Genomic DNA, 63,515 nt, shown 5'->3' on the forward strand with positions numbered 1-63,515 from the left:
AACCAAAAAAAAAAAAAATCAATGATGTCTAATATTTATTAAAAACTTACTTCCACCAAATTATTTTTTATTTTTAGGATGATATTCCTAAGTCAGGTATCACTTCTGCCTGCTTTGCAGCAGAGGACGTTGAAGGTTTAAGGTCTCGAACACCCTAACCACCGCCCCACAGCTACAAAAAGACAGCGTTGGAACCAGATCCATATCTGCTGGAAATCAGAGCCCAAGCGAGATCTGTGCGCTCTGCCCTCCTGGATGAAAACTGTATTTCCGGTCGACCCTCAGTCCCAGCCTCTCCCCACTCCTCAGACATTAAGATTCACACACACACACACACACACACACACACACACACACACACACACCTGAGTTCTGGCAATTACAAAGCTGACAGTGAGTCACTCACGATCAGGTACTCAGCACCTGTGATCAGACGGGGCTGGGGGTGGGGAGGGGCACTAGATGACAGTGTATATATCTACATATGCCTGCAAAGATGAACGTGAACCCGGGAAGTTCAGACGGCTCTGCTGACACATTCTGCAGCGTTCTGTCTCTCTGACTCACGCTGTTATTTCTGATTCCACATCGCTTGTCGTGTTATAGCAGCTTTCAAACTGCCATCACAGCCATCTTTCCATCACAGCACAACATCCATTCGTTCTTGAGTTCAGCAAACACTGCAGAGCCCCTACTCCGCCTTGGGTGTTGCTCGCCCACGCACTGTGGTTCCATTCCAGAACAGGCCAGCATCCACCAACCCACATGCAGCTTCGACCCTAGCTCGGGGAAATGGAAACAAATGGCCATACTATACGACATGTAACAAAATAGAGAATGTGTAGAAATTATGGAAAAAGGAAAAGCAGCACCAGGTAAGGGAGACGAGGAGTAAGAGAGGAAAATGCCAAGGTGAATCTCTTTGAGGAGGAGACGTTTGAACGAAGATGTAAGGACGTCCAGGTAAGACCTGTCTGAAGGCTTGGACCAGAGGGGATGAGGGTTGGATTCTGGATATATTTTGAAAGTAAAAGAAACCTCACCCACTGACCCAGGTCTGCCAGTTCTTGATCCAAAGGAAAGAAGTGTTTATCCTTCAACACAGGAGGGGGAGGGGCTTGATATAACACCTAACATATATTAAGCACTTATTACCCACCAGACATACTAACAGTACATCTTAAAGCACAGAAACATTAAATGACTTGAGTCAGTAAGCAGAAGAGCTGGTATTTGAACCCAAAACATCTGGGACTAGAACCCTTCCAAAGGACCACTCCTCATTGCTGGTTAAGGCACACTTCATAGACTTGAGATCTGGTGAGTTGGGGAAAAAACAGCTGGGACTCATGCACCGGGGAGAATCAGGGGAACCCCTGAAGTCTACAGCAGTCCCTAACTCACCACGGAGGCAGAAGACCCGTTTTTTAAAAAAAAAAAAGAGACAGTAACAACTAATGAACTTCATTCTGAAAGCAGTAAGTCTCTGGGCATGAGGTGATCCCACAGTGGGATGACAGCTAACTAGAAATACGGCAATTTTACACACTTCTCCATGTTCTTAAATAGGGCATGGCACATGATTGAACACTTTCTTCATGACTGGAGACAACGTTATGAACATTCATGAGAGCACTGGACTCCAGGAAGCGGAGCTGCTTCTGCCAGTTGGCTTCAGGGGAGGTTTGGGTAAGATTCTTTTTCAAAGGAGTATATTGAAGCTTGAAATGAGACAAAGAGATTAGGTGGCTGACAGAACCCAAGGAGAGTTTCTGCAGCTTAGCCTCCGGAGAGATAAAGGGAATTGATTCGGAGTACAGCTGGCCCTTGGGAACTGCATTTCTGCCTCTGAACTGGAGGGTGTGGAGATGATGGAAAGGGGCTGACAGGGGTGCTGCTACCTTGGGATGACTGGCATTTTCCTGGGAGGACAAAGCCATATGCGAGGCTAGAAAAACACAAGTGAGGACCCTCCCCTGCTCCAGACTAGGGCTGTGCTTACAGGTCCCCGAGCTTTCCTTTCACAAACACCCCAGGTGCACCACGCATGCACATGCGGGAGAAACAGCACAAGCAGAAGGTACTCCAGGGGGTGTCTTGCTGGAGAGAGAAAAGCAGGTGTTGCACACTGATAGGAAAGACATGGGAGTGAAATCCACACAGAGAGGGTCATTACTTTGTTGAAATTTGAACTACAGGGGTTTAGCTCCCTCTTAAAATTGGTATAATGTCTTCCCACGAACCTCTCCTTTTGGATTGGGAATCGTATTTCTTAAACAGATTTTTAGGAAATTGAATCAGGGTACATTCCAGTGCTGTAAATTCAAGCAGAATTCTGAGACGGTTCTCAAGACCCAGCCCCACCCCTGACCCAGGTGCCCGCAAACTTACAGGTGTCACTGTGAAGGGTTATGTAGATAAAATAAAGGTTCCAAATCTTAAGACGGGGAAATTATGTTTGGTAGGCCTGATCTGGCAGGTGAGCCCCTAAACGAGAGGTGCCTGGGTGGCTCAATCAGTTAAGCCTCTGCCTTCATCTCAGGTCATGATATTGAGGCCCTGGGAACAAATCCCACATCAGACTCCCTGCTCAGTGGGGGAATCTGCTTCTCCCTCCCCTTCTGTCTCTCTCAGCCCCCCACCCAGCTTTTGGTCTCTAACTCTCTCTCTTGCTTTCTCTCTCTCTCTCTCACTCACTCTCTCTTAAATAAATAAATAAAATATTTTTAAAAGAGAGAGAGATGGGTCTCCTTCTGGTGAAAAAAATTCAAAATGTGGGGGTGGGCGGTGGGGAGGAATATCAGAGTTTTCTATTTGGGGATTTCTTAAGGCAAGCTCTGTCTTGCTCCTAAAGTATGTTTTACTACTAAGTGGCAATCATAAGAGCTACGTTTCACTATGAAGTTGAGTCAAAACCAACTAGCAAAGAAAACAAATCTAAAAATGATTTTAGTAAATATGTTACAATTACTTAATATGAAACCATCTGTGAATAAATCCATTTACCTCTCAATAGTTTATCTATAACTGATCCCTCTTATTTAAATTATCGGTCTATTTTTTCCTTTCTAATGAAGTTCATACTGTTTAAACTTTAAAAAAAAAGTGAGTATTAAATCTGGCGTGTCTGGGTGGCTCAGTCAGGTAAGTGTCTGACTCTTGATTTTAGTTCAGGGTCATGCTCTGGTTCAGGGTCAGGCTCTGCACTCAGTGGGGAATCTGCTTGAGATTCTCTCTCCCCCTCTCCCTCTGTCCCTGCCCCACAATGCATATGCGTGAATATGTGCACTCTCTCTCTCTCTCAAATAAGTAAAATCTTAAAGAATAGAACTACAAAACAAAGTATTAAATCATATTGAGTAAGGAAAAGGTTAAGGTATAGGCAGGGAGAGATAGGGGGCTCCTGGCTGGGTTCTGAGACTATTCCTGGCAGGCAGAAGCCATTAAGCCAGAGTGAGCAAGAGATAAGAAAACAGACCACCTGGCCTCCGATGGTCAGGAGTATTTTCCTCTGGTCGCTACAATATATCATAGAAAATGGCCAAACCTCAAAGGACTAAGTCATTAAGGGTGTTATCAATAGTCCATGCTCAAAACAAGACGGCACAGGAAACTCAAGGGCATAAGCTTCCCTGTCAGTTCTCAAAAAAAAAAAAGACCGTCTTAAAAGCCCTCAGTGGCAACCCTGTTGGGACCTGTCTTACTCCTGAGAGCTTTTTCTGTATCCTTGCTTAATAAAACTCTATCGTTTTACTCACTCTCCTTTGTCAGAAAGATTTCTTCTTCGACTCCATGAGACAAAAACCTCACTTTCCAACTTCAATATGAACAACAATCTTTATATTTCTACATACAATCCATTCATACACTTACCCAGATGTGAAATATTTTTAAAAGTCTCTTCAGAACTCAAAGGAAAAAGGTTATATAATAATATAACATCATGGTTCATAAAGGTAAAAGAAATTATAATGCCTAATTCGAGAATTTAAGTCAGAATCAAGGACTTTTTTAAATCATTGACATTTCAAATGTAAAATTTTGGCTTTTAAGACAAACAGCAAAAACAATGTAGATATACTGAAAATATTGCCCCAACATTGTAATTAATTATTTTTCTGATAGGGATTTTTAAATGGTACAAGGAAAAAAATCCTCCCCTTTAATTTTTAATAAAAAATATAAATGCATTTGCTGAGTGCAATCTATCTGTCCCCACCTCCTGTTCATTGTTTTAAAGACAGGGACAAAAATAAAAATATTCAAGGGAGGCCTTCCAGCCAAGGGGAGTGCCTGTTTCCTATTGCTAAGAGATAGGAACTTCAAAGATGGAGTCCAGATCCCAGGATTATGACTCAGCAAGATTTCTGGCATTTGTTACAAACTAATGAGGCTCCTCAGAATCTCATCCCCTAGCAAACTGATTGGCTGTTAAAGGACTATAATGGCCAGGGAAAATCCAAACCTGGCCAAGAAGGTCCTGTAATTGTGCAACTTTTAAAGCAATTCCCAGTCTCCTCTAAACTAACCAACAAAGTTTTCAGCTAAAGCAGTGATACCCTGGTAGAATGAGGCAGGACCCTTGCCTGCAAATCCCAGAACATTGCTTGAGCGATGAAAGGGGTTTGGTTTGGTTTGGTTTTTAGGTCACTCAGCTGGAAAATCGAGAAGTAATACTGGCTTGAGGCACAGCTAGACAAAGTGCACAAATACTGACCCTTAGACTTTCTCCATGTAACAAGCATGAGGGTCCCCAAGAACCCCAGGCCTCACAACCAACAAGCCTAACAGCTCCAGCTGTTGAAGATCTCTAAAACCTCTGAAAAGGGGTTCTGGGGAGTCTGACAATCCTGGTTTTTAGGGTCACATGCCCAACTCTAGCTGGAAGAAGACAGGGTGGGATGAGCTATGGCAGGCTAAGATGTGCAATCATACCCAAAATGCATGTGGTTTGTTTCCATTAGAGAGCTCAGGTTTTGTGATCAGAATGTCACCAGCTAGATCCCAAGACCTGGCCTTATGGCCCACCTGCTTATACTCACTAACCTTTGTCTTACATTTTCCCCTTCTCTTTCTGGTTCTTCTATCTGGCTTTCCCCTTAATTCGGACAAAGGAAACTGGAAACCACCACTTCCTGATCCCCACCCCATCCCCCCCCCTATCCCCCAGCCCCACCACCCTACCCCACACCCCCACCCCCCACAAGGTGCTGGTAACTGCTCTGATAAATCTCCCAGGGCCCCCAACCACCGAGACCCTTTGAGCTAAACCTGACTCCCACCAGCACAGATGGACCTCTGGGGTGCATGGGGTGGGGTGGGGTGACCTCTGGAATGACCTCCAATTACCTTTACCTCATTATAATACTAAACTCTCCACCTCATTTACATGACATACGATGTATGTACACACATTTTTCCTTAAGACTCATGCACGACCTTATGCCCACCTCTAAACAGGAGGACAAGGCTGCCGATCTAAATGTTCATCCTAACCCTAAACAAAAGGAACCCATTCTCTTTCTCTTTCTCTTTCTCTTTCTCTCTCTCTGAGTCACAGCTTTGAAAGCCATTCTGCCTGATCTCCTTTCTTGCTTCAAATAAAAGTTTTCTTTGGGAGACAACCCAGCCTGGTGCAGTTTCTGACTCACCGAGGAGTGAACTCTCGTTGGTTCAGATACAAGAAGGAGACTATATGCTGGGTGACAAAACAGAGAGGGGTCTCTATACCTCCAGACAGGAATCCTCTCATCTTTCCCACTCTCAAGAGCCGCTGTGGATGCAGAGAGACCAGGGACATACTCCTGGCACTCAGAACCTGAAAAAATTGGTCTGACCGTGGGCAAAATCAGCTCACTAAGGAAGCAGGGAGATCCTTGATATACCTGTCCAGTGGATGTAGTGCCTGTGTCGTCAAAGGGCAATTTCACTGAGGTTCTATAAAATAGGAATCTTTTTTATTGTAGTTAAAGTTGGACAAGGACAAATTCCAGTGTCATGTGTAAGGGTATTAAAAACTGGACTTACTGGGGAAAAAAAAACAAACAGAAAAATCAAGGATTGGAACTAAGAACCATGTAATCTGCATTCTCTCAACATCACAGAGAGAGGTCCGCATACTAGGGACATACCACAGGTCCCTGTCCCCCAGGGGAGGGATCCTGACTCTCTACAGTCTTAAGAGGCAATCACGAGAAGCTTAGGATATGGAATCTAAATAGAAAGATGTAGGCACCGGACACCCTGAGTATAAATGCCAGCACAGCTGAAGGTCGTGTGACAACGCCAGCTGCCATCACCCGATCGCTGGTGGGGAGTGGGTTGCTGGGGCTGCTGGAAGGGAGTCCCTGTTACTGCAGGTGCAGGCACAGCCGTTCCTCTTGGGGAAGGGGGAGCCTCTCTATCTAAGTCCCTGAACAAGTTTCCGTTTCCCTCCCAGGATGTATTTTGTCATTTAGCTTTCAACTGCAGGGTCAAGAAGCGCCATGTTCAAACCTGACTTGGTGAAATAAATGTCACCCCAAGATGCCGGCCATGGAACAGAATAGAGAAACCAGAGAGGTCGCCTCCCTTTAGAGATCATGTAAGTGCTTGCTTTCGCTCTGGGTGTTGGATGTGGGATCATTTGTCATGTGACTGGAACATTTCTAGAACTGGGAGAGCAATGAAGGCAGGCCCTGGGGGTCAGGATCCCAGGTATGCTGGGCAGTCAAGCCCTGACACGGTGTACCCTGTGACAGCTGTTGTTCTGGCTGTCCCGCAGGGACCCCACAGGGTTTCTAGGCCCATCCTCCCTTGGCTGCCAAGATGCTCAAGAGGCCTCGCTCTTCCTTTTCCTCCTTCCTGTAGACAAGGTGATTGTGTTATTCAGAGCCTGACATGCGCCCAAGCAGCTCCAATCAGAATCATTGTAAACTGGAATTAACTGTAAAACGTATCTTGTTACATCCCTACTCAGAACTTTACAGTGACTTCTGATTATTATTAAATGCAGACTCCGGATCATGGCTGGTGACAGTGGCATCCAACCCTCAGTGTGTACTGTCCTTTGGCACCTCAGCACACGCCAGCCCTAACGGGTTTCTCTCATAATATGTCAAGCTCTTTCAAGTCTGTTCTTTTGGGTTCATTTTTTAATTTTTTTGTTGACTTTTTTCCTTTGGTAACTTTTAAAAAATACACTTTCAAACTTACAGAAAAGTTATCACAATAAGAAAATGCGTCCCTGTATACCAATTATCTAAATGCATCAATTGCCACACTTTGCCCCATTTGTTTTTTATTCTCTCTCTACACATTATATGTATGTGCCTTTTACTTAAACCATTTGAGCGAGATATTATGCATCTTTACTCCTGAATACTTGCATGTTTTGGTCCTAAGAATAAGGAAATTCTCTTTCAGAAACAGAAAGCAATCAATCAAAATCAAGACATCTAACATTAATGCAACACTATTAAGTATTCCACTTTCCATATTCAAATTTCATCAACTGTCTCAGTGATAGTCTTTATGGCAACTAGTTTTCCACTCCATTATCTCAATTCTCTTTTATTATCCTTTTATCTGGGGAGGTTCTCGGACTTTCTTATCTTTCTTACTCAGGTATACATCACAAATATGGGTGATATCTTTAATCACTATTATATATAGTCATGAATATTTCCGTCATCATGTGACTTCAGACTCCCGAACTTCAATATGTCTTTCTGAAGACTGTTCTTCACAGGAATTGCTAAGCAAACTGAGAGACTGTGATCATAATAGCAGGCTCTCGGGTCCCCTCTCCCTGGAATAATCTCCAGGAAGCCCGTCATTTGCACTCTTGTCAATGCCTGGCCCGTGCTCCGTCTTAGGTCTGGACTGCAATTATACTTCATTCCAAGGACCCCTGGACACAGCTGGCTCTGCAGCCAACAATTAGGTGCCCGAGAAATTATGTCAGAGCTGCTGGGCCACCTCCCTCACACTAGCCTCTCCATCTGGCTTTGCATTAGAATCATCCGAGAAGCTTGGAAAACCGCTGGTGCCCCATGTCAATTACACAAGACTTTCTGGAGAGGCTCAGGTAGTTACTGCTTTCTCCTTTCCTGATAGACGTGGATATAGATTTTGATTAATTCTCTTTATCACAGCCCAAACCAGTTCTGCATCTAAATATTACTGAAGACGGGAATAAGTAAAAGGAATTACAACATTAACAGGTGTCCTCTGTCCATCCCATGAGGCTTTTGCAGGGTGACTCCATGTGTAGCTTCCAGCCTGCCTCCTTGTGGCAGAGAAAAGATCTTTTGTATGAAAGACATTAGAATAAATTGGCCTCCTATACATTTTATAATTTTTCACCATTCATTTCTCTTTCCAAAAAGTTTACAGATTTTTTTTTACATTTATTCATTCAACTAATATTAATAATTAGTTAAGAAAATCAACCAAATTTTGTTCGCTGGTTTCTATCTTTGAGGTCACATTTAGAGAAGTCTACCATTCTCAGTTTATATAATTATTCATTTATTTTTCCAGTAATCTTATTATTTCAATTTTTAATAGCTAAAATTTTGACCGAGCCACAAATTGGATGATGCATGGAATGGGGTAAGAATCTAAATTCATTTCTTTTAAAAGTAGGGTCAATTGTTACCCAAAACAGTGTTTGTCAAATTCATTTTTTCCTCACTGATGTGGAATATCACTCTCATCATATACAAAACTCTTATACTACATAACTTATCTGTTTCTGGACTTTCTCGTCTCATTGCTCTTTCTCTTCCTCTGCCAGCATCAGGCAATTTTAATTTTAATTGTATAGTCGACTTTGTCCATTCCCTTTCTTTTTTTTTTAGGAAAAAATTGTTAGCACTTCTTTAATACTTAATTATTGAAATTAACTCTGGAACCACTTTGGAAAGCTGGAGTCTCAATGGCAATTGTATTCTATTTGTAGATTAATATGAGAATTTACTTCTTTACAATATTATGACTTTGCACCCCAGAACGTCCGCTTAATCAAGGCTTCTTTTATGTTTCTCTCCTCATTTTGTAGTTTTCTTCCAGAAAGACTTGAGCCTTTTTGTCAGATTCATTTCTAAGTATTTGTAATTTGATTTTGGAGGAAGAAAAAGTAAAGACCTTAGTTACCCTGTTTTAATTTCTATATACGATCATCTGCTCTTCAGCCACAGAGCTCCTACACAATGGTTTTTAAGGATTCTAAACCCTGAGGTGGGAATATAGACTATTGCACACCAAAACACTAAACACTTGGGCTAATAAAGTGGTGTTATGAATTTTTTCCTTCAGTAATTTCTGAATTTACTTTATCTTATCTTCATATTTTAAAATGTATTTAAAATGTGAATGAGGAACCGGATAAAACCCAAAAACTCCCATTCTTTCCATTCATAACTTCAGTATACTATGTGTAGCTGTGGGCATTTACATTCTCTAAGACATTTTTTAATTAGTCATTCCAACTAGATTGTAAAAGCCTTGAATTTTTTTTTCCAATACCTTTTACTTTTATCTTTTATGTCACCAAGGATTATGGAAATAGTAAGTGCCTAGCAAATTCCTCCTCAGTGAGTTTATCAGGTCAGTTGAATAAGGCAAAAGATGGGGGGAGGGGAAGAACTGCAAAATGTGATGTGGCGTTTCAAAATTATTTATGTGTTATCTTGTTTTTTTTATTTATTTTTAATTTTCTTTCAAAGATTTTATTCATTTGAGAGAGAGAGAGCAAGAAAGAGCAGAGCCAGAGGGAGGGGCAGAGAGAGAAGCAGACTCCCCACTAAGTGGGGCCTCCATCCGGGAACACTGGGATCATGATACCTTGTTGTTGTTGTTGTTTTTTAGTGTGCTTCTCGTGTGTATGTCCACATCCCCAACTAGACGGTAAGCATCTGATGAATAGGAACTGTCTCTCATATTCCCTACTTCTATGTTCTAGTTACACAGTTTGAACACATCGGAGCCAGTTTAGTGAATGTTACTAGCTCGACTAAAAATAAAATCTCGCATGCTAAAGAACTGTATCAGCAATAAAAAATGTCAAATGCAGAACAGATAATATATTTACATTCTAAACATGCATTTTTACAGCCTTTATCCCATTTTACACATAGCTGAAAAGGTTCCAATCCTCTTCAGAAAGGGATTTTAGCGAAGTAAGCATTGGGATGGTGGAGGAGTGGAGGGCGGGGTAGGGGTCCTCATGTTTCATTACATTGTAGAGTGCCAGAAAGTAGCCAGAGTACTTATAATATACAAAAAGAAATGTGTTACCAAAGAAAAGTTAGATACAAATTTATGTAGATGGATCCTTCTTGGTTCTTGTTCTGCAGCTGGTAAGGGAAGGTGACAAGGGAGCAACCAGCTGTTAAGCAGTAAGCAACCTACCACTTACTGATGTAACTCTTCCATTAAAGTAGTTTTGTTTTAAAGAAAATATTTAATGTGTTGAGATGTTATAGATTCAATTTTCTATGTAATTACTTTCCCCTTTCTCATGAATAATCAAGTTAGCTGTACTTAACCTAGAACTGTGTAAACTCAGAATGTCATTAAAAAGCAAAGCCTTTGTTCTGAAACACCACAAGATGGTGATATTGCTCCATTTAAAATGTCTTTAAACCATGCGCGGCAGGCACACACTTGTACAGACACACACAGAACTTTCTCCAGAGGGCTTGTGTTTTCTTTGTCATAAAATTAAGATTTCAAGTTCATCCGTGTTTCCAAATGAATCATGTAGAATCAAAACCATCTTATGTAATAAAAAGTACTAGAGTGATTCTTACTGTGAATCGTATCTTTCTCTCTGCTGGCTATATGCATTTGTCTTTTGTATGAAGCTTCGAAGTGAATGTGTGTGTGTGTGTGTGTGTGTGTGTGTGTGTGTGTGTGTATGGTTTATCTTCCAGATGTCTATTATCTTCCCTCTTCCTCTGTTGCTCCAAATGTATGCCTCCCCTCTGGTGAGTCTATGTGTCACTATAATTGTCTCCCCCATTAACTTGTGACTAATGATTGAAACCTCAGTGCCAAATAAATGTGCATGTGCGTTCATTTTGTGAACAGGTTGGTGTGCCATATTTTTTATTTCTATTCTTCATCTCTTCTGTTTTTTCATTAAAAAATATTAATATAGCAGTGGAATCTGGGTCCATAACTATGATCAAAAAAATTTTTTTTCTGGGGTGCCTGGGTGGCTCAGTGGGTTAAGCCGCTGCCTTTGGCTCAGGTCATGATCTCAGGGTCCTGGGATCGAGCCCCGCATCGGGCTTTCTGCTCAGCAGGGAGCCTGCTTCCTCCTCTCTCTCTGCCTGCCTCTCTGCCTGCTTGTGATCTCTCTCTGTCAAATAAATAAATAAAATCTTTTAAAAAAATTTTTTTTTCTTTCCCCTTTTCTTTGGCTCTCCTTTCTCCTTCTACTTCTCTCCATAATATTCACTACATGTTTGGTTTTTTAAAATTAGTTATCATCAAACTAAATTAGGAAATAGGAAACTATCTTACATGTTTTATATGTTCCCGTGTCTGTGGAAGGGAACTGTTCGTGGATCTTTCATTCTTTCTTCCTTTCTCTTTCTTTCTACTCCTCTGGAGGCCCTGTACGTGATTTAAGAAGGGTCCCCTATTCAATTGATGTGTGTGGTTTGTGGACATTGACTTCAATAGAAAAGAAAAAAAGAATCTCATTTTGATCCACTATATCAGTCAGAAGTTATTGTCTTTAGAGTGAATTGGTTTTCTCTAAAATGTTTCTACAAGAGGTTTGGCTACCTGCTGATTGAATGTTTATATTTTAATCTAACATGGAGTTATATTGCCTGATTCCACTATCACATTCATGAACTAATAAAATGTTTTTCTCTTTAAAAAGTAACTGTGTCTTTCTCACCACTCCTTTTTGATATCATACTGTAAGTCTCACGAACACAATAAAACAAGAAGGAAGTAAAGCATATGGTTTGGGTATGAAGAAATAAAACTGGCTTTACTCACAAGTGACATGATTACTTACGCACAGAATCTGAAAGAACTGACCAAAAAAATTTTCTTAGGACCAACTAGCAAATGTTTCTAGAAGGCTGCAGGATACAAGGTTAATATACAAAAACCAATTTCTTTCCTATATACCAGCAATGAATAACTGAAATTTGAAATTAGAAACAATACCATTTACATTCGAACCAACCCCAACAATTAAATATTTATGTATAAGCACAGCAGAACAGGTACAAAATGTATATGAGGAAAACTGTAAAACTCAGATGACAAAAATCAAAAAAGGTCGAAAGAAATGGAATGATGTTCAATGTTCAAAGATAGGAAGATTCAATATCATCAAGATGCCAGTTCTCCCCAACTTGATCAATAGATTCAATGAAACCTCAATCAATATTCCAGCAAGTTATTTTGTGGATAGTGACAAATTGATTCTACAGTTTATACAAGAGGCGAAAGAATCCGAATAGCCAGCACAATTCTGAAGTTGAAGAACAGTAAGAGAATTAACGCTACATGCCTTACTATAAATCTATAGTTATCAGAACAGTGTGGGATTGGTAAGAGCATAGACGGATAGATTAATGAAATAACATGGTGAACCCAGAAATAGACTGGTGCAAATATAGTCAACCTACCTCAGACAAAGGAGCAAAGACAGTTAAATACACACAGGACACTCTTCAACAAAACGGTGCTGCATCTACTGGACATACACATGCAAAAAAAAATAATCTAGACATGGGACTCACACCCTATGCAAAAATTAGCCCCAAATCCTTTATGGACCTAAATGTAATATCCAAAACTATAAAGCTTCTAGAAGATAATACTGTAGGAAATCTAGGTGCCCTTGGGTTTGGGGAAGGCTTTTTTAGACTCAACCGCAAAAGTATGATCCACGAAAGCAAGCATTGGTCATTTCGACTTCATTAAAATTAAAAAGTTTGGCTCTGAAAAAGACACTGTTAAGAAATGAAAAGCTACAGAAAATGTTTATGAAACACAAATCTGATAAAAGATGTGTATACAAAACATACCAAGAACACTTAAAACCCAACCGTAAGAAAACAAATAGCTCAATTAAAAAGTGAGTAAAATATCTAAACACGCAGCTCACCAAGTAAAATATCTAGAGGACAAATAAGCATACGAAAAGATGCTCAACGTCAAATATCATCAGGAAGTTGAAAATTTAAAAAAACGAGACATACCTATTAGAATGCCTAAAACCAAAACACCCAGGTGTAGAGCAACAGGAACTCTCATGGCTGATAGAATGCAGAATGGTACAGCCACATTGGAAAACAGTTTGACGGTTTCTTACAAGGCTAACCATAGTCTTACCATATGATTCAGCAGTTGTACTCCTAGATGTTTACCTAAATGAATTTGAAATGTTATGTCCACACAAAAACCTGTGTACAAAGGTTAATAGAAGGTTTATTCATAATTGCTGCAAACTGAAAGGAATCAAGATGTCCTTTAACAGGGGAATGTATAAACTATGGTATATCCATACAATGGAATACTATTCAGTCATAAGAAGAAAGGAGCTATCAGGGCACCTGGGTGGCTCAGATGGTTAAGAATCTGCCTTTGCCTCAGGTCATGATCTCAGGGTCCTGGGATCTAGCTCCAAGTTGAGCTCCCAGCTCAGTGGGGAGTCTGCTTCTCCCTCTACTTCTGCCTCTCCCCCTGCTTGTGCTCTCTGTTTCTCTTTCAAATGAATAAATAAAATCTTAAAAGAAAAAAAAAGGAAGAAGAAGAAATGAGCTATCAAGCCATAGAAAGACATGGAGAAACATTAGATGCCTATTGCTAAGTAAATAAGCAAGTCTGCAAATGCTACAGTGTATGATTCCAACTATCTTACATTTTTGAAAAGCCTAAATGATAGAGAATAAGATTAGTGTTTGCCAGGAGTTCACAGAGATCAAGGAAACGAGGGAGTGATTAAGAGATGGAACACCAAGGGCACCTGGGTGGCTCAGTCGGTTGAGTGTCGGACTCTTGATTTTGGCTCAGGTCATGATCTCAGGTGTGTGAGATAGAGTCCCGTGGGTGAGCCCCTCTTCGAGCCCTTAGCCAGACTCCGTGCTCAGTAGGAAGGCTGCTTGAGATTCTTTCCCACTTTCCCACTGATTCTTTCCCCCTCCCCCTCTAAAATAAGTAAATCTTTAAAGAGTGAGAGAGAGAAAGAGAGGGATGGAACACAAAACCTGGGGGCAATAAAACAATTCTTTATGACACCGTGATGGTGGATACATGGTGTTATGCATTTGTCAAAACACTTCGAATGGTACAACACAGAGTGAACCCTAATCAACTGTGGACCTTAGTTGATAATAATGTATCATTATCGGTTCACTGATTATAACTAATGTACCACACTAAAGGGAGATATTAATAATTGGATAAACTTCAAGGAAGGGTGCAGTAGAGAAAAAGGTTTTTGAGAACTCTGTACATTCTGCATAATTTTTCTATAAACCTTAAACTGCTCTAAAAATAAGATCTATTAACTTAAAAAAAACCAAACAGGTAACCTTTTACATCTCACACTCTTTTTTTTACCACTATCTTATTTATTTTCTTTCATCATTCAGGTTTGTTCAGAACATTAAAATAAGAATGAAGGGGAAAAGAATCACATTTTTTAAAAGATTTTATTTATTTATTTGACAGACAGAGATCACAAGTAGGCAGAGAGGCAGGCAGAGAGAGAGGAGGAAGAAGGCTCCCTGCTGAGCAGAAAGCCCAATGCGGGGCTCGATCCCAGGACCCTGGGATCATGACCTGAGCTGAAAGCTTTAACCCACTGAGCCACCTTGGCGCCCCAAGAATCACATTTTTAAAACACAATCTGTCCAAAGTATATGATAATATATGAAACCATGTCATACCTCTTAAGGAAAAAAAATCATTCAAAAATTATTTTGTAATTAAGATTAAAGATTAAGACAAACTTCCATGTAAGCCATGTAAGGTTTAAGGGCAAGTGTTTTCGTTCCAATGATTTTATAGAAATGAGAGAATGATGTGTTTGATTTGAAATATTCAAATCCTCAAAGGTTTCTGCACTAACATTTGAATAAAAACTAACATGTTGGCATAGATTCCATGGCTTTCAGTTTCCCGTTGGATTTCAGAAAATCAGGGATGATCTTTGCCTGAGCTCCTTCCATTATTGCAATGGCCTTTGGGGCTTTCTCTTGGGCAGCTTTGGTTCCCAGGCCCCTATACACACAGCCTTCCTAGCTTCAACCACAGAGAGGGCATGTTGAGAGGACACAGAGGAAAATGCTTGCAGTAAGGTTTAATGATTTTCTGTCCATATCGCAGGGCTCCTTCCCAGTCCCACACATACGAGCAGACACCTGTGGCCTGGTACATAACATGCAGCATGTACACATTGCTGTCCTCAAACCCAGAACTCATCTTCTCCTGGCTGAGTTCACAGATCTTCAGCAGCTCACGAGGGGATTTGTAGTGCTTGGCCCTCCGGAACTCCTCGATGACATCGTGCACATATCTGACCATGTCATGGATAGTTTCTGCCTTTGGGGGAAACCGTTGAGCTTCTGGATTTCCACCTTGGCCTTATCCTTGTCTTTGAGTACAATCCTGGCATGGGCAGGTAAAGATGTAAGAATCTCTTAACTGCTCTTAACTGTCTTCTGTTAGGTACAGGAGGTCAGCGTACGTGGTAAAACAAATACAAAAACAAAAACAAAAACCTCTTCTCCTGGGTTGATACCCTGTACACTCTTTCTTCCGCTAGGGTTCCCCTTGTAGGTCACAAAGATGTTGGGGCAACAACTCTGATTCATTGGCTCAATCTCAGGAAACATTGCAGATCCCAAACAAGAAAGAGTGTCATCTTCCACTGTGAAGTCACTACAGTTACCCTGTGCAGAGAGTACCAAGAAGCCATCACTGTCAAAGTGATGAAGAGCAGCAATGTCACTCAGAATCAAGTCCTTCTTCTCATTGTCTGATTAATCCGGATGTGATGCAAACTCCTTCACAGCTAACAATTTCTCTGAAGGAGTCTTCTCTGGGTGGATTTTCTGGTTGGCCAGAATCCTTGCAGTTAGTTTTACAGTCTCTGAAAGATTCCAGTTTACCCCAAAACAACATTCCAGCTTGTGCCTGGGCCAATCTTCTGACACTCCACATTGCGGTAAAATGCCTGCTTACATGTTCTACATCTAGACAATCCTTTTCCTGGTGAAGCAGTACGCTCAGTGGTTGCCCTTCTTCTTGACCATGAGCACAAAGGCATATGTCTGACAGAGAGCAGTCCCCCACATGGAAGCTTGCCCTCCCTGTCACTTGCCTGGGCGGCAGCAGGTCTCCAGGCCGCCATTGTCTGCAGCTGTCATGATGACAGTGGGGTGGGACTGATGCTGGGTGGGACTGGCAGGGCAGGTGCTGAGGGGCACCTGGCCCCTCCCTGCTGGGAGCCGCAGCTTCCCAGGATAGCTGTTATTGGAGAAGTGTCCCCCAGAGCTTCGGATGCCCGGTGTGGGGGTTGGAGGCGAACTGTAATACTTTTTAATGGCTAAACAGAGTAGTTGTGTGAAATCAGCTGGAGCGCTATTATAGCATTTTTAGTTTCAAAGGAAACTGAATAAAGTGCATACCTCTAGATGGTCTAGTTGTTTAATAATATACTTACTACATTTTAAGAGATTTTTTAAAAAGATTTTATTTATTTATTTGACAGACAAAGATCACAAGTAGGCAGAGAGGCAGGCAGAAAAATGGGAAGCAGGTTCCCTGCTGAGCAGAGAGCCTGATATGGGGCTCAATCCCAGGACCTGAGAACATGACCTGAGCTGAAGGCAGAGGCTTTAACCCACTGAGCCACCCAGGTGCCCCATTTTACGAGATTTTAACAAGACCCTTTCATTAACTATGGGGTCCAATATCCTATTGCGAGATGTGGAAAATGCTAGGAAACATGATCTTAATATTGAAAATATATTTATGACCCTGATTCCTTGACAAGGGCTATCTTAATTAGCCTTATGCATATATTTTTTAATTCTGTCAAATAAATGATGGAATGAATGAATGAATGTATATGTGGGTTATAAAACCATGGCTTAGTCCTTTCTATTGATTTCTAGTTTTCATCTACAGCAAATAAATGAAGTGTGTGATATTCCTTATTCCTCCCCTTGACTCCGATGAGTAAAAGAGAATTATAAGCCTCAACTACAAATTCTTTAATGCACCTTGACTAAAAATTTTAATAGGAGTCAGATGTATATCTTAGCATTTGAATTAGAAATTCCAATGGAAATCTATTATCATAGATGTTTTAAGAATGTAAGTCTCACAACAAACCATTACATGTTAATTAGATAAAAGAGAGGTTTGGTAACTATTTACATGAATTATCATAAAATACTAATCAATGCTTATTTATGCCATCACAATTTAAGGTTGGCCTCTGTATCTGTTTCTTAAAAATGGCAAAAAAAAAACCTGCTGGTAATGAAATTGTTTGATAACAAATCCAAAAATTTTTTCATAAAACTGAACTTAAAAATATGTTTTAGGGAATTACATTTGTTAGAAAACTTATTGTAGAAGACTGTTAAGCACATAAACTGCAATCTATGTTGACATAGGGCATTATTTTTATCTTAGTAATAATTAGTTTATTATGATCTCAGTGAGATAGCTCAAATTAACTAAAGATTATGTAGATTTTCTTAAAATTAGAGAAATAGCTCAATGTCATCCCTAGTTGTAAAAATTAATTTTATAGGTAAAAAGAAAATGTTTACAAGTTTAAAATTCAAAACCTCAATCTACCTAAATTGTTGGGTATGTTGATCTAGATGGAATAAAGGAAAATGGCCTTACCTTGGAAACACAGAGTTGAGATTTATAAAACTTTAGACTTGTGATAGAAACCACATCTGGGACAAGACTACTCAGGGATTATATTCAGGGACTATTCAGGGATTATGAGAGGAGCAGGGTAGAGGAGCTACACAGAATGCTAAGAAATACCTTCCATTTCAATAGGAAGAGGAGTCTATGAAGGAAAATGAGAACAGCCAGGTTAGTGTCATTGAAACATTTATGTACTTCCACTATAATTTCTTCCATCTTACTATATCCACTTCCTCTTATCTATTATAATTGCAAAACAACAACAAATGAGAATCAGTATTCTAGGAACACAGATTCTCTTATCTACAAAGGTTATATGGTATATAGTTAATTACAGCAAATAGAAAATAAGCACAATACGCCAGTTTTTTCTTTTTTTTATATATATATATATTTTTTTTATTTATTTGACAGAGAGAGAGAGAGAGAGAGATCACAAGTAGCAGAGAGACAGGCAGAGAGAGAAGGGAAGCAGGCTCCCTGCCAAGCAGACAGCCTGTTGTGGGACTCGATCCCAGGACCCTGAGATCATGACCTGAGCTGAAGGCAGAGCAGAGGCTTAACCCACTGAGCCACCCAGGTGCCCCCGCCAGTTTTTTTCTATCATCTCTTACTACCTGCTTAACCTTAGGTAAATTAGTAAGCCTCTCTATGCCTGTTTCCTCTTCAGTAAAAGAGATACTATGACATACACTACCTGCATGATATCACAATATGGTTGTGAAGAATAAACTATATCCATGTAAATCATTTATTTTTAATTTTTTTAAAGATTTTATTTATTTATTTGACACAGAGAGATAGATCACAAGTAGGCAGAGAGGCAGGCTGAGGGAGAGGGGAAGCAGACTCCCTGCTGAGCAGAGAACCCCATGCAGGGCTCGATCTCAGGACCCTGAGATCATGACCTGAGCTAAAGGCAGAGGCTTAACCCACTGAGCCACCCAGGCGCCCCCATGTATATCATTTAGAAGGATGATTTGCATGTGGTAGATGCTCAGTGAATGATATCTATTATTATTGTCATCGTAGTGTAATTAGTAATTTTAAATAGACAATAGAGGAAAAGGTAAATCTGTTGTCCTAAATGCCAGAAACAACCACAAATCCCTGTGAATTTCAATTTAAAAAGTTATTGAAAGAGAAGCATATTATCTGTTGCATTATATTTGTTGTCTAATTCTTTCTGGATTTCCCTTAAATTTTTTTTAGATTCTATAATTGGGTATATTTTGATGGCAAAATGTAGCTCCTTTGAAACTAGAGAAGTCAAAGAAAAGGCTCATCTTCCAAAACTCACCATACCTATTGTAAAAGCTAGATCCATAAGGGTTAAAGATGGTGTCTGGTATGTAGAAGCACTGAATAGATATTGACTGAACATGTACATGAAAGCTTCTGAATAAGTATTTTTATTCCTGTTTGGGAATTTGATCAGAGCCCTCTCTACAACTCTTCAATGTGAGTGAATCATGGAACCTCAGGATTGAAAAGGGCATCTCATCCAACAATCAGTATAGCGACTGGACCACTTCACTAACAGGTTAGTGATCTGGCAGTCAATGAAAAGTTTAGCTCTACTAGTGATAGAAAACTGTAAACGTCTGGGGAACTTCACTATATCTGGAGACAATCCTAACACCAAGTTAGGCCTTGTATTGAGCTACAAACTTGTTCCCTGTTGTTAGCTGGTCCATAGGGAAATAAAATAATTTGTTGTGTGCAACCATGGGCTAAGAGCTATAAATAGCTGTCTCTTGCTAAATCCCTAGTACTTAAAGCAATTTCTGGCACATATAAGTTTTCTGTAAATATTCACTATTGTGCTGTTAATGCACACTTCATTAATTACTGGTTGATATTAAACTATTCATAGCCTTTTCTACATTGGCTCCCACAAACCACATTCTTCTCCATCCTACACATTTTGTGTTGAAAAGATGTGGATGAAAGGACACCAGCCATCTTTAATAAACTTTATTTCATTAGATAATAGAATTTATCAGTCATTCACGCTTGGATTTTTTTCCATTAGTACATTTTTTAAAATGTTATTAAATGCTACAGATTAGGAAAAGGTGCCCTAATCCGGTAAACAGAAAATAAATGTCATGAATGTCTACTTTTATCTTGAAGCTTTTGTGTGTGCTTTTAAAAATGCTATGTAACTTTTTATATTGTTATGAACTAACAATAAGTACGTTGGATCCTTGAAAATTAATTTTGTTTTTAGAATACATACAGGGCTTTTTGCCAACCCAAATCAGTTTTAACCTAATTATATCCTAATTAGGCTAATTCATAAATTCCAGCTATTTAAGCAAGAATGATTACAATAGCTTGAGTAGAAGGCAACTCTGTCAAGCTACGGAGTATATGATTGATGTTAACGCATCTATCCGTAAAAATTTTAAAAGAACTTATCAAAGACCAAGCATCTTTGCAATTCAAGAAAACACCCATTACACTGGGAGAGATGTTATGAAAATTCAGTTAAGCAAAACTCCTAGATTGGATATTTTAACACTTTTAAAATATAATCATTATTGAACATCTTTCTTTAATGACTTTCATTTGTATTTGATTTTTTTTTCTGTTTTAAAGCCACCAAATCATCTCTAGGTAATATAAAATATGTATTGTACATAAACATCTTAACTGTGTGTCAACAAGAATATTTGTACCATGTATTTATATAAATCAATGAATAAATGTTATATACTACATGCATTCCTAAATTATATCCTTAAAATAATTCTGGTTTTTAAAACTAATTTGAATGCTACTCATCAAAAATCATCAGTCTTGCTAAGCATCTGTCTTCATCTCTCACTGATCGATGAAGTAGTAGGGCAACCTAAAATATGAGTCATTTTTCTAACATACAAAATACATAAGGATTTAATTTCAAGTTCATGATTACACAAATCTGCAAGAGGAAATTAGGGGATGATTATTTAATTTTTTGGTTATGAAGTAGGTAAATATTCATAGGTAGATAAATATTTGAGATGAATGAATAAATGAACAAATGAATAAATGATAAAGGATGAGTCCCCATATCATACAATAAGAGAGAGCAGCATAGTACATTGAAAAATGCCAGAGCCTGATTGTATACATTGCCTCAACACACTGTGAATACCTAAAGTTGTAAATCTTGACCTATTATCCCTCCCTTCAACCACAAACTCCTACTCTTTCAATTACATACTCTCCCACTCTTCTCTTCACTTTTGATGCCTCCTCCAATCCTTAAATCCTTCCTATTGACAATGTAAAAACTAGCATTCATTCCCAAACTGTTGTACATTATTTTACTTATTCCTCTTAACAATCATATTATTATCCCCATTTTAGAGCTGAGACTTAGAGACTCACCCAAGATCACCCTACTAAGATTTCTGATATCAGAATAAATGGAGACATTAGATGCTTTATTCTCATCTTATATCAATCACACACATTATAGGAAAAAAATATAAAATTTTGAAAGAATTATAGCCATCCTAAAAACAAGAAGATAAATTTTTGGAGAACCATAAGTTCATCTCAAGTGTGTGGCATCAAATCAGTCATCAGGAAGCGGGCTTCAGGGAGATAACTACCACAGGCTGTGTAATTTGGGATAATGGTAGAAACATTTTATAATTATTACCTTCAGAAACTCGGAAAGCACACTAAGTACCTGTGATCTTGTAGCTCTACAGCAATGGTTCTTAAGACTTGGCCCCCTGGAAGACATCTGGCAGTGACTGAAGACAAATAAAATTGAACTGAAAACTTCAGTTACTTTTCAAGACCAACTCAACTGTTGTGACTCCACTCCTGCTATCAGATTACACTACTTTATGTCACTCATATCAGAATTAGTGTTTTCTTTACATTCCATCAGCGTTGTAACACTTGATTCACTCCTTTTTCTACATGTCTCTATTATAAATCTCTTGAAGCAGATGTCTTTATCCATGTATCCCATACATTGTGTATGTCTTACACAAAGTATACAATTAATGTTTGCTGAGTACACATTTGTTGAATGTCTACTACTCTGCAAAGACTGAGCCTTGATCTCATAATCCAGTATTAAGAGACACAGGTCACACAAATCACTTCACAATATATTACAAGTCTTATAGACTCCAAAGTCTTACAGACCCTAGTTTTCGATTAGGTATCCCCAGTGACCAGTACCCTCTGGGCATTCTTTCACACCCAACTTCTAATTGCATGAGCCTAATTATTGTGTGAAGTTGCCAGGTGCCTAAAATGTGGAAAACAGAGTACGTTTCTAAGGACTGTAGTTGGTGTAAAGAGTATAAGAGGTGGTCTTTTAAGGAGTTTAGGGGTTGGAATGTGACCAACTAAATTTTAGTTGAATAGTAACAAGGAAACCAAAAACAGAAATCCTATGGCTGCCTGTGGGAAGGAATGATCAGAGGCAAAGGCATGTACATCAGAAAAGGTCAACTAAGAAAGAGAACAGAAATAAGAAATAGGTAATTATCTGTTTTGCTATTTTAGACCAAGGAAGATAGGTTTAATATGACATTCAATTAAAAAAACACTATAACTCCTTCGCCCATCTAGGTAGCTCTGACATCAGAATGCTTAATGGAGAGTCTACTACAGAGGGGAAGAAAAACAATTTTAATTTCTCTTCCAAAGTAAATCCTGCTTCTTAATTGAAGATATAAATTTGGACTTCTGAAGACAGTGACTGGAGGTAGACTTGGGGTCCTAAGCATGCAGGCAATGGAAATGAATGAAGTCACTTAGGATCAGTAAAAAACAAGAACAAAGAAAAGCTTAAAATGTAAATGGTATATAAAATACAAGACAGCAAAGTAAAGAATAAGCAAAATAAATCATGATGGTTTCCTCACATAGTCCCTATCACATTGTGTTGGCTGTATCATACGAGTTTACAATTGAACACATGGCATTTCCTCCCCACCCCCAATGTCATTTTTCTACCTTAATTTCAAGATCCTTAAGGACAAGAACCACTCTTCCTCTTCATTTTCCTAAACACACCATTCCCAGGAGTTATGCATATAGTAAGGCCCAACCAATTTTTGATTCACTGAATTTAAACCTGGCAAAGAATTCCACTTCCCTCACCATTCCCAATGAGTCCTAATCTCTCATCACAAGTAAGTTCCTAATTTCCTGTATCAATAACTGCAGGTAATCTGCTCTCACAGAATTCTTGGCTGCTAGGAATATGGGTTTAAAGAAACACCCTAATATACAGGTGGGTTTTCTGAGAGCTGTTCTATTGAGGCTCATCAATGGGGAAACCTGGCAAGCCTGATGAGAAAACTAAGTCTGTGGCTATTTTTTTTTTTTTTTAAGATTTGATTTACTTATTTGAGATAGAAAGAGCATTAGAGTGAGAAACAGCATGAGCAGGGGGCCTGATGTGGGGCTCAATCCCAGGATTCAGGGATCACAACCCCGAACCTAAGGCAGATGCTTAACCAACTGAGCCACTCGGGCACCCCTGTGGCTAATTTCTTAATGGAGAAATCCAAAGCCAAACACAGCCTCTGGTGGGAAATTAAGGGAATAGGAATTGGGAATTAAGGATTTATGACTTTGGGGCAGACACACTACCCAAATAGCTTCTGTCATCATCCACTAACCATTTCCAACTACTGACCAAATGCATTTAACTTGGCACTGACTTTTAAACATTCTGTAATAAAGAAGAAAAGCAGAGATTTCAGGGACCATCTATGAATGAGCAGCACATACTAGTAAACCTGGGACTATGATGGTGAAACAGACATCATTACAAAATTAACCTCACTTGCAGCCTACATGTTCCTTTTTTCTTCTCTAACCAACTCTTCTTGTTTTTCAACCTATCCTTCCTTCTCTTCCCCATAGCATGTTTTTTTCTTTTCTCTTGATCTATATGGATCTGAGTGTACACAGACTCATGTGGTTTTGATAGCAGCAGTTTTCAGTATCTTTGGTCTAGCAAGACTTTCTTGTTGGTACAATACCGTGCTAATTCCTCAAAACTCTTTGAGATTGTCTCTTAAAGAGAAATATTAGCATGAACTATTTTCCCAATGGTGGGTTTTAAATTGTTTTCCTCACTGAGCATGGCTAACCAGAAATCAAAAGACAGATGATGCAAGTTTCGAATGCTATTAGGTTGGGGATAAAAAGAAATCAACTACAGGGTAATGAAAGAGGAAGACTAACCTCATAAAAGCGTACAGGAAAGGGTAGTTGCTGCCACAAGTGTAGAGAGAAGTCAAGTCAGACATCCGTGACAGGTTGGGGGAAGGGTGGCTGGTGGCAGGAAATACATTTTGAAGATTGGAAAGGTTAAGAGGTTAGCCTAGGTTGGATAATACAAGCACAGGTTTTGGCATCAAATATCTGGGTTTAAATTCTTACCTGTACCCAACTGATTTTCATCAATTAAAAGGATGAACTGAGCATCAGTATTTCTACCATAATTTGAGGATTATATAAGTATATTGCTTAGAACGTAACATGGCATTCAGTAATTGGCAGATTTTACACTCCTGCTTAAGGATAAAAGGGTCCAAAACAGAACTGTAGCCTACCAGTACTGGCAGCTTTTAGAAAGAGCAAATAGCTATAAATCTAAAAAAAACAAGAGCAGTCTCTCAGAGGCTAGAGAAAAAGTCACAAGATTCACACTCAAGGCCACAAAACAGTGAACCTTTCACTAGAACCTTTACTATAAATATTTAAAAGCACACAGCTTAACAGTAATGTTAATTTTACCACTAGGTGGCAATGATACAGCTGAATTTCACTGACAAGATTAATTTTAAAAATTGAGCAAATCCAGACAGAAATTCCAAGAAGCTTTTATACATTTTCATATTAGAAAAATGAAAAATTCTTTTATATACAATTAAATTTATAGTAGGATGTATAATTATCTGATTCAATAGATATGTTAATTTGAGGCTTTTTCCTCTGTGCACTGAGGCAATTCATGCAATAACTTTTAAACAGTTCTCATTACAGAAGTCTTTAAAAAAAAATCTGGACATACATCATGAAGATAACAGAAATTAGGGAAAGCTTAAAGCCTCTTTAAAGTCTTAGAATTCTAAGGCACTATAAATATAAAATGTAAAATATTTCAATGAAAAAGTAAAACCTTTAAAAAAATGACTGACGGCATTTTTTAAGGGCCAAAACATGAAATAATATGGAAATCATAAATTAAATCAATATTCACATAGGTAAAATCTTTTCAATGTCTTAAATAAACATATTAAATTTACTAAGCAAATTTATCAAAATTCTGACTTAAGCAGATTCTAGAAGAATACCTTTTTCAAGTGTCAAAAGAGTAAATGAAATTCCTTAGAAACTGGAAATTTCCATAATTATTTCTGCTTTCTTCATAAAACAGGTCACAACCTATGGCTTGTTAAAAATAATAATAACTTTATTCTTTTCATTTCTTTTTCTTTTCATGTCAAATAAAAGGAGAAGGTATGATAAACTTTTTCAAACTATAGACATTTCCAAGTACACAGTAAAAAAAAAAAGTAACTTTAAATTCCCAAGATTCTTCCCCACATATAAGGTAGGAGTTCATATTATCACATGTAACATTACAAAACCTATACTATAATTATGAATAAATAAATACCCAATTCATAAGACCCAATTAAAACAAGCCTATTTATTCCCCTTGTATAAATAACCTAAAGTTCCCCAAATTTTCAACTCACAGTTTTCTACGAATGGATAGATCAGAATCTTTTATGTATTAGCTTTCAGTTTTCTTACTAATTTAATAATCACTTCCTATATATTTATTTCCAGAAAAATCTCCCCCTCTTACCACCTAAACAAACATAAGAGAACAGAAGTATGGTTTCTAAGTTATTTTTGTAATTCATAGATCAGTTTCCTCATTATTGGACTTCACTTTTAATTACTGCAGATCACCCTGAAATCTAAAAGATAGATATTTCTCGTTCTGTCAGTGTATACAAATACACAAAACATAACCATTTATGATGTTAATACAAGAAAAGATTACCGTGGCAGCTCTCATAAAACCAAACAACAGATTTCAGGAAAGTGCTCAATCTGTTCACTGTTATCTGTAATTTTCTTTCTTTTTTTTTTTTTTTTTAGAAAGTTTAGGGAATGCCACTGTAATAGAAGGGATAATCGCAGATCTACAAAAATGAATGCATGTGTATAGGTAATTTATACAGAATCGGCTTCCAATTATCTGCACAAATGAAAAAGAAGACAGAGATGATGCAAAACACATAATCCTTGAACTACTTCAGACACATTTTTGTATCTACATTTCATAGGGCTGTGACTGAGAATTGAGAACACAAAGAAAATTAAGCCACACTGCAGAGGTTAAGAGTTACAAACACAATTATTGAAACAATGTAACAATGAAATGCCATTATTGACTTGAGGTTGTCATCTTCTGTTTATTTCTGATGGTGGCTCGAAGTTTACGGATCACCAGTTTATCAGGCAGAATCATATCACCTTGTTGCTCTAGATAATCCAATAAATTTTCAGTCCATTGGAGAGCAGCTGCATGATTAATATGTTTCTCTGGAATCAGTTCTATTTCCTCCTCCTCATTTTCACTAGATTCGTCTGTCTGGCCTTGCGCTCTTCTGATGATTTCACTGTCAGTTAACACTTCATAGCCTGGCTCAGTACTGTCCACTTCAAGCCATTTTTCGATGTTCTCAGTAGTCACATTTTCCAGTCCTTTGGTATGCTGTAAAATGGTGGCCACAGTAGCCACAGAAACATCTTCTTCATCAAAGTCCAAGCCTTCTTTCTCCTCTATGGTAGGAAGAATCTTCTTCCATGCTCTGCTAATGGTAATTGGCTTTACTAAATTCCATGCCATTGCTATTTCATAAAGTGCATCTAGCAGAGTTAGCTTCTTCCAGAACGATTTCAGGTCATTACCCTCTTCCAAGTTGTTCTGAAGAAGACCCGCACGATAATTTCTCTTCATTGTCGCTATGACTCCCTGATCCGAGGGCTGGATCAATGAAGCCACATTAGGTGGTAAATATTTAGCAAATATTTGGCCATCATCTGACCTAAGGACGTTTTCATTTGGATGTGTTGGTGAATTATCCAACAAGAGCACAGCCTTTTCCTGCAGGCCTTTAGATCTTAAGTATTCTCGAACCTGTGGCACAAAGATCTTGTCAAACCACTGTCGGAAAATGGAAAGATCCATCCATGCACCTTTTTGGCTGAAATAAGAGACTGGCAGGTTTGAGGTGTCAGTTGACTTGAAGGAACGAGGCTTCTTTGCTTTCCCCACAACACAAAGTTTCAGTTTGTGTAAACCTGTTGCATTGGCACAACACATGATAGTGACTCTTTCTTCAATTGACTTGTGCCCAGAGACAGTGCATTTACCTTTGATCACAGAAGTCCTGGAAGGCAGGCATTTCCAAAAGAGTCCAGTTTCATCTGCATTGTAGATCTGTTCAGGCTGTAAATTCTCTCGTTCAATAAAGTCTCGAAAGTTGTTACAAAAATCTTCCACAGCAGTCTCATCTCCATTTAATCTTTCATTTCTAATATTAATCTCTCTAATGCTGTGCCGCTGCTTAAAACGAGTTAACCAACCAGCAGAGGGGTTAAAATCACCATCCATTCCCAAAGCATAAAAGAAGAACTCTGCCCTTTTTGCACAAATCGGTCCAGATATGGGATTCCCTTTTGCCCTTTGCTGGTTGAACCATTCTAGCATTGCTTTGTCCAGTTCCTCATACATGGATGGTTTCATAGATTTCCTCTTGGCCAGAAGACTTGTGGAATCAGAACTGCTTGCATAAGTTATAATTTTTTCCTTATTTTTTCTTATATCCCGAACTGTTGTCTCACCAATTCCATAAATCACTGCCAGTTGTTTGGAAGAACCTCCGTCTTCAAGTTTTTTTATTATATCAAGCTTATCTTTAATAGTTAACACCACTCGCTTCCGTTTCCCTGACATGCTGAGGCTCTGGGACTCAGGGCCTCACCCCACACTCGCTCTGAAGCAATCTACAAAATCCTTCCTTCTTTCACACAAACTCGAGTTAACAGTCCTACACACAAACTCGAGTTAACAGTCCTACACACTCAGTCTTTTAGCCTTCCCAGGAACCTGGTGGCCCTGACCCCGTCCCCGGATGTGCTTGGCTGGCAAAGAGACAGCAGAGGAAGATGAGAGGGGAAGAAGTTTGAGGGAACAGGCCTTTAACTCAGCTGGGCAGTAGAGGAGGCCCCAAGCCACCGCGGATAATCCGGATTACAAACATTTGTTTTATTCCCCCAGTGGCCGCGTTAAAGACTATAACCCCATCGTGACCACAAACCTCCTTCACGCCCTGATGCAGGGTAAACGCCCGTCACTAGCCCCTGCCACACCCCAAACTTACTGCAGAGAGCGGAAGAACCAGGGAGTCGGGGACTAGCCCCCTTCCCCAAATGAAAGGTTACGTTTGATTTCTTCCCCAGAAGCCAACCCCTTCCACCGCAAGCCACACTTCCCCGCGCTGGGCTTAGCCTGGACAATCCTCCCGGTCCCTCACAGCCCGCCGGGCCCCTCTCCCCACCTCAACTGGAACCAGGACCCGCACCGCTCCCTGACTAACCCGCGGCGACCGCTCCTCCCCAAGCACACGCTCCCGGAAGATGCCCCCTCCCGCTGCCGGCTCCGCCCCTTGCTCCTCCCAGAGGCGGGACTTCCCCTGGCCCCCGGAAGGAGGAAGAGCGCCTCCAGTCTGGTGTGGGTACCTGGGGCGGAGGCAAAGGCGGAGGCAGAGGCGGAGGAGCTTTGAAAGGTGAGGGCGCGGGGCGGTGCGGGGACAGCTCGGGGCGGGGACTCGCTCTTGCTCAAGCTGCTAATGGTTTATTAACAGAGCTGGGGAAGCCGCGCCTCCCGGCAGGCGGGAAAGAAAAATTCCCGCGGGCCCTCGGGGTGGGCGGGACGACACCCCTCAACGTCGTTCTCCGCTAGCCCTCCGCTCGGGCTGAGCTACAGTGGGCGGGGTGCCAGTTTCTTCCGCAGTAGGGAAGTGGGCAGGGCTGTTGGGGGGAGCTCGAGTGATTTCGAGGGCTTCTGGCCTTTCCAGACCCTTGTTGGTTTTCTGGGTGCGGAGCTCCTCCGAGCCCTGGGGGTTTGTGTCGTCCCTCGCACGTCATCGTGAAGCTCGGTCTAAGGGTCCGGTTTCCGAGCTACGGTGCCCCTCTTTCCCGGAGGCAGAGTAGCGGACGGGCGGACGTGCTGCGCTGGGTACCTGCGTTCCCGCCAAAGAGCCAGGTTTGTTATCAGGAAAATGACTCTGGTGTTAATTCCCGAGGGGATCCTTCCTCTGCCACTCAACCCTGCTGGATTTAGAGAATCACCTTCAGTGTTCAAGATTTTAATGAATACTGTAGTTGTCCCGGAAGCCAAGCTGGCAGGATGCACTCTATGCGAAATTGTGGAGCTTGGTTTGTGATTCTAAGTGGGGCACATTGGCTTTCCTCTCTTTATGTTATCTTCCCATATTCTATTTCTGTCATGTTGTGCTGTCCTGTTTTCTAGCAATGGAAGAACTGGGGTGAATTTATTCATAGCAATGTGAGAAGAATGTAATCAGAATCATACACTGTAAGTCATGTATTATGCCGGCTTGTTTTGCTGTCCCTAGTAATTTCATCAGACTGTGAGCTCCTTGGGAGCAGAGACTGTGTCGTTGATTTCTTCTAGTAACACCCACAGCTCTGAGCATGTGCTGGCACATAGTGTGTACATTCAATAACCATTTCTTTGATCAATTAAGGTTTACTCTCCAAACTATCGTATAAAAGGAAACATCAGGGAGGGGTGTTTTTTTACAAATAGGAATGCACCCCTTCGTCAAATAATGGCTGGGCTTTCACTGCCCTTCAAACTTTAAAAATGTAAACGGTCACCTGATGGGGCAAATGATTCCTAGAATGCATCTTTTCTTTAGGATGAGTTAACCTCAAAGTCTAGACTAAAGGGTATTTCTTCTGATTAGAAATTCAAGTGGTATCATCAAAGTACCTTTTAGTTGTAGAGTTCCTGTGGGTGAGAGAGCAATATGGATTCTTACCTTTAACTTAAATTCTTTGGCAGACAGCATAGCAATGTGTGTGCCTTCTATGTGATATTAACTATGAAGCACGAAGATGTGATAGTATTGATCGTCTTCATTTATTTAATGCTTTCTCTATGGAGTCTTTGTTTTTTTCTTTGCCTAAAGGTAAGGTATCATTAAAGAAGCCTGATTAAATTCTCACTTCAAGAAGTTGAGTGTATACTCAGCATATAAAGAAATTACATCCATTGCATGGATTTTTTTTTTTTAATTGAATTCTAAAGACCAAGAGATGGCTTGTTCATCAACCCAGCTTCACCTTCTCATTTATCTCCTCAGGTTCAGTTCACTCACCCTTTCCTTCTGTCATCATTCTTCCCTCCCCAGCTAACATAGAAGTATTCACAATTTTAAAAGAGGAGCCAACCATATTTAAATTATGTTCGTTTTCAATGACAGAATTTTTGATGCTATTGATAAAATAGCGGTTTTGAAATATGAAGAGAGAACTGGAAATTTGGCAGTTGGACATATGTAACTTGATTTATTTTATTTTAAAAAAATTTGCTTTTTCAAATATTCAGTACTGCAGTTCCCAAATAAAATTTTTTTTTCCTCTCACCAGAGACTGCCTTTTTTGAAATTTTTACTTTTGGTCTCAACGGGGAATCCTTAAATTTTGTGATCAGTGTCATCAATAAGATGGTAGAGGGAAGTCTCAAATTTTCATCTCTTTTGCACATTCTTTTTTTACCTATTGGATGGACAATTTCCAGAAGTGTCTGGCCCAACTCATGTGCACTGAAATTGTTACATAATTTTTTTAAAAAGCATGTTTGTAAACTCTAAAACTATTTTGATGGTTATTTTATGAAACTAAAGTTTAGCATGAATGAAAGATAAAATACTGACATTTTAGAGGCATGATTTTTACTACCTTGTATAAATATAATATTGGCAGCAGTCATTGTGTAGGACTGGACGGGGAATCAGGAGACCTGGTTTCTAATCCCTGCTCTGTCACTAACAAGCTGTGTGATCTTCGGTAAGTCATTTAAACTCTATGTCGTTGGCTTTGATATTTATAAATGAAGGTAGAGAGTATCTTCCTTTTAGGATCATTGTCAGGATTTAAAAACCGATAGGAAAATGTAGTGAAAAATTCTGTACATACAGGATTTTTAATAGCTTAATCATGTGCAGTGATTGGTGTTTTTATAGTGTCACATTCTTACTCATTCTACCATTGTTACAGGAGTCACCTATTGATATGATAAGTAACTGTGTTTTGACATGGTATAGCTATGTGAGATAGTCATCTAGTGTACATGAATTTGAGTACTAATAAAATCATCTTTCATTTAATGTTCCTAATGTTCACCCTTGCCTTAGTGTTTCTACTGAAGTCATATTTGTCATTTGTTTTCATAAATGTTTTTTCATTATTTCTCCCAATTCAGACAGACTCATTAGGAAGACATTACAGTATAAGGCACATGCACAGTTTGTGCAAATTAACTGTGCTCAAAAAGTACTTGTACTATATGGCTTCACAATATAAACTGTCTAGTTTATCTGGTGCTTAATTTAAAACAAAACAAAACAAAACAAAAAACAACAGTAATCTATTTAAAACCTGAAGAAGAAATTGGGTGGACCTACTGTGAAGCAGTATGATTCATAAAGAACTTACTTTAAAGAGTAATACAGAGATTTTTTTTAAAGGTAACTTTGACCACAATTCTCATCTTTGCTGATTTTAATATAAGCCTTCTGTAATATGCAACCCAAGTGTAATTTCAAGTAACAGAATATTTTGTCTGTTGACTAGGATTTGTTAGATTGCTATTATAGTGCTCAGTAGATCTCCTAGCAATTACTGTCATAAGGTCACACTTCAGCCAACACTATAAAGAAAATTTCTTGTGTATAATCTTAGCAACCATTATTCTTTCATTGTAGAAACTGTCATATTGCTTTTAAACATAACAGAATTTGTACAATTAAATGAATGGTGTATTTCCCACTCCCACCTACCCAAAAAAGGAATCATCTTGGAAAGCTATAAACTAGATTCAGTGATACTGCCATTGCTCAAAAAAAATTTGGCATTTTATTTTTGGATTACCTTCACAGTTAGAGCACATTTTAAAAATATCTGTAATGGTAATTAATATTCATCTTTTGAAATTGGATTTCATTTTTAGAAGCTGCTAACAGTTCCTAAACTAAGGCAAGTCAATAATATAGGTATTTAAGCCACTCTTTGGGATTAAAAAAAAATGGAGTGGGGTTATTTTCATATTTTTATATATTTTTTAATACTGTGTTTTATAGAAAATGTCCAAGAATATTGTGTGCCATGGTGCAAATATCAGAATAATTAGCCTCATAAGGTGATTTCTTTGAAGGAGATAGCAATCAATAGAATATGTAAGTTCTTATACATACATTATGAGGTCAGTCACATTACATTATGATCATATGTCTATATTCCTTAGCAACTACAAAAGACACGTTACTGTTCTTCTGGTTATCTCACTTGTCTCTAATTGTTCCTTGTTATATACTTGTGATAATTTTAACAGAGGTCGACCTTTTGTGAATCAGAAACTTAGCAGTATTTGTTTTCCTTCCCAATATCATACTCCGCTTCACCATGAAACTTTATTTTTTCACCCAATTTTGGATTGTTAGTAAGTTTTCTGTTGGATTTTATCTTTTACTTTGAGTGGTTTGAAGCCATTGCCATTTTACTAAGATATATAGAGGCTGCAGTTTTACTGAATAGGTGATCTCTTAATTTTGCAATGCTGTCTTTTGTCAGCTACTACTTTATAACTTTCTCCATATAAATTGATCCTTTGTGTTACAAATTCATATCATTTCTCTGTTCAGGATACTTTGCCTAAGAATGAATGATTATGATAATCCCACCTTATTTTTCTATACTTATCTCTTTTTTTCCAGCATAAAGGCTTTCTTCACACTTTTTTGGTCACACTTACTTACTTAACATACCATGTTCTCTCTCAGTGCAACAGTTTGACCTTACCATTTTTACCTGCCTGAAATCCTTTTTTCTGTCATTGTTTTTGTTGAAATATAGCCAGCCCTTTAGAAGTCTATCAGATCATATCTGTTCAATCAAATCTTCAGTGAAGCAGTTGCTATACTGTTCTTCCTGCATCTTTATAATTTTATCTCTTATTTTGTACTGTTTTTCTTAAGATATGCTTATATGTTCTACCCATGGATAATAATCTGGAGAACAACAGAACCATTATTTTTCTATGAATTTCTTTCAGCACAAAATATAGCATAATTCAGAATAAGTTCATGCAATTGTTTCGTAAATGTTCAGTGAATTATTTGTTGAATAACTATTCTGCCATCTTCACTCAGATATTTTATGTGATTTTTACCTTTATGAACCATTTTATAACACCAAATAAATACAGTTTGTACCATAAATACATTGTTTTTGAAATCTGGTTATCATTATTATATTCCTAATAACTTTATTTTGTAGAAGCTTAAGTGAAAATGGTACATGTTAGAAGACACGAAACAAGGAAAAATTCTAAAACTCAAGAGCGTGAGCAGAAATCTCGAGTTGATTGGAGGCGGACTAAAAGAAGTAGCATCTCACAGTTATTTGATAGTGATGAAGAGCTTGACAACAACGAAGAGTTTGACAGCGACGAAGAGCTTGACAGTGATGAAGAGCTTGACAGTGATGAAGATCTTGATGGTAACAAGGGGTTTGATAGTAATAAAAAGCTGGAAAATGAAAGAGAACTTAGATTAATTAATGTTGAAAGTGATGGTAGTAACTGTGAGCATCTCGTGAACACTGGCAACAGTTCAACGTATGAAGAAGAAAAGAACAAAAACAAACATAGAAATATTGACTTACTAGATCATGAAAAGCATTCAAATCAAGAGGATGATGATCTCAACAAACACCCCGGACAAATACTAGAAGAGGACTTAGAAGAAGAACATATCAAGCGAGGGAAGAGAAAAAGGATCTCCTCTGTTATGTATGACAGTGATGAGAGTGATGATAGTGATATCCTAGTTAGAAAAGTAGGTGTTAAGCGTCCACGTAGAGTGGTTGAAGATGAATGTTCTTCAGTCGAGATGGAGCAAAAAAAGCCTGAAAAAACTTTAGCTGCAAGAAAGAGAGAACAACTCCAGAAACTGAAAGAACTCTCAAAACAAAGATCTCGTCAGAGACGCAATAGTAGTAGAGATTTTGAGGTGTGTTATATTTTATTGGTTTTGTTACTGTTCTTAAATCTTTCCTTAAAGTATTTAATTTTTATAAAAATCAAAATGTTGAGTCTGTTCTATTTCTCAATTCTTGAATTTAATTTTTCAATCAAGTATCCTTCAACATGTTTTTACTGTTGTGTCTAATATACTGTTTTACCATGAGCCTCAGTTTATCACTCTTTTAAAATTGAAAGACTGTTTAATATGGTCTTTCTCTTTTTAACTTATAATCTTAATATCCACTTTAAACATTTTATATCATTTGCCAAGATATATCATCTTCTTCCTAATCCAAAAAGTTCAACATTTGATACGACAAGACTTTTTTTTAACCTTACAATATGAAGTTAATTTCCATGGATCATTGTTTTGGTTTCAGATTTAATCTTTTAATTTCATATCCATACTTACAATTTAAAGGTACAAATTTACTGAAGGATATGTTTTAATTTAATTAGGACTCTGAAAAGGAATCCTGCCCAAGCAGTGATGAAAATGATGATGAGGAGGAGGAAGATGATTATGAATATGATGAAGATGGAGATGATTATATTATTGATGACTTTGTAGTTCAAGATGAGGAGGGTGATGAAGAGAATAAAAGCCAGCGAGGAGAAAAATTGACTACATCACAACTGAAATTAGTAAAACAGAATTCTCTTTGTAAGTCAATATCAAGAAAATGTTTTACGACTTGCTCTAATCATGATATTATATCAAATATCAGATCAGCCTTTTACTATCATGTTCTAAGTCACTGATTAGAAACTATGGTTTTATTTTTAGGTAATTTCGTCACTCTGAGAATAGTCTATTCTAGTATTCTAGTTAGTTTCAGGAACCCTTTATACTCAAAAGTTATTGAGGACCCCAAAGAGCTTTTGTTTTTATGGGTTATATCTAAGAACATTTATCACTGTAGAAATACAGAACAGAGAAATTTAAAACACATTTATTAACTAAGACTTAAACTAACATTAATAAGCTTGTTACATGTTAACATAAGTAACATTTTTATCTAAAAAACTATTAAAAAATAAGAATGGCATTGTTTTACATTTTAAAATAGTTGTATTTAATATATAGCTTAATAGAAGGCAGCTAGGTTCTGATACCTGCTTTTGCATTCAGTGTATTTTGATATTTTACTTGAAGTAAATGAGAACAGTTTTGCTTCACAAAGATAGGTAGCTAGAAAAGGGAAAAAGATTTTAAAAGTATCTTCAAAATAATGTGGATATTCTTTTTGTCACTGCACCACAATTCAAGTGATTGTCTCTGAAAGTTAGTTGCAGTATGGAATCGGAAACCATACAAATGAGTTTTTAGTACTTACTTACATTGCATTCCATTAATTTGTCTTGCAGTTTGAATGGATCTTTTACCTATACGGGACTTCGTAACATCATGCATTAGTCATTTGGAAAATACTGGTTCACTGGGTTATGTAGATCTTCCAAATGTTGACACATTTCTTTATATAATATTTTCAAAATCACATTTGTTGATTTTACCCCCAATCTTATAAAAATTTTTTTTAGGTATGGGGAAGCCGTCAAGCTCACACTATTAGCTATTAGATACTATTAGATACAAGTTTTCTAAAATTCTGATTTCTACTTAAAAATCTGGTTTTTTTAAATCTGTTTTTTTTTAATCTGTTTTTAATTTTTTTTTAAATCTTTGGCAAGAGATACTGTGAGTTCTTGAAATCACAGGTTTCCTTTGCTCTTTTTTGAGAAAATTGACAAATACATGCGTATCCATTGGTTGTCAGTCTTTCTTTTTCTTTTTATCTTCCTTCCTTCCTCCCTCCCTTCCTCTTTCTGTTTTTCTTGCTTGCTTGCTTGCTTGCTTCTTTCTCTTTACATAAGTAGGTAAACTCTGCACCCAATGTGGCACTTGAACTCAAAACCCTGAGATCATGAGTCACATGCTTGTGTGCCTGGGTGGCACAGTTGGTTAAGTATCCTGAGTCTTGGTTTCTCAGCTCAGTTAGTGATCTCAGGGTCCTGAGATTGAGCCCTACATTGGGGTCTGCCCTCAGCACAGAGTCCACTTCAGATTCTCTTTCCCTCTTGTTCCTGCTCTCTCTCTCTTTTTCTCTCTAAATAATTAATTTAAAAAAAAATTTTAAAAGTTGCATGCTCTACCAACTGAGCCAGCCAGGTGTCCCTGTCAGTTGTTCTTTCAAGTAAACGTGGCGTCTCGTGATAAATGAGGCTTTGTCAGCTCCCAACTCAGTGTTTCCTCATAGTATGATTGATCATACTATGATGCAACCTAGGTACTTTATGCATATTTCTCATTTCATCTCATTGAATACTAAAAAGATGTATGTTCAAGATTTAATAAAATTAATATTTTTTACTACTTCATCAAGGACATTCTTAGAGAAAGTAGCTTTTTACTGAATATATAACAATGATGACTACAGTGATTACTAGTGGTTCGGTGCCACTGCCATGATTCATGTTATCCAGCTGCCTTACCTATAGTTACTTTTTGTACCAACATTGGAAATGTCAACATGGTAAGAACAGCATGATTATCATAGTGTTACTATTTTGACCTCATAGATCCCCTTGAATGAACTTGGGGACTTATAGGTGTCTACAGACCACAGTTTGAGACCCTGACATTTTGGGGTATCTTAAAATATGTATTATTTTTCTAATCCATATAATTGTGCACAAATTCAAAGATTGTTTTTATGATGTTTTACAACTCTGGTAGAAACAGGCTATTAAGTGAATACATTTTTTTTTTCTTCAAGAATGGATTCTTTCAGTTTTTTAAATGACCGTATTTACTAAAATTATGTGTAACATGGTTCAATGTCAATCTCATGATTTATAATAAAATAGTAGATTAAGGTATGAATTAAATTTCAAGAAATTTATCAGTTATAGAAATGCCAGTGATAAGCATCTATATTTCAAAAGTCAGTGACTACTTTCCTTATTTCATTTGTTTGCCTGCCAATGCCTAGACACAGAAATTTTAGGGAAACTCAATTAGGACATATCCCATCATTCTGGTTATAATATCTAGAATGTGATAGAACATTTTCTCAGTAATACTTACTCATGCCTATTCCTGCTAATTTATGAAAATTAAAGTTCATTACTTCTCTATCCTACATCTCTATGCTTTTGTTTTTTTTTTTTTTAAGGGACAATTTTAGGTTTACTAAAGAGTAGAAAGTACAGAGAGTTCCTACATAATCCCTCTCACACACAGTTTCCCTATAATTAACGTTTTGCATTAGTTTGGTACACATGGTAAGACTGATGAGCCAATATTGATACAGTATTAGCTACAGTTCATATTTTATCTCAGGGCTCACTCTTTGTGTTGTACATTCTGTGGGTTTTGACAAATATATAATGTTCCATCATTACAGTATCATACAGAATAGTTTCACTGTCCTCAGATTCTCCTGTGCTCTACCTATTCATTTCTCCCACCCTCCAGTGAACTCCAGGCAACCACTGATCTTTTTAATGTCTCCACAGTTTGCCCTTGATAGAATGTTTTATAGCTGGAATTACACAGACTAAACTTTTTCACTTATAACATGCATTTAAGTTTCTACCATGTCTAAATGTGGCATGATAGATTATTTCTTTTTATCACTGAATAAAATCTCATTGTATGGATGTACCACAATTTGTTTATTCATTCACCTGCTGAAGGACATGTTGGTTGCTTCCAAATTTCGGCAATTATGAATAAAGCTGCTATAAATATTTGTACGCAGATTTTCTATGGATACAAGTTTTCAACTCATTTGGGTAGATACCAAGGAACTCTGTGCTTGCTTCTACTATTGAGCATCTCTGCCTGAGAGAGAGAAGAATCTCTTTTTATGCAATACATTTTACCTTTTGTGTTTGTAATTGCAACTAATTCTGGCCTTATCCTTACAAGTTGTCTTTTCTCAACTTGTAACCATATTCATGCCTTTACTCCCTTGAGGTGTATGTTTTATTAACCACTGTTCAAAATTGTATCCTTTGTTCCAGTTTCCCATTACCTCTACAAAGCATTGTTGGGCTCCTGCACCATCAATCCAGTGAAATTTTTCTCACTAAAGTTAGTGATTACTTCCTAGTTGCCAAAATGCTTTCCAGTTCTTATTAACGTGGTATTGTTAATGTGCTTTGATCACACAAGAAATTGATCACTCTCCCTTTTAGAAAGTTCTCTTTTTAGCTTCCATGGTACCATCTTGTCTTCCCCTTTATAATACTGCTTTCCTCTTTTTCCACTTGCCATGTAATGTTTCTAAAGGTCATCTTCAAACTCCCTTGTTGTGTTTCAGGCAGTCTCTTCCCCATAACTTTAGCCCAGTTATGGACAAAAATTGCCAAACTTTTATTTCCAGGACAGGTTTTCTCCAAAGCCTAAGTCATAATTTTTCATCTTATTGAACATTTTCATCAGGGTATCTTTCAGACACCTCAGACTCATTATGTGTAAAACTAAATTATTGAGCGTTAACATAAAGGAGTTTTGGGGTGGTGTAGAACTATTGTTTTTTTGTTTGTTTCTTTGGTTTGTTTTGTTGTTGTTGTTGTTGTCATGGTGGTTACAGAACTTATGCATTAGCCCTAGAATTGTACACTAAAAAGAGTGAAATTTATGGTATGTGGAAAAAAAAAAAACTCAATAAAAAGGACCAAATAAATGGGCATTCCCACTTCCAAAAAATAACCTCAATGGTTAATCCACTTCACTTCTCTTTGCATTTCTCACACCATTTAAAGCTGATAATAATGTATTGGATAATATAGAGGAACTCATTGTTAGTTGGATGGATGGGTGATTAAGCTAAATGTATTGGCTAAAGGCTCTTAGATCTATACTTCAAGACAGAGAAATGTTAGATGTGAACAGACTTCTTAAAGCATCAGAGGAAAACAACCCCACACATTTTAGAGTGAGACTGTATGACTTGTTTTTAATACTTATCGATATTTATGCCATTTATGAATATAATAAATACAATTAAGTATAGGCAGTTTCCAGTTCAGCAGGGATTATGTTCTAAAAGTCACTGAGGGTAATTCTTATACTTTAAAAATATATTTTCTCATTAAATTAATAACCTATGTGATGAATAGCAAACATTACACTATTGCTGGGTTAGGCTATAATTAGGCTAATATTCCCAGATTCATTCTCTTCCCAGTCTCTATAAGAACACTGACAACATATGATCATAATTTGGGAGAAACATTTCTAATTCCAAATTCACTTCTCATATGAGAATCAATGAGTGGCCAATTCAATTATACCTTTTTGAAGAGAACAGTTCTACTAATAGGAAGACATTTTATCTCTTACTCATCTGCCATTTGTCTCTGAGAGATGTATCTGTAACACCTCAGAATAGCGTCCTCTTCCACTGTACCTTTGAAGAAGTTGAAGACTATCATGGTCTTTTTTCTTTCTCATAAATCCCTGTATTTCTCTAAATTTATTTTGAGACTGTAGCTCCCTAAGATATGATAAAAAGTAGAGGGATAGACTAGCAGTAGTCCACTGTATTCTAGACCTATAATGTTCACATGCTAATAATATTATGCACAGATAGATAGGATTAACCTCCAGATTTGTGGATACTGAAGATTATATTGTTTTTCCAGTACTCTATCATATGTTCAAAGTGAGAGAGAAGGAAGTATAGACAGAAGAGTACATCTAAGTTTACTAGTGCCTTACTAGATAAATACTTGCTAGCATACTGGAAATTAGACTAAAAGCAAACATTAACTTAGTCTCCACCTAGCAGTTAAAGAGAATAATTCTATCAACATAACACAGAATGTGCCTAACAGTCTTGCAACCATTTACATTAAATATTAAATTCTAGAATTTTCCCTTTTTTGTAGGATGAATAAAAAGTGCCAATGAAATCATATTGTAGCACAAGGGAAAGGTAAGGTAACATTGCCCTGAAGACTTAGGAAGAAAATGCCTGTGAAAACTATTTCGTTAAAGGAAACAGAAGAAAATTATATAAAGCATTTGCTTTACAATCTTTGAAAAGGAAATAGGAAGTTGTAAGGAGAGAACAACTTGAGGGGAAATAGAGCTACCTAAGATAAGGATAAGTTGCTAGAAAAATTATAAAGTCAGAAATGAAATCTATACCAAAAGATATAAACAACAGAATTAACAGTACAGAAAATCTCATCAGTGATACATAGGTTAAACCCAAGAAGTACTTCTAGCATAGAGAAAATGAAAACAGTTCCAAAGGAGAAGATAATACATAAAGGAATAGAAATGATCCTATTTCACAAATTTCAGGGGAGAAAATACAGAACAAATGAAAATCTAAAGGAAGAAAATTCTATAGCTGTAGTGGGAAATGTAAAAGAAGATTTGAATGTGCTAAGAGACATAGCATGTTTTTGGAACATGGGAAAACATGAATTCAGAGGTGTGATAGAAGAAAATATTGTTGAGTTGCTGGACACATGTATTTATGCAAGTTAAGGAGGCTTACATCCTAGTAAGTGAATGAAAATAGATTTGCAAATAGACATGAAGGAAATGCTTTCCTAATTACAAGAATGAAGAAAAAGTTATCTAGCCATCTTTTTTAGAATTACAAAAATGGTTTAATACAGGGGTGCCTGGCTGGCTGGCTCAGTCAGTTAGGCGGCCAACTCTTAATTTTGACTCAGGTCATGATCTCAGGGTTTTGAGATTGAGCCCTGTGTCAGCCTCACGCTCAGCATGGAGTCAGCCTGAGAGTCTCTCTCTCTCTCCCCATGTCCTTCCCCCCATTCACACTTATTCTGTTTCTCTCAAATAAAATCTTTTTTAAAAATGGTTTAATATATTATTTCCATTAATATGTCAAAAGATAAAAAATCATGTCATAATTTTAATAGATTTGATTAAATCTATTTCTATTTCTATCAAAAAGCATTTGATAAAATTCAATGCCCATATCTAGTTTAAAAACAAAAATAACAAGTCTTAAAAGATTAGTAATAGGAGTATTTGTCCATTACATAACAAAGAATATTTAAAACAATATATACTGCTAATGAAGCACTAGAGATACTCACAGGGATGCCTGGGGTAGCTCAGCCAGTTGAGTGTCTGACTCTTGGTTTCAACTCAGGTCATGATCTCAGGGGTCATGGAATCAAGCCCCATGTGAAGCCCTGTGTTGGTCTCTGCACTGAGCAAGGAGTCAGCTTGAAGATGCTTTCCTTCTGCCTCTCCCCCAACTCGTGAACACACTCTCTCCCCCTCACTTTTCTTCTTTCTCTAAAATAAAATTTATTTTTAAAAAGAACAAGACAGGGGCGCCTGGGTGGCTCAGTGGGTTAAGCCTCTGCCTTCAGCTCAGGTCATGATCTCAGGGTCCTGGGATCGAGCCCCGCATTGGGCTCTCTGCTCAGCGGGGAGCCTGCTTCCCCCCTCACCTCTGCCTGCCTCTCTGCCTACTTGTGATCTCTCTGTCAAATAAATAAATAAAATCTTTAAAAAAAAAAAAAAGAACAAGACAAAAATTTTCTACTTTGTTCTAGATGTTTCAAACAATATAATGAAAAAAGTGAAAACTATTAACTATTGAAAAGGAAAAGGCATTATTTGAACATAATACAATTCTATATATATATTATATAGCTGATGTGTATGTACATACACACACACAACCTATAAGTTTCTGACTCATTTAACCAGGGATACAAAGTTAAGAGATAGCGTATGAATAGATTGGGAACAGAAGTTGAGGCATCATACATTTCCATAGTTTTCTTAGTTCTTTTTTTTCCTGTTAAGAGTAGAGAAAGAACCCAATTTCTTGCTCTGTCTCTGCTTTCTTATACTACCTTCATACCTGCATTTCAAAAGAAAGTATACCAACACTCTGTGTGCTTCTAAGAAAATATTTACATTCTCTTGGTTCTTGAAATAAACTTAGCACTAGCGAGACCACATCCTTCTCAGGGTTGGGGGAGAAAGCAGAGTCACTGACCAGGAATTCCCAAACAGTGTCCCCCTCTATTCAGCTCTGTGATGTGCTAGGAAGTTCATTTTCTGCACATATGTAAGAGAATCTGACTATTGGGAATTCGCAAAAGATCTCAGAAAGATGACCAGATTCACAATGAATATGTAAAATAGTTTTCTTTATGCTATCAATAATTATTTAGAAGATAAAATGAAGGACAAGTCCATCTATAGTAGCAAACAAAATAAAGTTCCTAGGCCTAATCTTAGGAAGAAAAGCATGACTTTATAGGTACAAGAATGAACTTTACTGTGAAATAGCAAAGAAAACATGAATGAAAGAGACACTGCATGTTTCTGGAAAGATAAATAGTGCAAGAAATTATTTCTTTGGAAATTAACCTTTTGGGGGTTGGGGGGGGGGCACAGGGAGAGGGAGAGAGAAAATCTTAAACAGTCTCCATGCCCAGCTCAGTTTGATGCTTGGCTCAGTCTCACAACCCTGAGATCACGACTTGAGCTGAAATCAAGAATCCAACACTTAACCAACTGAGTCACCCTGGAGCCTCTGAAATCAACTTTTTGATTCAACTTTGCAAAACAGTGCTAAAGTTCACTTGGGAAAAAATGTATGAGAATAAATAAAATTAGACAACAAACAGTAAATCAGAAGGACTTGCTCCACCAGATATAAAAAGTTATCATAATATTTCTGTAAGTAAAGCAGTGTAGTACTGGCATGAAAATGACAGGTACACATTAAGATCATTAGGGAAAGGTACATTAAGATCATTAAGAAAGTTAAACAGCGCTGAAACAAAATCTTAGCATATATGATAAAAGATGCATGGAAAATAAACAGAATGTCTAAACTACCCTATGACTGAGTATGAGGAAATTGACTACCTTGGAAAAATAAAGTTATGCATAAATACAAATATTATTGATTTTCTCCTGTATTCTTTTGCAATTTTTTTTATGATCATAGAAGAAAAATTTAAATGATATTCCTAGGATGTTTCACAGAAGCTCATCCAATATAGGGATCTGAACACTGAAAAAAGCTCTCGAGGAGGTCTAACCTTTAATTCTGATTCTTCCTCTATCTAGTTGTTCTTAGGTAAGTTCTTTCATCACTGGGTCATTTCTGAAAATTCTAAAATGAGATATTTGAGGGGTTCCTGAATGGCTCGGTCAGTTAAGTATCCGACTCTTGATTTCTGTTCAGGTCATGATCTCAGGGTTGTGAGATCAAGCCCCACATCGGGCTCCATGCTGAGAGTGGAGCTTAAGATTCTCTCTCTCTCCCTCCCACCACCCCTCTCGAAAAATAAAATAAAATAAAAAATAAAATGAAATGAGAGATTTGAATTATTTTCTCCATTTTCCCATCCAAGTCTTAAATTCTATGTTCTGAACTATGTTATCAAACCTAATTACCATGCGGAACAACATCTACTTGGGGGATAGTAGCATGAAATCTGGAGTCACATTGTTTGGGTTCCAGCACTGATTTCAATACTTACTAGCTGTGTGAACTTGGGGAAAATTTTCATCCTCTTTGTATTTATTTTCTTAGCTAAAAATAAACTGAGGGTATTGATAGTACTTCATAGGCTTATATTGAGAAAGAAAGCAATTCATGTAAGTACATGAAACAATGCCTGGCATATACATGCTCAATAAAATATTTTTTTCAATCTGAGATGCCAGGAGCTTAATTCTCCACCACCCATCTATCCACTCAGGCCCACCAAAACTGAGGCCTTCCTGACTCTTTTGAAGGAGATTCTGATAGGCATTGGTAGGAGAGAGATTCTGTGGTTAGGCAAAATTTCTCCAGATGATTCTGATCCTCTGCCTTTTCCTTTTACTCCCAATTCTAAAGAAACACCATCAAGGTCTTTAAAATGGAAAAACAGGGGCACCTGTGTGATTCAGTGGATTAAAGCATCTGCTTTTGGCTCAGGTCATGATCCCAGGGTCCTGAGATCGAGCCCCGCATCGGGCTCTGTGCTCAGCAGGGAAACTGCTTACCCCTCTCTCTGTCTCTGCCTGCCTCTCTGCCTACTTGTGATCTCTGTCTGCCAAATAAATAAAATCTTTTTATAAAATAAAATAAAATAAAATAGAACAACAGTTCCCAAACTCTACAACAGGTGAGTAAGGTTGATCACCAGCACATTCAAAGACTGATAAAATCAGTGTGATAAAAAAATTATATTTCAATTTATTTGATAGTTACACTTAGCAGCACAGGGGATGAATTTCATGTTTTATTCCCCTCAACATGTTTGTTAATATTCCCAGAACATTTTTACCTTAATATAGTTTGGGAAGTGCTAGAGAGTTTACATGCAGTTTAACACTCACAAATTAAATCATGTACCAATACTATATTATATCCAGAGGTTGATGAAAATCTAACCTAATCTAAATTGAATGCTAATTGAAGTATTATTTCATTTTCCAACTACATTCTACTGATGTAAAAAGAAATACTCATAAATGGCTGTGATCAGTTCTTTTGTAATTTACTATTGATCACAGGCACTCTAAAGTCTAAGGGCCATGGAACAAATTGTCTGCTATTGGCTATTGTTATTTAATTTTATTACTGCTTTATTTTGGCCACATTAGTACTATAATAACATGCTTTCTTTAAAAAAAGATTGCATACTAAATATTTTTCCTGAAACTTAGAGTTATACAGCCCTTTTAGTAGAAAATATAAAGAAAAACATTTTATATTAAAATTCATCTTTGTTTTATTTCAGTGAAAGCAACGTCAAAATTCACTCATAAATGCTAACATAGGTCTTATTCTGCTTAAATTTCTCACCAAGCATCATCCATTTTTCCTGAAAAGCTCAGGTTGTCCCTAATATTTTTATAGGTGCCCAGGCCAGAGCAAATGTTCTGTAGTGACAATTTGGATCAAGGAAGAGGTTGTATTTGATAGAGAATATTTCTACAGCCATAGTAAACCTTGACCCAAGAGCAATGGGAAATAGGGACTTTCTCTCTTACTATTGCATGTCCCATCACAACAGATGATTCCATGGATTACAATGAGTTAGTGGGAAGGTAGTCTGATGTATTTGGTATGAGAAAGAGAAGACAGAACTTTTCTAAACTGATATGGCAAATCCTAAATCTGGAGCAGCAGAAAGGGAAATGGAATTTTTATAGCCATTGGGATTCTGGGTAGGGTAGTAATTTCTTGGGCAATTTCATATGTACCATGTTTCAGAGAGAAGGAAAGACAGGAGTTTCAGGTACATATTGAACAATTTACATATAAAAGTATTCTCTCTTGCTCTCTCACTGTAATTAAGTTGATAATTAAACTTAAGTCCACAGGGATGATTTGAGGTTTTTTTTTTTTTTTTTTGCAACGTATCTCTTAATATTTTCTGAATAGTTTTCCCTTTATAAGTTTGGAAACTGAAGATTATTTGAAATAACAACTTCAAATTTTGGATTAGAAGCAAGTAAATCTGGAAAATGGATATTTGCTCAGTGACCAAGACAAGTTACCGAGGCGGCTATAAAATTAGGATAATGAAGTGAATTCTCCTACTCATAGTATTAATTTCTTAGAGAAAGGAACCCATTTTATTCAGGGAATTGTTTTATCTACTATATTCTAATATGTATTTAAAATTAATTTCAGATTCTTTTAGTGACCACTATACTCACTTTGAAAGAGTTGTGAAGGCTCTTCTGATCAATGCTTTAGATGAATCTTTTCTGGGAACATTGTATGGTAAGTTAATACAAATGGAACAATTAGAGTTTTTTTTTTCTTTTTCCAATTTTTTAACACCCTACTAATGTAATATAAGATAAGATATATACTTAAGCAAAACCAAGAGACCCATTTTAAGGCCCTCTAATTTTTCCCCCTAGGATCAGCTACACTAGAAGCCCATTCACATCAAAAACTTTTTACTGTTTATTATTTATGATATGTGGAAAGTACAAAAGAAATATGTCATGTTCCCCTGCCTTTAGAGAGTATACAGTGAATATCAGGATATAGGACATAGACTGAAAACAGCAGAGTAGTTCAATAGCCTTGTGTTATCCCAGACTCTCTAAGCTCATTGAATTTCACCAACAGTTATACGCTGTTTTATGCTTTTGTGCCTTTGCTCATGCTGTTCCCTCTTTAAAATGAATGTAAAATTGTTTTCACTGTGAAAGCTACCATGACCCACTCAAGTAATATTTTTACACCCTCATTTGTGCTCTCAGTGTCCTGGTGGTACTGCTGTATATACACTTTGCATACTGCATTGAAAATATATTTTTGCCTTCCTCCCTCCTAAGAGTACAAGAAGAACCATACCTTAGATATACACTTATCTCTTGCATCTAGCACCGAATCTGGAAGTTAATAAAGACTGAAAATATGTTGTATTGAATATCTACCTAATTGCCTAAGTGAGATTTCGTTCATATTTTATTGAACAAGTATTTATTGAGTGCCTAAGGGCATTTATTTGAGGACTGGGGATATGCAATGACTATGACATGCAAGATACCTGCCCTCATGTTGCTTAAAGTCTAGTGGAAGAGACAGACCATGAATGAGTAAACAAATATATAACATAATTTTAACTAGTGATTAGTTCTTGGGAAAAAAAAAAAAACAATGGTAGGTTAAGGAGACCCAAGTGTTATAAAGATAAGGAAGGTATCTGTTAGATTGGTCAAAGAAGGTCTCTCAAGAGGTGACTTTTAAATGAATGAATCAGGGGAAAAGTAATGCATAGATTTATCTGAGAACACAGTAACTGCAAAGACACTTAGGTAAAAGTAAGTTTGGTGCGATAGATGAATGCTAAAGAAGTGGAGTATATATCCAAGGGAATACTACCCAGCCATAAAAAAGAATGAAATCTTGCCATTTGCAACAACATGGATGGATCAACAGGGTATAATTCTAAGTGAAGTCAATCAGAGAAAGACACATACTGTCTGATCTTACTTGCATGTGGAATTTAAGAAACAAAACAAATGAACAAAGGAAAAAGAAACAAACAAACAGACTCTTAACTATAGAGAGCAAACAGGTGGTTACCAGTGAGGAAGTTGGTGGGTAGATAAGTGAAACAGGTGGAGGGAATTAAAAGGTACACTTACTGTAATGTGCACTGATTAGTGCGTAGAACTGTTGAATTACTATTTTGTACACTTGAAACTAATATAACACTATATGTTAATTTTACTGGAATTAAAAGAAAATAAGTTTGATGTATTTAAGGAACAAGTAGAAGGTCTCTATGGTTTTTTTTCTTTCCCTAGTGCTCTGATGGAATGTTTTTTTCTTCATAAATTTCAAATGCCTCTAACCAATTAACCAAGTATCTTTCTAAAACTATGGGAAGAAATCCTTATGTATTTAATTACTTAAATATTTCCTAATAATGTTTCTCAACCTTGGCACTATTGTATTTAAGGCTGGATAATTCATTGGTGTGATGTTTTAGATAGATAGATAGATGATAGATAGATAGATATTTCCAAAGGGCTAAGTGATTATTTGTTGTTGTCATTGTTGTTGTTCCCCTGAACAGATGGTACCAGACAAAAATCGTATGCACAAGATATGTTGACATCTCTCCATTATTTGGATAACCGCTTTGTTCAGCCTCGTCTAGAGAGTTTAGCTTCTAGAAGTCGTTGGAAAGAGCAATATAAGGTATATGGTTTAAATTGGTTTTACATTTCCGGCTGAGGGGGTTGGGAGTGGCAGACCTATCAGGATTTAAATATCCAGTTATTAAACTGAATATTGACTGAACACTAACTGAATAATCTTCTAAATTATTGGCATTTTTCTTTGTTAAATAATCAGCTTGTTTCTCACCTTTTCTAAAGGCTGCTATTGTTTTAATTATTATAGTACTTATTATATGTATCTGGTAGTTAGGTAGTTCTAAATAATGAATAACTTTAGAACATCTCCAGAGCTTAGCCCATCTATTAAAGTGAAGTTTTTCTCACAGAATATTAATTATTGTTTCAGAAAAGAGTTCCACTGCTAAAGAAGTTTGAGAAACAGTGGGTTTAACTTAAGCTTAACTGAAGGACTTTTCAAGGAACATTAATATGTGAATTATACTCTAAATCTTCAAGAGGGTGATGTAGAATGCAATACTTTCCAAATTTGTATTTTCCTTTGAGGCTGCTTTTCATGAGCTACCTTTTATCACCTCCTAGAATAATGGATTTCCATAATATAATTTGGGAAACAGTGGCCTAGGTTGTCTTTGACATCCTTCTTGACTTTAAGGTTTTGTAATTATTTGTAATTAGGATTTTATAATTTTACCAATTTCAAGAAAGCATCTTTTTAATATAAATTATTATATTCCATGTTATCTCATAGATTTTTATTTTATGATCTCCAATAGTAGAGGCTATCTGATATAATTTTTAAGGGTTTTTTCCTTAATCTCCCTACTTCTAATATTCTATCTTCTAATGATTCACAAGAGGGGGAAAAAATGCAAGGTAACAAAAGTTCAAGTTCCTAACAGTCCTTCTAGCACTTAAATCATTAGCTGATCTACCTCATTTATGTCAGGAGATTTGGCTCATCCAAGGCCTATTCAGTCTTGAGTTACCTGATAAATTAGCCACAGATGGTTTAGGTTTAAGGGACAGTTATGGGGTTACAGAAATAGAAGACTTCAGTTTGGAGGATGGCTGAGTTTAGGGTCACCATATATATCTTTTTGACTTTGCATGGGTTTTTAACCTTTCTAAACTCTGGTCGCTTCCTCAGATACAAAAAATATTTGCCTGCTTTAAAGGAAATATTTACTTATCTGGAAGGTAAAATACATAGCACAGTTCTTAGAACATGGTTATACCATATAGTATTTTATATACCATATAGTATTTTCTTTAATAGAAAAAAAGCACATATTTATTGATCACTTAACTTTTCCAGGTAATTTTCGTGCAATGCAAAGTATCTTATTTGATCTTCAGAGTAACCCCATGAGGAAGGCACTAATCTTTCCTTTGTTTTAGAGTTGAGAAAACTATGACTCTGAACACAAGGTTACACAGCTAGTCATTATCTAGGCCAATATTTAAACCTAGAAATCATAAGGTCGTAGTATTTCTATGACTCCAAAGCCCATGCCACTCTGCTATATTATGCTTAATTCTACCCTGGTATACTATGCTGAATTTGGATTACCTGATCCTGATAAAGTAACTGCAAGATACAAGAAAATATTAGCTTAAAAATTTAGAGACATGGGAAATTCAATATGATCTTGGTCAGAAGTAGCTAAGTTATGCTGCAAAAAATAAGTTATGTGACAGATCAGCAATGAAAATCTTAACAGCTTAACCCAACAAAGCTTATTTTTCAGTTATATTTTATGTCGGTGTAAATCTGCAAGTGTTCTACATATTGTAGTCATTCACAGAGCTAAGCTGATAGAGATTTCATCTTGGATGTGCTTCCTTACGTACCACAGAAACGAGAAGGGAAAGTGGTTTAGTCACCTAGTCACTCTGAATGTCATCCTTTAAGTGACATGTGTCACAAACTGCCATGAAATATGAGAAATAGTAGAAGTGGACAAAATGCAATGAAGTTGTGAATCATACAGTGTTAAAAAGGAGACTATTGGTATAGTGAATATTTAATTACTATCAGGCCGATAGAGAATACCAATGTGGATTAGTAACCCTGCTAATGCTCACTGTATACAGTTCAAATATTACAGTAAAACCTAATTTACACTACTGACAGTAGTATCTAGCACAAGCCTAGAGTGTGAGCAAAAATATACAACCAGAAGTAATTGCACAGCTTGATAAAGCTTATTTATGAATGCCAAATATTTTCTCAGTTTGCTTACTCATAGCTAATTCAGCTATTAGACTATCTGTATCAGTGCTGGCCACCTAGCAGTCCTAGTTCCAGCTTGCTGATTTTCATAGGCCTTTTAGTAAGTAGCCATAAGACCATCAAATCATTTCTGAAATATTTTGTGGGAAATAGGATATAATTTACACTGTAGAGAATGAATGTGATCTGGTTTTTCTCAGTTTTTGACTAAGCTAAATGAATTCCATCTTTTCATTACAGTATCCTGAATTTTTACAGCTCTTTTTTTCTGTTTTTAACTATAATATCTCATTTATGCTAATTAGAGAGAGGGAAGAGAAATAAAATCTGTGAAGAACACTACTTAATAGTAACTCAAAAGTAGGAAACTAATTTTTTTTCTAGTCTGGTTTCTTGTCATTGAGCAACCTAAATTATCTTTTTATTTAAAAATATCTTGTCAAATATCTACTGTGTGCTCTGTGTTAAAGTAAGACATAACAGTGTGTTTTGCTCTTATGTCTTACCCCATTACTGTGATTCCAAATATGGGTTTTAATTTGGCTAGGTTCTTTTTATGTTTTACTTTGTTGTGGTCTTTTCCAGTCTTGGAAAGCTTCATTATGTTTTTCAATTTTTTCCAGGAGCGGGTGGAAAATTATTCTAATGTAAGTATCCATTCGAAGAATCCTGAAAACTGTTCCTGCCAGGCCTGTGGATTGCATCGCCATTGCAAATACTCGGTGCATTTATCAGGAAAGTTGTACAACACCAGGACTATGGAAACAGATGACTTCATGTCACATGATAAACAGGTATTTTTCCCTCTCATTTTAGTTTTCAGTATTTAGAAATTTTCAATACCTAGCTTGCACAAATAACCCTGTTATTTTTACAAATGGAGAAAGCACTAAGAGAAGTGAAAAGAGTACAAGGAAAGGTATACTTTTTGAATGAGAAAAATATGTCTAGCATAGGTCTATGGCAAATGCACTCCTAATTCAGATCCTAAACTTTGTGTAAGAACACATCACCCAACCTGTGGGGAGGGGGAAAGGGTGCAGGGTGAGAATGAAAAGAAATATAACCGGGGCAAGGGAAACAAAAGTCCCCTTTGTGTCCAAAGGAGAATTTAACCCAAGTGGAAAATTTTATGACAGATAATCTACCAAATTGACAGTCCCCCGTAAATTATTGAAGATGCCTGTCATCTTAATATGAGAATAGAAAGAAAACAATATTTTAGCCTAGAATATATCAGAAGTGTGTCAAATCTAGATAATTGACAAATACTTAAGGTGCTATTAATTTTTAATGAAAAAACAAAACTGAAGAAAATATTGGAAAATTTGAAGAAAAGTATTTGATAAAGCAGTATAGTATGAAGAGAGAAGTGCAGGTGTAGTCTATTTTTTAATCTTTATAAAAGTATTGCATTTATAAATGCAAAAATATTAATATTGAGCACTTCCTCTGGTGAGTGTGTATATCCATGAAGGGTGTGTGTGTTTGGGGCGGGGGGTTGGCTCTTAGAGTTGCCTCTAAATACTGCCAATCAGTTATTAAGCTATAAATAGATTATTAATCTAAATCCTTCTACTACATTGGGTAGTATGATTCCTTAGTACTAGTGGCAATAATTGACCAGATCCCTCTAAACAATCTGCAAGAATCACTTAGAAAGTTTACATGGGGATAATAAATTAAAAAATAGTTTTTAATGCATCATTTGGCAAGTTACTATAAAAATACATTTCTTTTTTCAACATAGTTAATATGCAAATCTCCACATTGTTTAAAAACTGATCTATGATTTTTTTATGAGGTAAGACACATAGACCCCTAATAAAAGTGATTTAGTACTTTAAGGATCATGTTCTATTGTATAAGCCAAAAATAGTGCTGTACATTCACTGTCTTTGATGTCTACAGCTAATCCTGGAAAGGGAAGTGAGTTAAAAAACCATTTCTGGAGTTCTGATATTCCTGTGAAAGGGTAAAGATTCTGTATAAAATAGTTATTCAAATATCTAAAAAATAAAAGCAAAGAACATTAATATACTAGTCACACAATGGAAAAACATCAAAGTTAATAAATATATTAGAAAATGATTATTCTCCACCTAAAGGTATACAATTAAAACCTACCTTAAAATGCAAGCTGATAGCTCTCAAAGTAACAAAGTATTTTAAATCAAATGATAAAATGCAGTTCTGTCATGGCTGCATTGAAACTAGCAGTTTCATGGATAGTAAGATTCCTAGAGATAAAAAGATTGGGATACATCTTCTTAGAATACTAGGTAACTACATATAGCCGGAATCATAAAACTATACATATTCAGTGCTGGTAAGTTTATGCTAGGCAAAGTAATGCGATAAAAGCAGATGACACAATCATGAAGTTCATTGAAGCATTTACCCTTTCTGTGAACACTTACTAAAAATGGTTTAGGCTTTTAAAATGTATCACATTTTGGGGAAAAATACTATGAGAGTATTCTAAAGGTAATCTTAGGTTTATTGATCTTCATTAGTCTAAATAGCTCCAAGAAGGTAGGAATTAGAAATGGAAAGAAGTAAACTATAATGTTAAATATTTTCAGTGGGTATTCTTGTTTTGTACAGGTAAACAAAAATTTAAATAAGGATTTTTAAATACCTCTCCTTCCTTCTTGCCCCAACTTAAAAATTTTATACAGATAAATTCCTCAGTTTTGTGGAAATAGAAAATACAGTGTGGTGGAAATTTTTTAAAACTATCTTATTCTTTACTGTACTTTATCCAGAACAACCATAGGAGACTTCTCCCACACAATCTACTTTGATGACAGAAATGGAGAGACAGAGGGTACCCCTAGTGGCCACTGCAACTATTGTGGTACCTTTTTCACTCAAAGTAAAAACAGAGGTATTGACAAGGGAATTGTTAGAGTTGATATAACTGGTCTGATGATGATGTTTAAATGGGAAGTTTATTAGGAGTAAACACGCAATGTACAATGATACCTGATTATTTCTAATCATCTGAAAAACAGAAAGGTTTTCATAGAACTTGAACAGAAATGTGAACATCATTTTCTTCAACTTTTGAGGATTTTTAAGAAAGATTATAAGCTGTCCCCAATACCATCTTTACAAGATGATGCATCAAACCTTACTGTTCCTGATCATATGTAACTTTTATTCAGTTTTTCTAATACAGTCCTCATTTTATTACTGTTTTTTTTGCCCATATACTCAGATTATTTATTGAACTCATCACCTCTGTGAACCCTTGCTGTGTGGCTTCAGAAAAGCAATACAGTTCTTTGCAGATTGTCACAGTACAAGTTACATAGATCAAAGCTGTAACTATACCACTTGTACTAAACTAATGAAAGCATAATCCATAAGTTAATTTAGGCACAGAGACAAATACATAATTTAACAAGGAGTTTGTCTATTTCCTCAGGTTACTCCATGAGAAGAAGATTGATCAAGTAATAATGTGTTTAGTTGTAATGTTTACTTTTCAGTTTTCCTATTTTAGTTATTAGTGTGTATAACAGAGTACATTCTGAAAGAGGAATGTTCTGGTTGGTTGATTTCACAAGAAAAGTATTCTTAATCATAAAATCCTGGAAGTCCATATAAATATAGAAATTAAAATTCTCCTAGTTTGCTAACAATAAAGTATTAATGTGTTATAATCGTATCAGAGTAACTAAGGAAACAAATATGACTTAAACACAAAGTTACCTTTTAATTGACAGAATTTTTTGGAAAAAATTATTTAGTGAAAAACTGCCAATATTGAGTATAACCATATACTTACAACTCTTATAACCATAAGAGTTTATTTCCATTTTACATGTTACTTCTAAGCTAGAAAAATATCATAATCCAGGCGTTTTTAACTCAGTAACTATGTACATACAATTGCTTGAATGCTTTTCTTGCTTTCAGGTATCCCCATCCTTCTGTGTTAAAAGCCATTTTTCTCCTCCTTCCAAACTTGGGTAGCTGTCTCCTGAAGACTCAGTTCAAGCATCACCTACTCAACAACTCTTCTCATCTCTGAATTGGTTAATTGTCCTTCCTCTCTACCTTGATAGCATCTCTTGCCCAGCATTTGACACATTGTTCTGTAATAATTTGTTTTTCTCCCAACACTGTAAGCTCCCCTAATACAAGTAGTACATCTTTACAGTGCTTAGCCCAGTACTTGAAACATAACAGATGCTCAGTTTTTTTTATCTAAGTTATATAATGAGAGAAGGTAAAAGAACTATTGTATAAACATTTTAAAAATTAATAATGCATTATTAGATTTTGCTAATATACAGCAAGAAAGGCTATATAATCATTACTATATTTTTTACTTCATTTGTCAGATAATAATGTTTATTCTTTGATTTAGGTGTTTACTGTTGGCAGAATTTGTGCTGAGCGTACCAGAATTTATCATAAACTGAAACATTTTAAGTTCAAACTGTACCAGGAATGTTGCTCCATTGCAAAGACAGAAGAAGTTGAAGACGAGCAGGTTAAAGAAACAGTGGAAAGAATTTTCAGTCAGTCAAAGGATAGTGGCTGGATTAAGGAGGTAAGGTGAATATAAAAGAATCATCTCCTTCATAGATTCTGGAGCCTAATTATGATCAGCGAAAGGATACAAATGACTAGAAGACATTAAATTTTAAAAGAGAATCTCTCCTTCCGCCCCCAACCCCGTCTTTGTATTTTCTCTTCTTCCACCCATTCCTTTCATGCTTATCATTGTCCAACCCTGAACAAGTGCCCTGATGTTCTAAGCATTCCTTCAGCTCATCAGATAAATTGAAATCAGCAATAATACCATTCTGTAATGAAGGGCCTCTGTCCTTTCACTTTTATATAAGTGGTATTCCTTACATATATATTTAGTCCCCTTATTTTCTTTGACGAAGTGTAGGACTCACCTCTGCTTGTCTGCTTCCTATTCTTTAGAACAGTTCTTGTGACCCGAGAGTGAAGAAGCACCTGGTGCCAATCTGAGGAAAGGATCTCGGCTGCCAGTTCTAATACCACCCACATCCTCTTCTTGAGGACATGGGCTGAGCAGTGAGCACTGTAACTGAAGATCAAGGGGAATGCAGAGGTTTCAGGCCACGGCACTGATTTTGATTCCCCCAAATCCTGTTGATCACTAAATTTGATATCAGGGATAAAGTGGGGGTTTTGAAGAGTGCACTGGATTCCCGAAGATCTGCTGGCAGCTCATAAGCTCTGGTCTGCTCACAGAGCTTTTAGAATTGCTTATGGTACTTGGAAAGAATGCTAATATGATTGCAATCTTCTAAAACAAGTCTAGTTACGTGAATGTATGAGAGAAAACATATAGTAGATTTGCAGGCAACTCAGATCAACAGTATATTTAATCTTAAAAAAAAAAAAAAGGCTGACTTAAGATCTGTTGCCTGGGTTATTTTTATCATAGGGAATTTGTAAAAGAGGAAGATAAAAAAGAAGAAAGCTTAGTGAATAAACTTATAAGCAAAGGGAAAGAAAAAGAGAACAAACAACAGGAACTTGTCAGGACATGTCATGTTCCGCAGAGGTCTCCCAGTCTGGACAGTGACATCAGAACTGGTTTCCCTCTGACAATTATCCTCCTACCACAAACCCCACCTGGTGATCTCTCTGCATCTCCCCCACCCAATCTGGACCTTTCTGTAGTCTTTCTCTCATTTTACTCTCCTCAGCTTTTTATATTTTACTTTGCTTCGACTTCTCTCCCAGTGCTTTCCTCCCTGTGCTTTTCTATTTGCTTTAGGGGGGAATCATTACTTATCCAGTAAGTCCCATCTTCATTTTCCATGATGACGTGAAATTCTTAGCTGCTTTTATTGGTGCATTTAAGGGTTGCCAACCCTCTAGTGGAGGTGAAAAACCTACTGGGACACCATTTTTTAAAGAATTGTGTACTAGGTATAGAAAAATCACTGTGCACATACTGTACATATTATGTAATAATAGTATATATTAAGATGAACATCAAACTTCTTGCAGAGAAAAACTAAAAACACTACTAGATCATGTACCTTAGAGAACGATTAACAGGGTTTCTAACAGCAGGGACCTGGAATAAGAAAAAAATATTCTTAGGAAGAGAAAAGTCAAGTGTTCTATTAAACTTCAAGAACAACACACAGCATTGGGCAGTTATTTCAAGTTCATGCATGTTTAGGACAATGTGCACATTTTTTTCCACATGTAATACCAAAGAGCTTCATTTTCTTTTTGGGATCCTTCCTGCTTTAAAAATACTTGTCTATGGATTTTCTCAAAAGATGTCCTAGAGACCAAAGTTTAGAGCCACTGTAAACCCACATGCAGCTTTCTGTGCTGTGATTAAAATTCAGAATTTATCAAGTGCTCTGACATTTCACAGCATCACTCCGCCTGCCCCTCAGTGTGAGTGTCCTTGTGTGACACCATTGCATGTGCTTGTGACACACATCTTCTTCTTTGGCTGTAGGCTCATGGTCATAGCTACCCTAACCCTTCTGAATGCCAGGGCTCAGTGCTGCTCCAGTGGCGCCATCTGTGGCCCTTTTTCCTCTTACTTCCTTATTATTATGTCAACCTATTATTTTACCTCATACAAACTATCTGGTCCTGGCTTTCCTCCTAGTTTGTTTTATACACCTTGCTTTTCCCCTTACCTGCTTCTCCCTCCTCCAAGTGTTTCTCTTCCATTGTCTCAGGATATCTCAGCATTTCTTCCCAAAGACCTGCCAACTGGACTGACTTCATTCTTTCTGTTCCTTCTCCTAACAGTTGAGCTAGGATGATCTGTTTTTAACTTAGGATGATGTTAAAGGGTAGGAGCTACTTGAGTGTAAGGAAGGAAAGAGTGATAAGAAAATTAAAGTAAAACCAAAACCTATAATAAATGTAATAAAAATAATTGTTTCATTCTAAATCAGACTGGAAGAACATGCTATCATATGCCACTGACAAAATTTTAACAGGTGTTCTTATTAAGAAGAAAGTGAATGTGATGATGGGATTTCCAGAAAAGTTGAAGATAGGGTTATTGGGATGGGGTGGTGAATATGTGAACACCAGGAAGTGGAGAAAGTAGGTCAATAAAAGTATCAAGTCTCAGTTTTACAATTGTATGTAAATTTTAAATGTATTACATAAAGATTGTTACATAAGAAAGAATTTTAAATAATGATTTGATATCCCATCCCTTCCTGAAACTCCTTATGCGGGCTCTTCTTCTTTCCCCCTTTAAAACTTCTTTCTTTTTTTTTTTCTTTCGTTTCTTAAACTGATGTTTCTCAAATTGTGGCTTTAACTACCTATGTCAGAATCACCTAGAAGTTTGTGGAAATTGTGTAGTTCCTAGCCTCATGACAGTCCTATTGAATGAGAATCCTTGGGTTAAACACCCAATATTTAACAAATTAGGTGATTCTTAAACAAATTGAAGATTGAGGGCCACTGCTTAAAGGCACATTGTCACTCAAGGTTCCCTTCTCAGTCTCTATATAGCTCTCTGCCTTGACAAACCCATTCCTTTCTTCATGTCTAACTGCTGTTTCTGAACAGAAGACCCCAAACTCCTTCTTTTATGTTCTGACCTCTTTTCTCACACTCATTTCCACAGTTCCAACTGTTTTAATCAGTAGGTCCATGCTGGCATTCGAAGGGGTTAACAGAATAAGATCGAAACTCTCCAGATTTTCAGTAAAAAAGAATGATGGAACCAGAATCTTTAGGTGGAGAGAATAACCAGGAAATACGGACTGCCTTCTGAGTTTCACTTTTCCTTTGAAGAGCTTTCTTTTTTCTTACTAAAGCTGACCCCACCTCACCCCCCTTTAAATCTCAGAAATAGCATACTATAATGGTTAAAAGCATGGATTTAAATATTTTCTAGGAGTAGAATTTGGAAGCAAGTTACTTTATTTCTCTAAGTTTTCTCTTCAGTAAAATGGAATTAAAACAATAATAGAGTTTTGATTGGGAAATTAAGTGATCAACACATTTTAAGCATTTAATACTGGACCTAGTGATTAGTAAGTGATCAGTTAATGTTAACTGTTATTAGTAATAAAAGCGAGGAGATGTTTCCTTCCTTTTCTTAGTATAGCTGGGATAGATTATAATTTTCCAAAAAAAAAATTTAATAAGAGAAAAAAGAAAGCATAAAAAAAGTCAAGCTTTTAAGGTCTAGGTTTCTAATTCTAGAGTACTTTACTTCTATCTAGTAGAACCTAAGTTCTTGGTCAAAAGAATCCCTAAGTAATCCAAAGGTTATTTCCCCTCCTGTTCTTTTCTTCATTCTTTCCAGAGAATGTGATCCCATCAGAGATCTTTGAGGAGAAAAAATTTCATGGCCCTGCCTAGAAGGAAAACACACTCCTCCTATACTTTTCCATAGGTTCCTATTACCACAAAAGTCAGGGTCATCAGGATCTCTCTTCTTCACTGGGAATGGAACAGAGTTCACAAGTAGAGAAACCATTAGGTCAGTTAATCTCCTCAACTGAAGTCAGCAGTTTGAACTTTCCAAATCATCTGTGGAATTTCCAAATCATCCTGACTCTTCTCTTACCTTGTCCTACCCTGGTCTTGACTCTTCATCTTCATTGGTCGTCACTTGAATTTGGAATCTCATTACCTAACTTATTACAATAGATTCATAACTAAATGCCAAACTATTCTAGAATGATGTTTTACCATTTTTCTTAAAATGCACCCCAGATCATGTCAATCTCTGCCTTAACACTTTAGCAGTTTCACATTGCCTGTCACATTATTGCTAAACTCCTTCACCTAGCATTTTATACTTTTTATTCTGTAACTACAACCTCTTTGGTTCAGTCTCATCTCTCTCCATTTCCCCCCAAACCCCTCAAATTATAGTCAAACCCCATACTTTCTTGCCTTTTTACTGTTGTTTGGACTGTTGCCCTTCTCCCACCAAATCTTTGCCAACCAAATCCTTTCTTCCATGACAGTTTAAGTGCTACTCTTTCCTGATCACCTCAACTAACCATGGCTATTCTTCTGAACCTCCATACAGTGTCTATATAGTTCTTTAAGGCACTTGTTATTGGTGTATTACCACTGAACTCTGGCCTCCTTAGGGACAGGGAAAGAAATTTTTTTGGTACCTAGACAGTCATCAGAAAGTATTCAATATATGTTTTATGTTCAACAAATTTTTGTTGAATAAGTTATTGAAGTTCTTATACTTCTATAAATATGATAATAGGAAAATTATATTTTATAAAAATATTATGAGATTAATAATAATGTTCAGCTTGATTTCTTTCCAATACTTTATGAGTTAGAAATGCTTATTTGAAATTGTGTCCCTGTTTATAAGATTTTTGTTCATGATTATCCTGAAAAGAGAAGTGAATGTGTTCCTGTTTGTGTCTATAGATTGAAAAGGCCTACCTTATCTTCTTTGCTTTGAGTAAAATAACTAGCTTTTTTATTATATACACAGAAATATGGTCAACTTCAAGAATATCTAAATTGGGCGGATTACTTTCAAGATGAGAAGTTTGACTGAATTGTAACACATTTCCTTCAGAGAAGATTTATATAAATTCCTGTAAATGTGAAGATCATGGGTCTTGTTTCTCTGTATCATGTGGCATATTTGTATATTTTGTGTGTATTTTCATGGCAAATATCTTGTTTAAAACATATATTCATCTTAATTTCCATGAAACGGCACTCTACAGTCAAATAAAAGTTTTATCTGCTGTACATAAAAACATTAGCCTAATAATTTTTAAGTAAGAGTATTTTAAAGTTATAAAACAATGCCTTTATAACAGATGATTATCAAGCAAATGAGCTGTTCATGTCCTGTCAGCTTAGTAGACAAATATTGTATTTTAAAAATGAATTCAGACTAACATCTATTTGTAGTTATTATTGAATCCCTACCCAGATGTTTTTATTATCCTTTCACAGTATTAAATGATCTGCACTGATATATTCTTTACTGCTGTCATTATCTAAATCAGTGGGCCATGGAAGAAATGTAATGTTTCATTCAGTTCAATCCCCTCATGTCAGAAGGAAGACTGTAGTTTACCCACTCTAAAGAGGAGTGCTTTTCTCCTTTTCTAAGGAGTCTTTCAACCCTCATATTCAGGATTAATTTCATGATATGTATTTTCATGCTTCATAATGTTCTTTCTATTTTTATTCAATTTGTCTACATTTAATGATTAAGATGTATTTTATTTATTTTTATACATAACCCTTCCCATATATATATTTATGTTAGGATCTGAAGACCTCAGACAAATTCAGCCAAAAATAGCTTAAAAGCGTACTTTGGCATTTGCGTTGCTTTGCACATCTAAATTTTCTCATAATATAATAAAGTGAAATGATATCCTGGTGACCAAATGGACCCTGTCTATTCTGTATCTTTAATTCTTAAAGGTAATATCATAGTAGGATCTATTTTTTGGTGCAATTTTAGATACTTGTTTCTGACCTCAAGTGTTGACTGAACCTGGCTTCAGTTGTTAGGCGGTTCATGCATGGAGTTCAGTGTATGTGCATATATAAAGAGCTACACTTCATTAAGTCCTTACATAGAGATTACTTAGTATTTGCTTCAATTTTCTGAAATTATCCCTATTCCTACTGTAAGCAAAACATGTGGAAAAAGCTCACAAAGTGCTGAGAATACGGATGCTGATGTTTCATGTGAGGAGTACATACCTTTTTGAAAAGTGTGAAATAGAAATTTCAGTCACATATCTCTATTCTTATTTCTCTGGCATATGGAAATAATCCCTAACTAAAATGAAGCCATAGTTGAGAGCTGAAGATGAAGTGACAGTGCCCAAAAAGAAGCAAGGCAGAACTCTGCAGGAAAAGTAATAGTCAAGTTGGAAAGGTGAAGGATCATGAATGACTTGTAGAAAGGAAGGCCACGGAAAATGAAAGTGAATGATCTGTAAAGTATCTCTAATGCCCCCAGGAGCATCACTTCTCAGATGCACGCGACACTGCAGACAAGCCCGAGAATGCTGAAGAGTGAGATTGCCTTCCACCTGGAGAGTTTTTTAAATTAATTTATGTATTGTTTTAAATATCATGCATTTAATTTGTAAAAATTAAGGCACTAATGATTAGAGGGACTTAATGATGGCAGCTGACCCAGTTCCTAGGCCAGGCATCTTGCTGGCATGAAGCATTTTTCCCACTGGAACAGCATTCTGACTGTTGATCAGGAAATGTAAAAGTAGTTTTGCTGATGTCTGCGGTTACTGCAACCAAGCAAACTTCATAAGTGGGTGTTTGAAAACTACAAGAGGCTTTTTAGGTATACGGTAACACCGAAAGAATGGCAGAGAGACAAGCTGTTAGGAAATGGAAATGAGCCTGGATTGGGGGGCCAAAAGCAAGTAGTCCATAATAAAATTGAAATGTTGAAAAAACTGAATTAACCTCGAACAGGTATTATGACATGCTGTATTATTTTATCATCGCCATAAGCATCAACATCATTGATTTGCTTTAACACCAAAAAATACTTTGTAAATTTAAAATCTTACATGTCTGTGAAGTGTTTAAATCTTGGCATTTATTACTGTGGTGTTAGGTGCTTTAGTGTTAAGTAGCCATGGTTAGGAGAGATGATCAGTCAAAAATGGACAAGTAAAAGGAATGCAATCCTTGAAAGAATTCATATGGCTACACAGAAACAAGTGTTAGAGAACAATACCATTAAAAGGAGGGGAGGGAAATGGGGAACAAAATAAATGTTTATTTTATTGGCAGTTGGATGTAATTGACCATGCTTTCTCACTTGTCTGCTCTTACCTTCAGATGGGTGGTTCTATTCACTACTCATTTCTTGGAGGCTTAGACTCTAGCAAGCTGATTAGAGTGTAATTGCAGCTTTGCGATATTGAGGCAGCAAGCCCAGTGGTTAAGAGAGCACAGGTTTGCCATCGGTGTTGAGGTAGAGCCCTGAGCTTTATTTCCTAGTCACATGAACTGGAACAAGGAGTTTAATTTCTGGGAGCCTCAGTTTCCTCACTTCTAAATGAGGTTAATAATACTTATCTTTCAAGACTGTGGATTAAGGGAGATCTATGTGAAGTGCTGTGCCTGAAACAGTGATTAAATAAATAGTAGCTGATGTGAATGGAAATGAGGATGTGCATGATAATGATTTCAGCTTGAATTTAATGGGCTGTAAAGGAAAAATGTATATAAAAGACACTCTAAAAAAAGTGACTTACACCACTGAATATAGTATGAAAATCTATTAAACTCCTGCTTGACGTGTTTTTAAGGTATGTCCCTGTCTAGCATGGAAATCAAAATTTGTATCAGAAAGGAACAGCGGATTTGACTAAGGATTCTGAGTTACTAATGAAAATCAATGCTATGGCATGACTGTCCAGTAAACAGTGTTTTAAATTTAAATGTTACATTTTCTCTTTTATCAAATATGATCGCTGAATATAAAGTACCCATATAATGGAAAATAATGTCTAGTGAGTACAACTTTTTAAAAAATCAAATGTAAAATGATCAAAACTTCAATTTTTAATGACACCTCATGAGAGAGTTCCTCATCAAATCTGCATACCTAACAAAAACAAATTCCTGCCTTTCCCCACGTAACTAGTGAGGAACTTAGCCTTGGAAAGGACAGAAGTTCCAATGAAAAGTAAAAAAAAAAAAAAAGAAGAAGTTACATTCCATCAGAGTATACTTGTCCCCAATTCCAAACAAATATCCTAGAACTTGTGAAAATAAAATGGACTAAAGCAGACCAGCCTATTGGGAACTAAATTGTAAATAAATCTAGTCTTAACCATGTTTCCATTGACTTTACCCATTCATTTCTTTCCATAGGTCAATTTGGAGAAGGGCCGTTTCACTGAGGTGGGAGAATTAGTTTAGATTAATGAAGTCCCATTGCTTGAGACCTCAAATCCAAATGACTTCGGAGTTAGGACACACAGCATGGTTATGGTCCTGACGATCCCAATTTTGTGCTCACCTAAACTTCTTGAAAACTCCACGGCTACATACGGAGTTTCCTCCATGCATATATAAACCAGATAGCCATGGATCTTGCAGTTACTTGTCATAAGTAATCTTGTATTTTCAAAGAAAAACCTTCATTTTCTTTTCTAGAACTGGGACCGGTGATTTCATCGTCATAAAATCTTTTATTTACCCCTGCTGAATTGCTTGTAATCACCCAAGCTGACTGACCCAAAGACGCACAGAACAGGCAGGCAGGTAGACAAACACTGGCCTCCCCTTTCCCGGTGGGCTAGCGATGTGATTTCCTCTGCGCACCG

At 36.9% G+C, this 63,515-nt stretch overlaps 2 protein-coding genes and 1 pseudogene across 6 annotated transcripts; 1 reads left to right on the forward strand and 2 right to left on the reverse strand.

Moving 5' to 3' along the window:
* Window positions 1–15,066: 15,066 nt before the first annotated feature.
* Window positions 15,067–16,322, reverse strand: LOC111154364 (annotated as a pseudogene).
* Window positions 16,323–25,327: 9,005 nt separating this feature from the next.
* LOC111154442 (JRK like) lies at window positions 25,328–28,586 on the reverse strand. Its single transcript, XM_022514042.1, has one exon. The coding sequence runs from the start codon at window positions 27,938–27,940 to the stop codon at window positions 26,366–26,368; it is 1,575 nt and encodes a 524-aa protein (XP_022369750.1). The 5' UTR covers window positions 27,941–28,586; the 3' UTR covers window positions 25,328–26,365.
* A 131-nt stretch (window positions 28,587–28,717) lies between these two features.
* Window positions 28,718–60,580, forward strand: LOC111154397 (coiled-coil domain containing 82). Of its 5 annotated transcripts, none has more exons than XM_022513942.1 (8): window positions 28,718–28,772; window positions 33,571–34,304; window positions 34,778–34,982; window positions 45,982–46,074; window positions 47,891–48,015; window positions 50,814–50,984; window positions 54,572–54,757; window positions 59,666–60,580. In XM_022513942.1, the coding sequence occupies exons 2-8, from the start codon at window positions 33,585–33,587 to the stop codon at window positions 59,729–59,731; spliced, it is 1,566 nt and encodes a 521-aa protein (XP_022369650.1). In that variant the 5' UTR covers window positions 28,718–28,772; window positions 33,571–33,584; the 3' UTR covers window positions 59,732–60,580. The 5 variants fall into 5 exon arrangements, with proteins under 5 accessions (XP_022369650.1, XP_022369648.1, XP_022369651.1 ...); XM_022513940.1 differs by lacking the exon at window positions 28,718–28,772 and adding an exon at window positions 28,876–29,251; XM_022513943.1 differs by lacking the exon at window positions 28,718–28,772 and adding an exon at window positions 30,661–31,083.
* Window positions 60,581–63,515: the final 2,935 nt, after the last annotated feature.

This window comes from Enhydra lutris, unplaced genomic scaffold (assembly GCF_002288905.1).
Source record: "Enhydra lutris kenyoni isolate GAN:26980312 unplaced genomic scaffold, ASM228890v2 scaffoldscaffold37, whole genome shotgun sequence".
Taxonomy (NCBI): domain Eukaryota; kingdom Metazoa; phylum Chordata; class Mammalia; order Carnivora; family Mustelidae; genus Enhydra; species Enhydra lutris.

What these genes read in the sequence shown, in the direction of transcription:
- LOC111154442 (XM_022514042.1), bottom strand. Translation starts at nt 27,940, where the DNA reads ATGTCAGGGAAACGGAAGCGAGTGGTGTTAACTATTAAAGATAAGCTT.
- LOC111154397 (XM_022513942.1), top strand. Translation starts at nt 33,585, where the DNA reads ATGGTACATGTTAGAAGACACGAAACAAGGAAAAATTCTAAAACTCAA. An exon ending in AGTAAAACAGAATTCTCTTT is followed by an intron (nt 34,983 to 45,981) that starts GTAAGTCAATAT and finishes AATTAATTTCAG; the next exon opens with ATTCTTTTAGTGACCACTAT. An exon ending in TCATGTCACATGATAAACAG is followed by an intron (nt 50,985 to 54,571) that starts GTATTTTTCCCT and finishes TCTTTGATTTAG; the next exon opens with GTGTTTACTGTTGGCAGAAT.